A 51,938-nucleotide genomic window follows, 5' to 3' on the forward strand; every position below is an offset into this window, starting at 1 on the left:
AACCTACCTTCAAAACAACACATTTTATTTTATTTTTAAAGATTTTATTTATTTGTCAGAGAGAGAGAAGGAGAGAAAGCACGAGCAGGGGGAGTGGCAGGCAGAGGGAGAAGCAGGCTTCCTGCTGAGCAAGGAACCCGATGTGGGACTCAATCCCAGGACCCTGAGATCATGACATGAGCTGAAGGCAGATGCTTAACCAACTGAGCCACCCAGGCGTCCCAAAAACAACACATTTTAATTTAGGAGCCTTAATAAAACATATATGAATGTGTCTAACTTGAATAGGATTTTATATTATGGCCTCTGATGTTGGAAGCAGCTGAAGTTCTGATGGTAATTCAACTAAAAAAGGAAAAAGTAGACATCCGTCTCAGGATTACTAGGCTAGGAATAGGGATTTAGTACAATTTTACTAATACCAGGGAAATTAGATTCCTAGCTCCTTATCCTTGTTCAGTTCTAGGATTTGGAGGATGCTTACATGGAAAAAATAAACAACTTTAGAAAGAAAAGACAGATGCTGACATTTGAGGGTCCCCACCAAAAAGCCAGCTGGCCACCAATCTCCTTACAGTGGAGAATGCCAATCAGTAAGCCCTGCCCATGTATACAAGTCTTCCAGACAGGTGTTCAGTGCTTCACTTTTAAATAAAGACAGCTAAAGATCACCAGAAATTGGGCACCTGGGTGGCTCAGTCGGTTAAGTGTCTTCCTTCGGCTCAGGTCATGATCCCAGGGTCATGGGATCAAGCCCCACATCGGGCTCCCTGCTCAGTGGGAACCTTGCTTCTCCCTCTGCCCCTCCCCCTGCTCATGCTTTCTCTCTCAAATAAATAAAATCTTTAAAAAGAAAATCACCAGAAATTGAGGGTAATTGTGAAAGATCTAAACAAAAAGCAATTCTCAAGAATCCAACAAACTTCTAAGAACTGTAATATCCTCAGATATAAGAAGATACTCTAAGAAATTAGAACAGGATACTAATAAAATGTTAGAAGAAATTAAAATATGAATACATTCAGTGAGAATATTAAAAGACAAGGAAATGTTCTAGAACAGAAATCCAAAATGGAGGGGGAGGGGCGCCTGGGTGGCTCAGTCGGTTAAATGTCTGCCTTCGGCTCAGGTCATGATCACAGGGTCCTGGGATCGAGCCCCGCATCGGGCTCCCTGCTCAGCGGGAAGCCTGCTTTTCTCTCCCACTCCCCCTGCTTGCTCGCTCGCTCGCTCTCAATTAAATAAATAAAATCTTAAAAAAAAAAAAAGATTTATTTATTTTAGAGATCAAGAGTGAATGAATGAGGGGAGGGGCAGAGGGAGAGAGAATCCACAAGCAGACTCTCCACTGAGCATGGACCCTGATGTGGGGCTCCATCTCAGACCCTGAGATCATGACCTGAGCAGAAACCAGGAGTCGCCTGCTCAACTGACTGAGCCACTCAGGTGTCCCTAGTCTTCATTCATGAAATGGTTTTGTCATTTTCTGTTTGCTAAGTTATTACCAATTTCTGTTTCACTTCAGGGACAGATCTTCCCTGAGTTCTTGTTTTTTTGTTTTTTTTTAAATTTTAATTCCAGTAGAGTTAGTATACAGTGTTGTATTAGTTCTAGGTGTACAATATAGTGATTCCACAGTTCTATGCATTATTAAGTGCTGATCAAGATAAGTTACTCTTAATCCCCATCACCTGTTTCACCCATCAACCCACCCACCTCCCCTCTGGCAACCATCAGTTTGTTCTCTGTAGTTAAGAGTTTTTTTGGTTTGTCTCTTTATTTCTTCATTTGTTTTGTTTCTTAAATTCCACATATAAGTGAAATCACATATAAGTCAAAATCATTTGTCTCTGACTTATACCCCAGATTATATTATACCCCAGATCCATCCATGTTTTTGCAAGTGGCAATATTTTATTCTTTTTCATGGCTGAGTAATATTCAGTGTGTGTGTGTGTGTGTGTGTGTGTGTGTGTGTGTAAACCCCACATCTTTATCCATTCATCTATTAATGGGCACTTGGGCTGCTGCCGCTATTTGGCTATTGCAGTTAATGTTGCAATAAACCTAGGAGGGCATATATATATATTTGGGAAAATATTTAGTAGTGGGATTACTGGATCATACGGTAATTCTATTTTTAATTTTTTGAGGAACCTCCATACTGTTTTCCACAGTGGCTGCACCAGTTTGCATTCCCACCAGCAGCGCATGAGGATTCCTTTTTCTCCGCCTTCTCACCAACCCTTGTTTCCTGTGTTTTTATTTTTGCCATCCTGAGAGGTGTGAGGAATTCTTGTATTTCTTAGCTGCATTTGCTTCATTAGGTTGGTTTGATTCACATTAGAATGTTGGTGTATTATCTGCAGCTGCGTTGTGGGAACATTTTTCTTGTGTGTTTTCTCCAGGGAAACTCTAGGTAAGTTTTGCTATTTCATATTTTTAGAGTATCTACACAGGTGTTGTGTTAATTCCTTTCTATTTATTTGTATTTGAAACCGTTAGGAGAATGAAGGAGAGGAACCCCATCCAGTTTTCTTACCTCCCTCCTCTGGCTACAATGAATTATCTCTCTTGGGATGTGACTTTTTTAAAAGATTTTATTTATTTGAGAGAGAGAGAACAGGGAATAGGACTGGTGCGAACAGCAAAGGAAGAGAGAGAAGCAGGCTTCCCGCTGAGCAGGGAGCCTGACATGGGGCTCGATCCCAGAACCCCAGGATCATGACCTGAGCTGAAGGCAGACGCTTAACCGACTGAGCCACCCAGGCGCCCCAGGATGTGACCTTGCTCAGAAGTTCTGTGTGGGCTCTCATCTCCCTGGGTTCCTTCATCTGCTACATTAAGAGACCTAATTCCTGCCTTTCAAGGAGATCCCCTAACTTGCTTTCTGAAAGACCTCTGGAATCCCAGGCACTTCACACCTCTTTCTTCCTTCCCTACCACTCCCAGCACTCACTTGTTCAGTCCTCACAGCAGGCTCCACGCAGAGTGTGGCTCTTCTCAGAATGAATATTAGCAGAGTGGGATCTGCCACCACCAGCCCACTCATCCCATTCTTCCCACAGTACACTCTGTTGGCCTCCCATCCAGTACCACTCAATGTGGAATTTGTAAGTTTTCTCTGCCTCCTTAGTGTCACCTAAGATAGTGTTTGTGGGGTCAGTGGTCATATGTTTTCCTTGTTGCGCTCTATGGTTTCTAGGAGTGAAAAGATCCAGAACCAGGCTGCTAACATGTTTCTACAGAATCAGAACCCCAAAAGAATCTTTTAAACAAGTAAATCCAGGGGCGCCTCGGTGGCTCAGTCATTAAACGTCTGCCTTCGGTTCAGGTCATGATCCCACGGTCCTGGCATCAAGCCCCGCATCGGGCTCCCTGCTCCGCAGGAAGCCTGCTTCTCCCTCTCCCACTCCCCCTGCTTGTGTTCCCTCTCTCGCTGTGTCTCTCTGTCAAATAAATAAATAAAATCTTTAAAAAACAAAAAAAGTAAATCCAATTGTGACCCACACACACCCTGTCGCTTGAAAGTCTGCTTCAAATTGCATTTAAGATGTAATCTAAAATCTTTAGTAAGGGGGGTGCCTGGCTGGCTCAGTGAATAGAACATGAGACTCTTGATCTTGGGGTTGAGTTCAAGCCCATGTTGGGTATGGAGATTACTTAAAAATAAAATCTTTAAAAATAAATAATATGGTCTGCAATGCCTTCTGTGCAATTTGAACTTTCCAACTTCATAGCAAACCATTCTCCACTCTCCCATAAGCCTTTCTGCTCCACATTCATCTTTAAGTTTCTTTTTATTTTTTTATATTTTATTTATTTATTTGACAGCACAAGCAGGGGGAACAGAAGGCAGAGGCAGAGGGAGAAGCAGACTCCCTGCTGAGCAGGGAGTCTGCTTCTCCCTCTCCCACTCCCCCTACTTGTGTTCCCTCTCTCGCTGTCGCTCTCTCTGTCAAATAAATAAATAAAATCTTTAAAAAAAAAAATCTTGTGTTCTTCACTAAACCAAAGCTGGCAGCCGTTTTCTTCAATACGGTGTATGTCCAGTACCTGCTAAATAATAGGTCCTTAATACATGTTTGTTAAATTTAATCAATTAAGCTTTTATCTTGTACAATCTGATTTTGACCAAATGGCTTTTCTACCATGTGCTGATGGTACTATCAACTAGAGTACTAGGTGTGAGGTGATAAGAGCTAAAACTAAAAAACCAACTCAGGGCTAATTCTTTATGCCATGTCAAGTAATCTGAACTTTTTTTATCCTAAAGGTCCAAAGGATCCATTGATCTAGTTTGTGTTTAGTCAAGATATCTCCCAGGCTCCTGGCTTGAAAAAGCAGATGGATGGTGGGGCTAGTTACTGGGGTGGAAAAAGGCAAAGGTGCAGTTTGTGAGGGCAAGTAAAGCTAGAAGCTAGTTAGAGGACAGGAAAGGAGAGCTAATGAGATCCAGCCTTCAACATGCAGCTTGGACATGTGTGACAATCAGAAATAACCAGTAGGTAATGATACGGAATTTAGAAGGGAGATTCAGGCTGAATATTAGAGATGGGAGTCATCTGCATTTAGGTGATAGTTCGAAATCCATGGAATGGAAATCACCCAGAGAAATGCTAAAGTGAGAAAACTCTTCGGTCCATCATGTTTAAGGGGGCAGAGGCAGAGAAGCTTGCAAAGGAGATTGAGAAAGAGCTGCTTGATGGGTGGGAGAAATATAGGGGGGTCCTTGATGTTGCAGAAATCAAGGTGGAAAAACTTCAAGGAAATAGTAATAGTCAAGTGTGTCAAATACTGCAGGAAGGAAAAATACAAGTGTGAAAAAAAAAAACTCCACTGGGTTTAGCAATAAGGAAGTACCTTTAAAATGAGCATTTTCAGTGAGGTAGTGGGTGCAGAATGTGGACTGCAGTGGGTTAAGGAGTCGGAGGTGAGAACAGTTTAGTTAGTGCAGATTGGCTTCCTGTTCATTTGGCTATAGAGAGAAGGAAGGAGAGAAAGAGGAGATGGGTTTAAGAAAGCAATATACATCAATACAATAAATTACAAAATTAAATGAATATTGAATGAATAAATACAATTACAAAATTAATGACCACAAAAACAACCCCACCATTCAACCATCTGGAAGTATAGAACAAAAAACATTCACGTCCTTTTTATATAAAAAGTTGGAACTATCATTAAAGAATGTGTTTTTGTGAGGGTGTATACTGTTTCTCTAAGATACACAGAAATTGAAGGTTGGGGGACGCCTGGGTGGCTCAGTCGGTTAAGCGTCTGCCTTCATGATCCCAGAGACCTAGAATCAAGTCCTGCATTGGGCTCCTTGCTCAGCGGGGAGCCTGCTTCTCCCTCTGCCTGCCCCTCCCCCCTGCTTGTGCTCTCTCTCTCTCTCTCTGACAAATAAATAAATAAAACCTTAAAAAAAATTGAAGGATGGGTTAAAGAAACATGAATTGTAAAAATTGTATTATGTTAAGTTGCCCTCCTAAAAGACTGTACCGTTTTACACTCTAAACAATGATGTCAGAAAGTACTTATTTACCCCCACCTTTACCAACTGCTGATTGTTAAGCTTTTTTTTTTTTAAAGATTTTATTTATTCGAGACACAGAGATACAGAGAGAGCACACATGTAGGGGGAGAGGCAGAGGGAGAGGGAGAAGCAGGCTTCCCACAGAGAAGGGAGCCCGACATGGGGCTCGATCCCAGGACCCTGGGATCATGACCTGAGCCGAAGGCAGACGCTTAACGACTGAGCCATCCAGGAGCCCCTGCTGATCGTTGAGCTTTTATTTTTGCAACAACCTGATGCATGTAAAATGATCTCTTTAATTGTATTACACCAGTCCAAGTTAATCAGTTTTTCCATGATAATTGGATATTTGTATTTCTTTTCTGTGACATAATTGTTCATATTCTCTTGATTAGATTTTTATTTTTATTTATTTTTTAAATATTTATTTATTTGACAGAGAGAGACACAGCGAGAGAGGGAATACAAGCAGGGGGAGTGGGAGAGGGAGAAGCAGGCTTCCCGCCGAGCAGGGAGCCTGATGCGGGGCTCTATCCCAAGACTCTGGGATCATGACCTGAGCGGAAGGCAGACGCTTGACGACTGAGCCACCCAGGAATCCTGTATGTAGTTTGGATACTCACAAATCCTTTCTGGAAGAGTGTATCCCGTACCCAGGCCCCTCAGGATTAACTCAGATTAAAATCATCAATTAGGGGGTGCCTGGGTGGCTCAGATGGTTAAGCGTCTGCCTTCAGCTCAGGTCATGATCCCAGGTCCTAGGATCAAGTCCCACATCAGGCTCCCTGCTCAGTGCAGAGCCTGCTTCTCCCTCTCCCTCTCCCTCTGCCATTTCCTCTGCTTGTGCTCTCTGGCTCTATCTCTCTGTCAAATGAATAAATAAAATCTTAAAAAAAAAAAACAACTAGGGCGCCTGGGTGGCTCAGTCGTTGAGCGTCTGCCTTCGGCTCAGGTCATGATCCCAGGGTCCTGGGATCGAGTCCCACATCGGGCTCCCTCCTCGGGCGGAAGCCTGCTTCTCCCTCTCCCACTCCCGCTGCTTGTGTTCCTACTCTCGCTATCTCTGTCTCTGTCAAATAAATAAATAAAATCTTAAAAAAAAACAAAAACTTTTCTTTAAAAACAATAAACAAATTAAAATAATCAGGAGCTCACGATCAAAAACTATCAAACATATGAAGAAACAAGACCCAGGAGGGATTCAACAGAAACAAAGAACAGCAGAATTTGACCTCCAAGGACTTTAGCCATTATAGTAATCATATATTGAATATGTAATAACTATATTTCATATGTCTTTAAAAATAAAGGCTGCAGTAAAAATATGAGCAAGGAAGAAGTAACAAATGATTAGCAGAATTTTAAAAGAAACTGATAAACCCTCTAGAAATTAAAAATACAATAGCTAAAATTAAAAATTCAGTGGACTGACTAACCCAGTTTAGACAGAGATGAAGAAATCTGTACATTGGAACAGTACAGAGGCAAAGGAATAGAATATAGGGAAAGAGCATGGAAAATAAAATGAGAAATCTAAAATACATTTTCAAAAAAGATTTTAAGTAATCTCTACACGCAACATGGGGCTCGAACGCACAACCCCAATATCAAGAGTCCCATGCTCTACTGATTAAGCCAGCCAGACGCCCCTAAAATACATTTAAACTGGAGTTCCACAAAATAAAACAATTTGGGATAGACAATATTTGAAGAGATAATGACTGAATTTTCCAGAATTGTAGAAAGCTAGGAATTCTCAGATCCAAGAATCACAATAAATCCTAAGAGGGATAAATAAAATGAAGTCCATACTGACATACATAGTCAAGTTGCAGATTGTCAACTGCAGATCTTAAACAATCAGATCTTAAAGCAGCAGAGGGGGAAAAAAAGTCACTATTATTTTCACATCCTGCTTTGCCACAAGTTGGAACTTTTACAATATCACTTCTCTAATGTTTTCCTTTCCTTGTATAATAATTGTACTATTACAGTATATCTTGATGCCATGGAGGATCACTGTGAATGAATAGCTTGACTCAGGCATCACAACAAAAATCTACCTCAAGGCTGAAAAAATGATGTTCAGAGAACAGGGAAAGAAGGGCTACTGTGTCATGTGAGAGTATTGTACAATTCTGAGAATTCTGTTTATGAGAAGAAGGCTGAGAAAGGACTTCTATGATGGCATTGCTTCTTCAAAGCCCCTTCTTTGAAGGAGGAATAGAAGAACCCTGTGTGTTTGGCTTGGAAGGAAATCCCCTCTTCTAGAATGGGGCTCTTTGATAGCTTCTTTCCTGACTGGAACATATAACGTGTCTAAACAGAAAACCCACAAATCTCTTAGGACACATTTGGGCAAATCCAGTGAAAAAAATTTAAACACTCTCTCTAAAACAGGGTTTAGGAGTGCGGACACTACTGACTCCATCTTTGTCCCGTTCCCCCCCACACACCCCCACACCCCCCACCCCTGCCTTATCCATGTCCCTGCGATGATCTCCCCTGGGGCTACATGTTCCAGGTCCCCTAGATGTTAATGTATGCCATGACCAGAATGTGGTGAAGCTTGCTCTTGCCTTCTCTAAATTTGTTTAGGTAATTCCTAGAGATAACAATCCCCCCCCTCCCACCTTCCCGATGCACAGAGGGCGCCTGAGGTCTGTTAAATGTTAGCTATCAATTAAATGTATGCAGACCTTTGACCTCACTACAGTGCCCTCCTGAGCATCCCTTCGTTCTATAAAATCTGTAGACTAAGGTCTGGATTTTGCAGAGAATAGCTGCACAGCTGCCTGGATCATCACCCTCTGAACACTTTCTGTCAGTAAGTTAATAAAATTCTATAAACTGTAGGGAGGTTGACTGCTTAATTTTTTGGCCTCAGAGTGCCTTCTCAATTTGGAGGATACTTTATAGTCCCTCCTCCCCACTTTCTAACACAGGGCCTCTCAATTTTGGCACTATTGACATTTTGGGTCAGATAATTCTTTGTTGAGAGGACTGTCCTGTGTATTGCAGGATCTTTTTTCCCTTTTTTTTTTTTTTTTTAAGATTTTATTTATTTATTCATGAGAGACACAGAGAGAGACAGAGGGAGAGGGAGAAGCAGGCTCCCTGCGGAGCAGGGAGCCCGATGCGGGACTCGATCCCAGGACCCTGGGATCATGACCTGAGCCGAAGGCAGACGCTTAACCGACTGAGCCACCCAGGCGTCCCTTTTCCTTTCTTTTTAAAAAAGATTTTAAGTAATCTCTACACCCAACCTGGGGCTCCAAACGACAACCCCTGAGGTCAAGAGTCGCAGGCTCTAGTGACTGAGTCAGTGCCCCTTAGGATCTTTAATAACATCCATGGCATCTATTCAGCGCTCCTGTTGAAGAACAACTTCTTTAGAGAATCATTTGGCACCAATACAATCATAAACACAACCAGGCATTGAAATCGTACAGTATTACTAGGTTTTCCTCCAGATGACCCAGGATATACTGAGCATCATTTTAAAAACTTATAATCGAAATGGAAACACAAAATTGAAAGAATTTTGTGGAGAAGTGTGCCCTTTTACCCCCCCCCCCCCAGTTTGAGAAACAATATAGCAAACCAGAGTCCCGGAAAGGACCATTTTTCTTATTAATAGATGATAAGATTAATGTTTTTAGGCAACCTGCCCACAGTGTCACCCCTAGTAAGTAACAGAATCAAGGCCAAAGCCGCAGGAAATCTCATTCCAGAATTTTCCAACAGACAAGGGCCTCATCCTTAACACATTGAACTCAGAAGTTACCTTCAACCATGAACAAAGAGTACTGAGATTTATTGTTTGATTCAAGGACCAGAACTAAAACACAGGAAGCCGATTTCAGTTCATTATAAAGGTAAACGTTCAAGTAGTATGTCAGAATGTAGTTAAGGTAGAAAAAGATAACGATATAAACACACAAGTTTTACAAACAGCGAATACTTTGGTGGACAAGACTTCCCTTGACAAAACGCTAAATCACAGTCAACATCTGCTAATAATGCAGATAATTTATGACAATTTTTGCTTCGATAACCAATGAATTCTATGCAGAAACAGTGCTCTCTCGGGTCTGAAACAGTCATGATCAGCTCTAGAACCCTATCGGTGCCTTCTGTCCCAGCACGGTCGTCCAGAAGCACTCTGGCCCCACCGAAGAAGCTGCGCATTACAGCCGCCGGGTTAGCGCAGACTCCACCCCGGCATTCCGCCGCAATTCTTAGCCGCCTACAGGAGGAAACTACAACTCCCATCAGACAAGGTGAGCCGAGTGGGCGGGTATTCGCCGCGCGTGGGCGGCCCTGACCAATAACGACAGTCGTTACAGCGAACAGTTTGGCCGCGTTTGTAAAAGGCCGCGGCAGGCGAAGAGAGAGGAGGTGAGGGCGGTCATCAGCTTGGGGCCCTGGGGCCGCGGTGAGGGGAGGGCGCGCAGAGCAGGCAAGGGGACCGTGTTGACAGAAGGCGGGGACAGCAGTGCGACGAGGGCGTAGAGCCGGGAATCCCGGCGGAGAGCGTGGCCAAGGAGCAGGGTCCTGGCCAGGTGATGCTTCTGCTTGGGCCTACTTAGAACCGGAAGTGAGCCGTAGCGCGGGGAGGATGCCGGGAAGCAGGTCCCAGAACGGTGCTTCTGGGGGCGGGCCGGGTCCCGGAAGCCAGGCGGGAGGTGCGCATCCTGCAGGCGGGGTTCCCAAACACGCGTCCGCAAGGCCGGGGCGGCCTTTCTCCGCTATTCCGAGACGGCGCAGGGCTAATGAAAACCTAGGAATCGGGAGGCCTGGCTTCTAGGCATCTCCCTTCCTTTTACTTGTTGTTTGACAAGGAATCCTGTAGGTTACAAACTTATGTTAGATTATCTGTTGCTGGCTCTGAGACATTCATCAAATCATTACTCTCTTTGAGCCAATTTTTTCAACTCTAAAATGGTAAATAGTACCCACTTTACTGGATTATGGTGAGCAATACCGGAGTAAATGCATGGGAAGGGCTTCTACTCAGTAAAAGGTAGCAGGGTTTATGTTTTATTCATGATAATCATTCGTTCTCTTCAGTTACCGTTGCTTCACAAGCATTAAACAGCATCCACCAAACTGTACAGCTCTACAGCTGAACAGTACCTTGATTAAAACGCACCACTTCCAGGGAGCATTCCTGGGTTGGCTCTTCCAGTATCAGTCCCTTTACACCATCTTGCTGAGGAGGCAGTTTTGTAAACTTGTTTAGAAGAGACCTTTTTTTAGGCAGGATTCAAATACAGGTTCTTTTCTTACCCTTTTTTTTTTAAGTTGAAGTAAAATTGACGTGTAACATACTAGTTTCAGGTGTACCACCTAATTCGATATTTGTATACACTGTGACATCATGGCCACAATAAGTCGTTACCAGTCACCATACAAAGTTACAAAAAAAATTTTTTTTTCCTTGTGATGAGAACTTTTAGGATTTATTCTCTTGGCAGCTTTCAAATATGCAATATGATATTATCTACTATAGTCATCTTGCAGTACATTACATTCCCATGACTTATTTTATATCTGGAAGTTTGTACCTTCTGACTCCCTTCACCCATTTCTCCTACCCTGCTATACCCCCTCCCCTCTGGCAGCCACCGATCTGTTTTCTGTATGTATGAGTTTTGTTTTGTTTCGTTTTTTAGATTCCACATACAAGTGAAATCATACGGTATTTGTCTTTCTCTGTCTTTCTTTGTCTTATTTCACTTAGCATAATACCTTTGAGGTCCATCCACATTGTTGCAAATGGCAAGATTTCCTTCTCTTTTATGTCTGAGTAGTATTCCATGGTGTATTCCAGTATAGTATTCCATTTTATAGGCGCACATACAAACCAAATGTTTATCCATTCATCCATCTTAGGTTGTTTCCATATCTTGTCTATTGTAAATAATACTGCAGTGAATACAGGAGTGCATATATCTTTTCAAATTAGTGTTTTCATTTTCTTTGACAAATACAGGTTCTTTACAGGTTGTGTTACTTGTTTGCATATGCTTGCAATATAGAATCTATAATAAGTGATATGAGTCCATGTTTAAAATTCAGGTAGTATAAAACAGTGATATGGGGTGCCTGGGTGGCTCAGATGGTTAAGCGTCTGCCTTCAGCTCAGGTCATGATCCCAGGGTCCTGGGATCGAGTCCCGCATCGGGCTCCCTGCTCAGCGGGGAGCTGCTTCTCCCTCTGCCTCTCTCTCTCTGTCTCTTATGAATAAATAAATAAAATCTTAAAAAAAAAACAAAACAGTGATATGTAAGCCTCCCTCCTACTATTTCCCAAGTCCTAAGTCACTTCTGAGACCATAGACATGTGTGTGTGTATATCCCTTTTTTCTTTTTTTTTCTTTTTTATTTATTTGAGACAGAGAGAACGAGAGAGAGAGAGCACATGAGAGGGGGGAGGGTCAGAGGGAGAAGCAGGTTCCTTGCTGAGCAGGGAGCCCGATGCGGGACTCGATCCAGGAACTCCAGGATCATGACCTGAGCCGAAGGCAGTTGCTTAACCAACTGAGCCACCCAGGCGCCCTCTTTTTTCTTTTTTAAACCAAGAGTATCCTACATGAAGTGCCTTTTTTCATCCCACGGTATATCTTAATATGTCTTCCTTATCAGTACATATAGATCTATCTGATTCTTTTTAATGGCTTTACAGTAGCATATTGAATGCCTGCACCATAATTTTTTTCGTCAGCTCTTAGACTGTTTCCATTCTTTGCAGTTCTGGACAACTTTGCATGGGGTACCCTTGTACATACTTTGTGTACATGTGACAGGAGAACTCATGAAGTCTTAGAAGTAGAATTGCTAAGTTAAAGTATATGTTGTACATTTATTTTATTTACATCCTTTAAAGAGGATGTTGCAGTTTACATCCCCACCAACCATGTGCAGTGACTGTTTCTCCACATCTTAACACAATGATAACGTTTATCTTTTATGTCATTTTGCCAAAGTATTATCTTGTTTTAATTTGCTTCTTGTTTATTGTAAGATAGAATTTTGGATGTTTAAAATCATTTTTGTTTTTTATTTTTCACAAGCTGTCTTTTCATGCTCTTTGCTCATTTTTCTAGTGGGTTTGTTTCTTTTTCTTATTGATTTGTAAAAAAACTCCTATTTTAGAAAATTAGCTCTTTAGCATTTGCATTCCAAATATTTTCCCTCTATTTTTAATGATACCTTTTTTTAATTTTATTTTTTATTTATTTTTATTTTATTTTATTTTTTTTTTTTAAAGATTTTATTTATTTATTTGACAGAGAGAATGAGATAGAGCATGAGAGGGGGGAGGGTCAGAGGGAGAAGCAGACTCCCTGCCGAGCAGGGAGCCGGATGCGGGACTCCAGGATCATGACCTCAGCCGAAGGCAGTCGCCAAACCAACTGAGCCACCCAGGCGCCCTTTAATTTTATTTTTTAAAGTAATCTCTATGCCCAGTGTGGGGCTCAAACTCACAACCCCAATATCAAAAGTCACAAGCTCCACCAACTGCACCAGCCAGGCACCCCTTTTAATGACCGCTTTATTAGGATCGCCTGGGTGGCCCAGTCAGTTGTGTCCAACTCCTGGTTTCGGCTCAGGTCATGATCTCTGAGTTGTGGGGTGGGGCCCAGTGTTGGGTTCCGCACTCAGCATGGAGTCTGCTTGTCCCCTCCCTCCCCTCTGCCCCTCCCCTCTCTCTCAAAAATAAATACATAAATACATAAATAAATAAATCTTTTTAAAAAAGCTTTATTGAAATATGATTCACATAACATAAAATTCACTCCTTTAAAGTGTTGTGATTCAGTGATTTTTTTATATATTCACAGAGTTTTGCAGCCTTTCTTCACTCCAAAAAGAAACCTCATACTCACCAGCAGGCACTCTTGTTTCCTCTTTTTCCCTCTGCTCTTGGCAACCACCAATCTACTTTCTGTCTCTATGCATTTGCCTATTCTTCATATTTCCTTTAAATGGAATCATACAGTGTGTAGCTTTTTTGTGTCTGGCTTTTTTCACTTAGCATAATACTTCAAGGTTCATATAGCATGTATCAGAATTTCATTCCCTTTTAGGGCCAAATTATATTCCATTGTGTGGGTATATCACATTTTGTTTATTCATTCATCAGTTGATGGACATTTGGATTGATTCCACTTTCTAGCTATTATGAATACTACTACTATGAACATATATGTACAAATTTTTGTATGTTTTCAGTTGTCTTGGGTATATATTCTCTTGTGAGCCATATGGTAACTCAGTTTAACATTTTGAGGAACCATCAACCATCAGTTTTCCGAAGTGGCTCTGCCATTTTACAGTACCATCAATAATGTATGAGTGTTCTAGTTTTTCAATATCCATGACAACACTCGTTATTTTTTGCCTTTTTTAGTCATCATAGTGGCTGTGAAATGGCATCACACTGTGGTTTTGATTTATAATTTACATGATGTTGAACATTTTTTCATATGTTTATTGGCTGTTTATTTTCTTTGGAGAAATATCCATTCAAATCCTTTGTCCATTTTTAAATTGGGTTATGTCTCTTTGTTTTTTAAAAGATTTTATTTATTTATTTATTAGAGGGAGAGCGCACACACAAGCAGGGGGAGGGGCAGAGGGAGAGGGAGAAGCAGGCTCCCTGCTGAGCAGGGAGCCCAACACGGCTCGATCCCAGGACCCTGGGACCATGACCTGAGCCAAAGGCAGACGCTTAACGACTGAGCCACCCAGGTGCCCCTCCGTCTTAATTTTAAAATGGGTGACATATTTGAGTAGTATTTTCCTAAGGAGACAGATATGTCTAAATAAGCATGTAGTATGTTGCTGAACATCATTATTCAATAGAGAAATGCAAGTTAAAAGCACAATGAGGTACCTACCACTTTACACCTACTCTAATCCAATGGCTATAATAAAGAAGACAGTAACACATGTTGGCCAGGAAGTAGAGAAACAGGAACCCTCCTACATTGCTGGTATGAATATAAAAACATTTTAGAGAACAGTTTGGTGGTTTCTTAAAAAGTTAAACCGTATGACCCTGCAATTCCACTTTTAGGTACATAGATACCTCAGAGAAATGAAGAGAAATGCATGTTAATGTTCTCAGCAGCATGTTCATAATAGCCGAAAATTGGAAACAGAACAGTTATCTGCTGGTGAATGGATAAACAAAATGATATATCCATTGGATGGAATGCTTTTCAGCAATTTAGACAATGAAATACTGATACAGGTTACAATGTGGTTGAACCTAGAAAACAGCATGTTGTGTGAAAGAAGCAAACATAAAATACCATATATTATATGATTCCATCTATATGAAATGTCCAGAAAAGTTAAATCTGTAGAGACAAGAAAACAGGTTAGTGATTGCCTGGGGATGGGAATGGTAATTGACTGTGAACGGCCAGAGGGATCTTTTTAGTGTGATAGACATGTTCTCAAAATGGATTATAGTGGCAGATACCTAACTCTACAAATGTAATGACTATCATTGAATCATATACATAAAATGGGTGAATTTTATGGTCTGTAAAATATACCTCAATAAAGAGGTTTCTTTTTTTGTTCTTAAGATTTTATTTATTTATTTGAGAGAGACAGTACAACCGGGGGTAGGAGTGGGGCGGGGGGAGGGAGAAGCAGGCTCCCCGCTGAGCAGGGAGCCCGATGTGGGGCTCTATCCCTGGACCCTGGGATCATGACCTGAGCCGAAGGCAGATGCTCAACGACTGAGCCACCCAGGCACCCCTCTGTGACCAAGTTTAACTTCTGAGCTTCAGGTTGTTTTTCAATTGCAAAAAAGAAAAAAAAAAAAATATATATATATATGTATATGAAATACATATATATGGAAGAGCTTAACAAGAATTAATTTTAAAAATTCATTGATGATCACTTAACATATCATTAAAGTAGAAAAAAACAACTTTGCTCATTAAGGGAGGAACTGGTTTGCCAATTATCATGGTGAAACCTTAAGGTGCTCTATATAGTTTTAGCATCATCATAGGAATTCCACTTTTTCCTCTTATTTTTTCTTTTACTTTTTTGATTATTCTCTGTAGAGGGCAATTTGTTAGTATCTTTCAAAATTACAAATGTACATTTCTTTTAAAAACTTTTAATTTGGGGATAATTTTATTTATTTTTTAGGATTTTTTTTTTATTTATTATTTTATTTTATTTTTTTTATTCATTCGAGACACAGAGATACAGAGAGAGAGTGCATGAGCAGGGGGAGGAGCAGGGGGAGAAGCAGACTCCCCGCCGAGCAGGGAGCCCGACGCAGGCGATCCTAGGACCCTGGGATCATGACCTGAGCCGAAGGCAGACGCTTAACGCCTGAGCCACCCAGGCGCCCCAAGAATAAACTTTTTTTTTTTAAGATTTTATTTATTTATTTATTTGAGAGAGAGAATGAGACAGAGAGAGAGAACATGAGAGGGGGGAGGGTCAGAGGGAGAAGCAGACTCCCTGCTGAGCAGGGAGCCCGATGCGGGACTCGATCCTGGGACTCCAGGATCATGACCTGAGCCGAAGGCAGTCGCTTAACCGACTGAGCCACCCAGGCGCCCAAACTTTCTTAATTATTTAATTAATTATTTTTTAAAAGATTTTATTTATTTATTTGACAGAGAGAGAGACCGCGAGAGAGGGAACACAAGCAGGGGGAGTGGGAAAGAGAGAAACAGGCTTCCCGACGAGCAGGGAGCCCGATGCGGGACTCGATCCCGGGACTCCAGGATCATGACCTGAGCCGAAGGCAGTCGCTTAACCAACTGAGCCACCCAGACACCCCAAGAATAAACTTTTTTTAAAGATTTTATTTTTAATGAGGTTCCTGGGTGGCTCAGTCAGTTAAGTGTCTGACTCTTGATTTTGGCTCAGGTCATGATCCTAGGGTCATGAGACAGAGCCCAGCATCAGGCTCCTGCTCAGCAGGGAGTCTGCTTGAGATTCTCTCCCTCTGTCCCTCCCCTCCACTTGTGCATGTACGTGCACTCTCTCTAAAATAAATAAATAAATCTTAAACATATTTTATTTTAATTTTTTAAAAAGATTTTATTTATTTCTTTGACAGAGACACAGCGAGAGAGGGAACACAAGCAGGGGGAGTGGGAGAGGGAGAAGCAGGCTTCCCGCTGAGCAGGGAGCCCGATGCGGGGCTTGATCCCAGGACCCTGGAACCATGACCTGAGCCGAAGGCCGACGCTTAACGACTGAGCTACCCAGGGGCCCCCCCAAATATTTTATTTTTAAGCAATCTCTACACCTGATGTGGGGCTCAAACTCACAACCCCAAGATCAAGAGTCACATGCTCTACTGACTGAGCCAGTCAGGCGCCCCAAGAATAAACTTTTTATTTTAGAATAATTTCACATTTTCAGAAAAGTTGCAAAGATAGAATACAGAGGGGGCTCCTGGGTGGCTCAGTTGGTTAAGCATCAGGAACCCTCCTACACTGCTGGTATGAATATAAAAACGTTTTGGAAAACAGTTTGGTGATTTCCTGCTCCGTGGAAAGCCTGCTTCTCCCTCTTCCACTCCCCCTGCTTGTGTTCCCTCTCTCGCTGTGTCTCTCTGTCAAATAAATAAAATCTTTAAAAAAAAAAAAAAAACCTTGGTCACAGAGGTAATTGGTGGTAAAAGGCAAACTAAATCTTTCATCTTTTGACTTGGAAAAACCTTCTCTTCTAAGACTCCTGTGTGGCTGAACGAAAATACCTACTAAAGAAGTTTATTGACCTGGAAAGGAAATGCTGTGTGAACAGGCTACTGTCTCTAGATCAGGGGATTTTAATGGGTAATTTAGCCCCCCTGAGAGGACATCCAGCAATATCTGGCGACATTTTTATTTTTTTAACCACTTGGGGAGGAAGAGTTGACTACTACTGGCATCTAGTGGGTAGAGACCAGGGATGCTACCAAACATTCACAGTGTGTAGGACAGTTCCCCACAACAAAGAATTATCCAGCCCTAAATCTTAGTAGTGCCAAGATGAAAAAATCCTGCAATAGATCATATTTCACAAAGCATTATTCACTTAGTGGATACTCAACAAATATTACAGTTGGGAGATTAATTCATAGCACCAGTGAAAAGGTGAGCAGTCTTAGACTTTCTTATTTGTACTGTACAATTTGTTGATTAACAAATAGACTATATGGGGCACCTGGGTGGTTCAGTCAGTTAAGTGTCTGCCTTCAGCTCAGGTCATGGTCCCAGGGTCCTGGGATCAAGCCCCGCATCGGGCTCCCTGCTCCGTGGGAAGCCTGCTTCTGCCTCTCCTACTCCCCCTGCTCGTGTTTCCTCTCTGGCTGTGTCTCTCTCTGTCAAATCAATAAATAAAATCTTAAAAAAAAAAATAGACTATAGAACATGTGGAGGGAAAATTTTTTTTTTTTTTAAGATTTTATTTATTTATTTGACAGAGACACAGCGAGAGAAGGAACACAAGCAGGGGGAGTGGGAGAGGGAGAAGCAGGCTTCCCATGGAGCAAGGAGCCGATGCGGGGCTCGATCCCGGGACCTTGGGATCATGACCTGAGCCGAAGGCAGATGCTTAATGACTGAGCCACCCAGGCACCCCGAGGAGGGAAAATATTTTATCAAGATCATCCTTTGGGGTCAAGGGGCAAGAGCAATACTAATAGCCTATTTCAATATCACAAGCAGATTATCTTAAAAAATATATTGAACTTTGGGGTGCCTGGCTGGCTCAGTCTGTAGAGCATGTGACTCTTGATCTTGGGGTTGTGAGTTTGAACCCCATGTTGGGCGTAGAGATTACTTAAAAATAAAAATATAAAATCTTAAAAAAAGAAGTTGACTTTAGTTAATAATATGAGTGCTGAATTGATGCCTGTAAATGACTTTGAAATGTTAGGGATGCCTGGGTGGCTCAGTCAGTTAAGCGTCTGCCTTCGTTCAGGTATGATCTCAGCGTCCTGGGATTGAGCCCGAAGTCAGGCTCCCTGCTCAGCGGGGAGTCTGCTTCTCCCTCTGCCCTACTCGTGCTCTCTCTATCTCTCTCAAATAATTAAAATCCTTAAAAAAATTACTTTGAAATGCAATAAGATATAAGAGGGATTGATAGATGGAGAAAAGGATAAATAAATACGTAATGAAGCAAATATAGTAAAATGTTAATTGTAGAATCTAGTGGGTGGGCATGTGGAAGTTTGCTGTATAATTCTGTTTTTTTATATGTTTGAAACTTCTTTTTTTTTTTTTAAGATTTTGTTTATTCATTTGAGAAAGAGAGAGCGCCCATGAGCAGGGGGGAGAGGCAGAGGGAGAAGCAGACTCCCCACTGAGCAGGGAGCCCAATGAGGGACTCCATACCAGGACCCCAGAGATCATGACCTGCGCCGAATGCAGACACTTAACCATCTGAGCCACCCAGGCGGCCTATGTCTGAAAATTTTCATAATACTGGAGGGGAAATCAAAAGCAGAGATTCACACTCTTCTTGTATTTATTTATTTATTTATTTATTTATTTATTTATTTATTTGACAGAGAGAGACAGCGAGAGAGGGAACACAAGCAGGGGGAGTGGGAGAGGGAGAAGCAGGCTTCCCGCGGAGCGGGGAGCCCCACGTGGGGCTCGATCCCAGGACCCTGGGATCATGACCTGAGCCGAAGGCAGACGTTTAACGACTGAGCCACCCAGGCGCCCCAAGATTCACACTCTTCTTAGCAGACACTGGAAACCACATCGCTGATTTTGCTGGGTGACCTCAGGCAAGTTACTTTTTGTGTGTGTGTCAATTGTTTTTAAAGATTTATTTATTTATTTTAGAGAGAGGGAGCGTGAGCAGGGGAGGGGCAGATGGAGACGGGGAGAGAGAATCTCAAGCAGCCTCCCGGCTGAGCACGGAGCTTGACTTGGGGGTTGATCTCAGACCCTGAGATCATGACCTGAGCTGAAATCAAGAGTCAGAAGCTTAACCAACTGAGCCACCCAGGCACCCCTCAAAATTTTTTTTAGCATTTTATTGGTTTTTGGGGGTTTTTTCGTTTTTTTAGAGTATTCTTTATGCCCAGTGTGGGGCTTACACTCAGGATCCCTAGATCAAGAGTCACATGCTCTACTGACTGAGCCAGCCAGGCGCCCCAGGTTACTTAACTTTTTAATTTTCATGTGAAGCATGGTGGTTGTTTGGCTCAAATGAGATACTAGTATTGTGAGGTTCAAATGAAATAATGTGAAAGCACTTGGAAAAGCATAAAGCACTCTAAAATATAACGCATTATTATTGGGAAGGATGAGTATTTGGCCAATTATATGTCATGGCTCTGGGTGTTCTTGACAACTACCGATGTAATGACATTAGCACTGTTCTACCTGCTTTAAGTCGGAAGTACGAAACAGCCATTTCCATAACAATTGCTGTCAAATATTTTTCAAATAACCTACAGAAGACTTGGATTCGTATTCTAAGAGGAGAGAATCATACTATTTTTATGACCTTAATATTTTTTGTTGTCTTACTTACAGATTGCCAGGATCTCCACTTAGGGCACTGGGAATCTTCTTCTACTCTGGAACACTGGGCAGGAGCTTTGCCATTGGCTGGCCAAGAAGGAGGAGGCAGAATGTCTGCATTGTTACACCGTAGAGTTCAAACTTCAAAAGATTTTGGATTAAACAGTATCATTTACTCTGCAAATGATTATGTCTTTGCCTGTCCTCTATGATCATCACAAATGAAACACCTTTCAGGTCTTACGAATTCAGGTTACACTTTTTTCCAGACGCTCTGGCAGCTGATTCAGGTAGGATTGTGCCAGGTTTTGTGGGGAATGGTGGAAAGGAAAGAATTCATCTTTCCTGTTCTCCAGTTCTTGTTCAAATTAAACATCTGTGCATGTAAAAATTAGGTTAACTAATCTAGGTTGTTGTATAAAACCGTTTTGAGCCTAGAGAAATGCTTTAATTATTATATTAGGATTTTAAAAATATATGATATGAAAGGCAAGGGTTCCTTCACTTTTGTTTGATGGCTTAAGTGAATGTTCTGTTTGAGCGTACAATTTGAAAATGGTAGCTAACCTCTTTACATTTTACTTTCTGTACTAAATATCATAAATGATTTTAACTTTGTATGTGTGTGTATGAATGTATATTCATGCTGATGGGCTTATTGCTTTTTCTAGGGCCTTTGAAAAATGGAACCCAACTCTCTGAGGACTAAAGTCCCAGCTTTCTTGTCTGATTTGGGGAAGGCCACATTGAGGGGAATCAGAAAGTGTCCCCGATGCGGCACATACAATGGAACCCGGGGACTGAGCTGCAAGAACAAGACATGTGGAACCATATTCCGCTACGGGGCACGGAAGCAGCCCAGTGTTGAAGCTGTCAAAATCATCACAGGCTCTGATCTGCAGGTTTACTCAGTGCGGCAAAGAGACCGGGGCCCCGATCACCGATGCTTTGTGGAGCTAGGCGTGTCAGAGACGACAATCCAGACGGTGGACGGGACAATCATCACTCAGCTGAGCTCCGGACGGTGTCATGTCCCCTCATGCCTGAAAGCTGCCACCCAGGGCGTAGTGGAAAATCAGTGCCAGCACATCAAGCTGGCGGTGAACTGCCAGGCAGAAGCCACCCCTCTGACTCTGAAAAGCTCGGTCCTGAATGCAATGCAGGCCTCCCCAGAAACCAAGCAAACCATCTGGCAACTGGCCACGGAACCCACAGGTCCCCTCGTACAGAGGATTACTAAAAACATCCTGGTGGTGAAATGCAAGGCGAGCCAGAAGCACAGTTTGGGGTATTTGCATACATCCTTTGTGCAGAAAATCAGTGCCAAAAGCTTGCCCGAGCGCCGGTTCTTCTGCTCCTGCCAGGCTCTGAAATCTCACAAGTCGAACGCCTCCAAGGATGAGGTGGCCCAGAGATGTATTCATTTCTTTGCTTGCATCTGTGCCTTTGCCAGTGATGAGACATTGGCCCAGGAATTCTCAGACTTCCTAAATTTTGATTCCAGCGGTAGGTGGTGTGTTGACACAGTTACTCTGTTTTTCTAAAATGGCAATGAAAGAGTTCCACTGATGGCATTTGGAGATTGTCCTAGCAACCTTCAGAAGCAGTTGCTAGATAATTCAAATGAAAAGCATTCCTTCTTTTAATCCCAGTCAGCACACTTGCATAAAGGTTGGTTGGTTGATTAGTTGGTTGGTTGGTTGAAATTAATGATCAAGAGACTTGGGCATTTTTACTGAGACAATGAATCTAGCAAAAGTTAGCTTAGCTTTGCTTTGCCTTCTTTTTAAACTTTTTCACAGATACCCTATGTTAAAAAAAACAAAGAATAAACAACAACAACAAAAAACCCTTTTATTTTGGGTTGCTTGCTTGTTTCTTATCTTTGAAGATGAGGAAAACTAGTACCTGCTCAAAATATCTTAAAAGATTTATAGCAAGTCTTTTGTTGTGGTTTTTAACAGTTTTATCTTGTAGATGCTTTTTATTTTCATTTCTTAATGATCTTTAGTTGGCAGTAGCTCCCAACTTTTTAGTTTTATTTCTCTGTAAAGTCTTTTATCATGTTAATGATCCATGAATAAAAACCTATGTCTTGGGGAGTTCTTTAAAGGAAATTATTTTAAAGCGGGCAATCACTCCATAATTTAGTTTTTACCAATTAATTTTTCTCTAGGCAGGGACCCATATTTACTCTTGGATGGTATTAATAATTAAGAAATCTGTTGTATTTTAGGTCTTAAAGAGGTTATTGTGCCCCAGTTAGGTTGCCATTCAGAATCAACAGTAACAGCTTGTGAGTCTACTGCCTCTAAGCCAAAGAAGAGGAAGAAGGAGGAAGTACCTGGTGAGAAACTGTTTGGGTTGTTTGTTCAGTGGTGTTGTCTTTAGAGATTGTTTTACTCTATTTTATGTGTTTCACTGAATCTTAGCAAATACAGAAATAGTGTTTGTTATGTTTTTTAACTTTTTAAAAAAAGTTTTATCGTCCACTGATGATTCTTTGTCAAGTGGAACTAAGAGTTGGTTCTTTTGGCCAAGTATAAGATCTAACCAGACTCTACTTTTATTATTGTATCTGTTGTTTAGCCCTTAAACATTTGGACTAGTCTTACACCTTAATCTGCCTTAGGACAGTGTAATGAAGTTTTCGTCCATAGAGTGTTTTTAGAAATTTGTGATAACGGTTAATTATATTTTCCAAACTAATTTAAGAGTGTAGTTTCTGGGGCGCCTAGGTGGCTCAGTCATTAGCCGTCTGCCTTCGGCTCGGGTCATGATCCCACGGTCCTGGGATCCAGCCCCATGTTGGGCTCCCTGCTCGGCGGGAAGCCTGCTTCTTCCTCTCCCACTCCCCCTGCTTGTGCTCCGTCTCTCGCTGTGTCTCTCTCTGTCAAATAAATAAATAAAATCTTAAAGAAAAAAAAAAAGAGTGTAGTTTCTTAGCTTCATTTTCAATAGGTGGCACCATATGTATATTTTTTCTTTTTGAATGTAAATGTACCAGTGTCAGTTAAGTAGTCAAATAAATCAATATGAAAACACTGTTCTAGTAAATAAGTATTAAAAGACCTAGACTCTAAACAAAAGAAAAATATTCTAGTCCACACATGTGGGTAGAAACATTTTTGTGGGTAGAGTATTTTTAGAGGTGGGTCAGATGGTCATATGAGCACAGGAGTTTGGGTGCTGGGATGTTGGAGAAAGATGGAGAAACAAAGTGACATGGGTATTTCTGGGTTTTTTTTGAGAGAGAGAGCACATGAGAGGGGGGAGGGTCAGAGGGAGAAGCAGACTCCCTGCTGAGCAGGGAGCCTGACGCGGGACTCGATCCTGGGACTCCAGGATCATGACCTGAGCGGAAGGCAGTCGCTTAACCAACTGAGCCACCCAGGCACCCGGTATTTCTGTTTTTAAGAAGTAATTCTGCAGCAATATAGAGCAGAGATTGTCATTAAATGTTTACTTATTAGTCTTTCCCAAGAAAACCTGAAATTCAAAAAGAAAGTTCTTTTTTTTTTTTTAAGATTTTATTTATTTATTTGAGAGAGGGAGAGGGAGCGAGCACGAGCAGATGGGAGGGGCAGAGGGAGAGGGAGAAGCAGACTCTCCACTGAGCAGGGAGCCCGACATTGGGCTCGATCCCAGGACCCTGGAATCATGACCTGAGCTGAAGGCAGACGCTCAACCAACTGAGCCACCCAGGCACCCCCAAAAAGAAAGTTCTTATCCTTTGACTCAGTAGACCTGATTCTAAATAATTGTTTTTTTTAAAGAGTTATTTATTTTATTTTATTATTATTATTTTTAAAGATTTCATTTATTTACTTGAGAGAGAGAGCACAGAGGGAGAAGGAGAAGCAGACCCCCGCTGAGCAGGGAGTCTGACGCGGGGCTCGATCCCAGGACCCTGGGATCATGACCTGAGCCGAAGGCGGACACTCAACCAACTGAGCCACCCAGGCACCCCAGTTTATTTATTTGAGAGAGAGAGAGAGAGTGTGTGTGTGCATGTGTGTGAATAGGGGGATTATAAATAATCTTTTATAAGAAAATAGTCCTTGATACAGGAAAAACATTTTGTCCACAGATACTCATTTTACAGATATTTATAATGTTGAAAAATTAGAAACAAGTAAGAGACAACCACTAGGAATAGTTAAATAAGCCATGATAAAGCTACTTGATAGAATATCAGGCAGCCATTAAAAATTATTATAAAGAATTATAAAAATTAGTATAAAGAATTATTATAGGGGTGCCTGGGTAGCTCAGTCAGTTGAGTGTCTAGCTCTTGGTTTTGGCTTAGGTGGTGATCCCAGGGTCCTGGGATTGAGCCCTGTGTCAGGCTTCGTGCTCAGTGTAGAGTCTGCTGGAGATTCTCTCTCCCTCCATCCCTACCCCTACCCGTGCACACACACATACGCACTCTCTCTAAAATAAATAAATCTTTTTTTTTAAAAAAGAATTATTGGGGCACCTGGGTGGCTCAGTTGTTGGGCATCTGCCTTTGGCTCAGGTCATGATCCCAGGATCCTGGGATTGAGCCCCGCATCGGGCTCCCTGCTCAGCGGGAAGCCTGCTTCTCCCTCTCCCACTCCCCCTGCTTGTGTTCCCTCTCTTGCTGCCTCTCTCTCTGTCAAATAAATAAATAAATAAAATCTAAAAAAGAATTATAAAGAAATGTTTAGATAACTCAGGTAAAAAACAATGCTCAGTTAAATTTGAGTTTCATACAGACAAATAATTTTAGTATAAATATGTCCCATGCAATATTTGGAACATACTTATATTAAAAATAAAACTATTTATTTGAAATTCAGAATTTTTTTTGCTAAATTTGGCAATCCTGGTACAATCACAGTTACTTAAAATTACAAAATAAGTAAAATCAACTATTTACACACACACACACACACACACACAAGACAATAGTTCATCAGAAAATTGATAGTGATTTTCTGAGAGGTGGGAGCAGTGGGCAAATTTTTTTTTCTTTTCACTTCTAGGTCCTCCACCTACACCCCGATTTCCTGTAAAGAGCATATGAAACTTAAAATGTTATGTATAAAGTCTAATGCTAATTCCTTCTAGAAACTGAAGCTAACTTAGAAATTAAAAAAGATTTTTTATATTTTAGACTCTTCAGAAATTAATATTGAGGGCGCCTGGGTGGCTCAGTTGGTTAAGCGACTGCCTTCGGCTCAGGTCATGATCCCGGAGTCCCTGGATCGAGTCCCGCATCGGGCTCCCTGCTCGGCAGGGAGTCTGCTTCTCCCTCTGACCCTCCCCCCTCTCATGTGCTCTCTCTCTCATTCTCTCTCTCTCAAATAAATAAATAAAAAATCTTTAAAAAAAAAAAAAAAAAGAAATTAATATTGAATCAATTTCTCTTCTGCAGACATGTTATTAAACACTGTAATGGTTTGTGGTTTAGGTGCACAGACGAACAGTTCACTACTGTCTCAGGATGCAGTGAGCAGTCATCTAAGGAAAGGTGGCCTGAAAAAACCTGTGGTTGCTTCTTCATTAAAAAGGCAGGGTAAGTTTCCCTTCCCCAGGGTAGGCTAAAGAGGTGGAAATCATCCTAAAGAAGCCCAAAGCTATATAATGGAAAGAAATGTTGCATGTTATCCCCCAGAGAGTGCTAAGATAAACAGGAGCAGGCACTGAGGCTGAGGTCTGTTCTGTTCCACTGGCTTCCAATCCTACTCAAAACTGAATCGTGTCTTTTAAATAACAAATGCAGCAGAAGTTACTTCGTGTCTTAGCAGCACATGTTCTGTAGGATATTTTCCTTTTGTTGCTTATTACCCACATGCAGTTGGTATGGAGCCTCAAAGTTGAAGAAGAAACATATTTTACAATTGTGCAGTGATAAATATTTGTTGAGAAAGACAAATATAATCTGTTCTCCAAAGTTATAAATTTGGGGGTGCTGGCTGGCTCAGTCAGTAGAGCATGCGACTCTTGATTTCAGGGTCATGAGTTCGAGCCCCACGTTGGGCGTAGAGGTTACTTTTAAAAATGATAAATAAAAGTCAATGTGTGTTAAAAAAAATTAAGTTTGAAAACATGTAAAAGCAGTAGCATGGGTATCATTCTGAAGTTAGGAGACAAAATGACTTAATTTGAACATAACTTACATATTTACCTTTCTAGTCAGAATAATTAAATTTATACATTTGGGGATCAACATTTTCTTAACTCTCATATATTATGGCTGGGTGATTAAAAACCAGACATCATTCCTGCTCTCATACTCTGGTTTTGAAGACAAGACCAGTACATAAATAGCAAATAATACAAGACCAAATTATAATTAACCAATTAAGAACTTACACATTCCAGGAATAAATGTTCCTGGAACATTTAGGTTCCAGAAGGTCAGGGACTGTGATCAAAAATATCAGGTAGGGGTTAAGTGGCTACCTTCAGCTCGGGTCATGATCGTAGGGTCCTAAGATAGAGCCCCAGTTGGGCTCCCTGCTCAGCGGGGAGTCTGCTTCTCCCTCTCCTCACCACTTGTGCTCTCTCTCACTATCTCTGTCATTATTTCTGTCTCTCTCTCAAATAAATAAATAAAATCTTATATATATATGTATATATATATATATATGACTTGAACTTAAAAAAATATATCAGGTAGAAGATTTTTTTTTAAGATTTTATTTATTCACTTAAGAGAGAGGGAGAGAGCATGAGCAGGAGGAGGGGCAGAGGGAGAGGGACAAACAGACTCCCCGCTGAGTGGGGAGCCCAATGCAGGGCTCCATCCCAGGACCGTGAGACCATGACCTGAGCTGAAGCAAGATGCTTAACCAACTGAGCCACCCAGGCACCCCAGTTAGAAGATTTTTAACATCACTTCCTTTGGTGCAAAGAAAAACTAAAATAGAATAAAGTAGCTTTTTACCCAAATTATCACTATATACATTTACCTAATGAGAATTTAGTTTCAAATGAATAGTAGCTACGGCATCATTATCTCCTGATTTATAGATCTCTAAAGCAGCCATTATACAAGGCTATTCTCCAATCTGCAGCTGACTTTTTTTCCAGAGATTTTATTTTGCTTTTCAAAGATTTTATTTATTTATTTTTAAGATTTATTTATTTATGAGAGAGAAAGAGAGCAGGGAGGAGGGGGAGAAGGAGAGAGAGTCTCAAGCAGACTCCACACTGAGTGCAGAGCCCGAGGTGGGGCTTGATCTCATGACCCTGAGATCAGGACCTGAGCCAAAACCAAGAGCCAAAACTGACCACGCCACGCAGGCGCCCCTCAAAGATTTTATTTTTTTTTATTTTATTTTTTTAAAGATTTTATTTATTTTTTAGAGAGCGAGCGAGAGAGAAACAGCATGAGAGGGGAGAGGGTCAGAGGGAGAAGCAGGCTCCCCGCTCAGCGGGGAGCCCGATGTGGGACTCGATCCCAGGACTCTAGGATCATGACCTGAGCTGAAGGCAGACACTTAACCATCTGAGCCACCCAGGCGCCCTCAAAGATTTTATTTTTATTTTTATTTTTTTTAAAGATTTTATTTATTTATTTGACAGAGAGAGAGATAGCGAGAGCAGGAACACAAGCAGGGCGAGTGGGAGAGGGCGAAGCAGGCTTCCCGCAGAGCAGGGAGCCCGATGCGGGGCTCGATGCCAGGACCCTGGGATCATGACCTGAGCCGAAGGCAGATGCTTAACGACTGAGCCACCCAGGCGGCCCCAAAGATTTTATTTTTAAGTAATCTCTATACCCAACATGGGGCTTGAATTCACAACCTGAGATCAAGAGTTACATGCTCTACCAACTGAGTCAGCCAGACACCGCTTCAATTTGCAGTTTAATGTTGATGAAAGACTGCAGACTTACTATGGTTAATAATCTTAAACCCATGAGTATCTCCACAGCTTTTCACTTTGGGTGAAGGATTCTTAAAACAAAACAAAACAAAAACATAGAATCTTCCATTTCACTTAATGTATCTAAATTTCTTTGAATTTCAACTTATTGCCCTTTTCTGTATAAAATTCTCAGCTTTTTCAATCTTCAGCTAACTGTTGTTTCTGTAAAAAAAGATAAAAGTTACTGAAAAGTTTTTTGTTTGTTTTTCCTAGCCTCCGGTCAGCTGTTGGATGAGGCACAAGTGACCTTATCCTTCCAAGACTGGCTGGCCAGCGTCACAGAACGCATCCATCAAACCATGCACTATCAGTTTGATGGTAAGTATTGGTCACCTGACTTGGCTATTGCTGAAAGGAGGAGAAATTAAAGTAACTGTGTTGTAGTTCTTTTTTTTTTTTTTTTAAGATTTTATTTATTTATTTGACAGGGACAGAGATAGCGAGAGCAGGAACACAAGCAGGGGCAGTGGGAGAGGGAGAAGCAGGCTTCCCGCAGAGCAGGGAGCCTGATGCGGGGCTTGATGCCAGGACCCTGGGATCATGACCTGAGCCGAAGGCAGACGCTTAACGACTGAGCCAGCCAGGCGCCCAAGAAAGAGAGAATCTTAAGCAGACACCGCACTGTGCATGGAGCCCGACAGAGGGCTCGATCTCAGGTCCCTGAGATCATGACCTGAGCCCAAATCACGAGTCGGGAGGCTCAACTGAGCCACCCAGACGCCCCTAAGAGTCACTCTTAAGTTATATCCAGGCAGGTAGTGGTTCTGGATGTTTCCCCTCTGTTGGGGCTAGCCTGTTGGGCAGTTTTTTGTTTTTTAAAGATTTATCCATTTATTGTAGAGAGGGGTTTGCCGAGGGGCAGAGGGAAAGAGAATCCCAACCAGATGTCCTGCTGAGTGTGGAGCCCAATGTGGGGCTCAATCCCATGACCCCAAGATCATGACCTGAGCCAAAACCAAGAGCCAGACACCCAACTGACTGAGCACCCAGGCACCCTGATTTTATTTTATTTTTTAAGTAAGCTCTACACCCAGTGTGGAACTTGAACTCATGACCCTGAGATCAGGAGTTGCATGCTCTACCCATGGAGCCAGTCAGACGCCGCCCCCCGCTTGGACAATTTTTAAGGAAAAAGTCTGAACTCTTCTGACCCCTCCCCTGAACACTCTTTCTGCTGACTTTTTGCTGACCCTTGTGTCTTGCAAGTTTCTTTAAGAGGTTTGTTAAGTATTTTCAAACATTGGGCGCCTGGGTGGCTCAGCTGGTTAAGTGACTGCCTTCGGCTCAGGTCATGATCCTGGAGTCCCGGTATCGAGTCCCGCGTCGGGCTCTCTGCTCGGCAGGGAGTCTGCTTCTCCCTCTGACCCTCCCCCTCTCATGCTCTCTCTCTCTCTCTCTCTCTCTCATTCTCTCTCTCAAATAAATAAAATCTTTAAAAAAAAAAGTATTTTCAAACATTTTGCCTGCTTTGAGATCATATTCAGAGAGAAAGGCCAATGCTTATTGGATAAACAGTGTCCTGACTTTGGGGTCTGCAGTGCTCATGGCCCAGACCATCTGAGTGGGAGCTTGCAGTTAACTTTGCTTGGACATGAATGCACATAGCAAATGCCTGGGGACAGTGAGCAGGACTGAATCAAGTTTACCTTCTCAACTCAGCCTCATTGTTCTCATTTCATTTCATATACTCTTTAAAGGGAAAGGTCTGGGCTGCAGTGGTGTTTACAAAACGGGATTTAAAATTTTATCTCTGGTGGATGACAAGGGCCTGCTGTATTTGTTACAATTATGAGGGATCAAGAGTAGGGCTGGTGACAGTGCTTGACTCATAAAGGTCAATCAAAGCCTTTTGCTTCTGTATAAAGCAGCCTCCGTGGCAGTTTTAGTTATTATTGCCACCCAGTTCCATTTCTTGCACTTCTCCCTACGTGTCAGAAAGCCCACTGAGTTTCTCTAAATGAGTTTCTTCTTATTTGCTGTAGGCAAACCAGAGCCACTGGTGTTCCACATTCCTCAGTCCTTTTTCGATGCCCTGCAACAAAGAATATCTATAGGAAGTGCAAAGAAACGGCTTCCCAACTCCACAACAGGTATGGGATTTTTTTCCTCGGGAATAGCAGTAGATGTCTTGACCTTAAAGAATTATGTTTAGAAAAACCATGTGGAATTTTCAGGATTAGGACTTTGAGTCACATGGCTCAGAGCATGAAGCCTTAGCCAGTCAGCTCTTGGAATAATGATCACCCTCCTCAAAGGCCCCATACTTATTCCAGTAAGAGGTAATGGAAAGATTCAGAAAGCACAAACCTGGTAAAAGAACAATGAAGTGCAATAAGGGTGCCCACCAAGAAGTTTGATAATTTTTTAAAATTTATTTTATTTTTTAAAAAAGATTTTATTGATTTATTTGAGAGAGACAGAGCATGAGCATGATATTGAGCTGGGAGGAGGGGCAGAGGGGGAGGAAGAAGCAGGTTCTCCGCAGAGCAGGGAGCCCAACTTGGGGCTTGATCCCAGGACCCTGCGATCATGACCTGAGCCGAAGACAGATGCTTAACTGACTGAGCCACCCAGGCATCCTGAAGTTTGATATTTTTAGATATGAACCCATTTCAACAAAAGCATTGCAGGCTCTAATCATTATTTGGGCTGGCTTCTTGTAGGCATATTATAGTATGTATCAAAAACAAAAACTTGTGGTGCCTAGGTGGCTCAGTCGTTAGGCATCTGCCTTCGGCTCGGGTCATGGTCCCAGGGTCATGGGATTGAGCCCCATATCAGGCTCCCTGTTTCGGAGGAAGCCTGCTTCTCCCTCTCCCACTCCCCCTGCTTGTGTTCCCTCTTTCGCTGTGTATCTGTCAAATAAATAAATAAAATCTTAAAAAAAAAAAACAAAAACACTTGTTGGGGTGTCTGGGTGGCTCAGTCGGTTAAGCGTCTGCCTTCGCTCAGGTCATGATCCCAGGGTCCTGGGATCAATCCCCACATCAGGCTCCCTGCTCAGCAGGGAGCTTGCTTCTCCCTCTACTTCTGCCTGCTGCTCTGCCTACTTGTGATCCCTCTCTCTGTCAAATAAATAAATAAAATCTTTAAAAAAAAAAACAAAACTTGTTTTTCACAACTCCCAATTTTTGATGAAGGAAGATTTTATTTTTAGAGTAATTCTTAGGCTTGGAACCCTTATATTTACATTATTGTGGTGCATATTTCTTGGTTTTCCATTACATTTTCTACTAGAAATGTCAAGGTACTTATTAGGTAGTGTAAGGAAATAAGAGGGAGAAAAAGAGGAAGAAAGGATGGCTCAGTGGCAAATAGCCCAAGAGTAACTATAGCTGGAAATCAATGCTATTTCTTTAGTTAGTAGTTATTTGATGATATGATAGGGACTGTTTGAGGTTTAATTCTATCTTTGAATAGTCCAAGCTGTGAATCACTGTTTAGGGCCATAAAAATTTTGTCTTCGGGGCGCCTGGGTGGCTCAGTCGTTAAGCATCTGCCTTCGGCTCAGGTCATGATCCCAGGGTCCTGGGATCGAGCCCCCGCATCGGGCTCCCTGCTCAGCGGGAAGCCTGCTTCTCCCTCTGTCCCTGCTTGTGCTCTCCCTCTCTCGCTGTATCTATCTCTGTCAAATAAATAAATAAAACCTTTAAAAAAAAATTTTTTTTTTGTTTTCACAGCTTATCTATCTGAGGCAGCATTGATTCTTTCTTTCACGTTAAACTTTAGGCCTCCTAATACATTAATTTTAACCCATCCCTTCGCTATTTTTTCAGGCCCTTTGGTGAAACCCTTTATAACCCTGCAGGCAAGGCAATAGATTGGCAACCACGTTAACTGGCTTAAACTCCATATAATCCTTTTAAGAACTGTAATTTGACCTCTGATATATCTAAAGTTGTAAGAGATTGTAAGAGGCTATCTTATAATGGAGCCCAGTGTGTGTAGCTGTATCAAAGAAATAAGTTTTTTTGTTTGTTTAAGAAATAAGTTTCTAAGGTAGCAAAAATAAATAGTATCTCAAAGAAGCATCAGAGACTTTATTTGGCAGAAATCCATATCATTTATCACATTTTGCCAAAGCCATTATAGATTTGCCTCTAGAATTTCTTTTTCAAAGTGCTGAGATTCTATAAGGAGAGGATAGTACTGCACTGAACTTTCTAGAAACTGGATAACATATACAATGAAAGAGAATGTTATTTTTTGGTAGTCTAATCATGTTCCCTTTTTACATTGAAGCTTTTGTTCGGAAAGATGCCTTGCCACTGGGAACCTTTTCCAAGTATACCTGGCATATCACTAATATCCTGCAAGTTAAACAAATCTTAGATACCCCAGAGGTAAGAGGGTATTTCTACAATAGTAGGAGGGCAAAGAGGGGAAGAGAGAGAAACAAGTGCAAGAAGTATGTTTGCACCAGTTCTTTGAGTTATAGACACCAAAGAGAATTGCTTTTTCTCATACTAAGAGATTATTCAGAAATATTCATAGCTGTCTGGTGCTATGATTTTAATGGTTATTTCTTATGGCTTGAAAAAGTATCTTAAGTTAGAGTATTCCTTTTCTCTGCCTTTGGGATCAGAAAACAGAGATCATTTTTCTTGTAAATTAAATAACGAACCCCTACTAGCTATGGTGAGCCCTAGATTAACTGGCAGGGAGCTAGAAAGTATATAAATAATTTGAGATGATACACTATTTGTAAAGTCAGTGAACCCAGCACAATCGAATGCTTCTCCACAAACTGCAATTTAGTCCTCATTAGAGAAATGACCCTTAATTAGTTTGCATTCTTTTTGCAAGGGAAATATTAGACATTTTTAAACATTTTCTTTTTCAAGCAGATCCTGAAAATTTGAGGGTTAATGTAGAAAATTCAGCATAGTATGATTGGATACATTAAGATTAGCTTAATTGCAAAGTGTTGTTACATTCAGGAAAAAAAATAAGTTGTTGGGAAGCTATAGAACTTAATTGTGAGCCCTAGAAAAGGCCTGTGTTAGCACTAAAGACATTTGAGAAACTCTTTAAATGTTGGTGTCACAGAGACAGTTTCTGGCCCAGAGCAGGTTCAGGGAGGCACCGTGAGGCGAGGGAAGAGAGCTAAGAATCATGGCGTGTCGGTCTGCTGGCCATTACTTACCTGCATCTCCTCATTCAGACTCACAGCCATGCTTTGGTATTAACTGTATTTTGCAGATGAGAAACAGGCCATGAGAAGCTCACCGTGCTGTTTAGTGGCAAAGACCAGTTCAAGTTCTGTCTGGCTCAGTCCCAAGGATGGTGTGAAGCATGCAAGGTGTGAGGTCCGCTACAGGCAGTATCAGTGGGGCTTCCAGGAGGAGAATGATGCTGGCAGAGCGGCAGGGGGAGGAATAAAACGGACTGGAGAGCAAGTCCATGCCAGTGGCCGTTGAATAGCTGTGAAGATGTTAGGGGTTCTGTTCATATATACTTTGGCTGGTGTTCAACTTAAAGTTACAGAAGAAAAAGGAAAGCCGTGAATGATGTAAAGGAGAAAAGGAAGATCAGTTGACAGTGTTTACTTGAAAATACAAGAGGAAGTTTTAATTAATTGGAGTGTACTTAACAAAAAAGAATAAGTAAAAGATCTGTCGTCATCCAAATGTTTGTCTACTTTGAGTTTTTCCTTTCTTACCTTTTCTTGGTATTGTCTCTGTGTCCAGATGCCCTTGGAAATCACTCGGAGTTTTATCCAGAACCGGGATGGGACTTATGAGCTGTTTAAATGCCCTAAAGTGGAAGTAGAGAGCATAGCAGAAACCTATGGTCGTATAGAAAAGCAACCTGTGTTGCGACCCTTGGAACTAAAAACCTTTCTCAAAGTTGGTAAGTGAAATTGTGTTTTCAATAGCGCAGCTTCCTTAGAGGGTCAGCTGTGTGCATTGCACTGTCCTAGACTTTGGATCTTGACCTTAAACAAATATTCATTCATCTTGTAAAGACCATCGTGGAAAAAAGTGTTTTGTGTCTTTTGAAACAATGTTTTTTTTTTTTTTTTAAAGATTTTATTTACTTATTTGACAGATAGAGACACAGCGAGAGAGGGAACACAAGCAGGGGGAGTGGGAGAGGGAGAAGCAGGTTTCCCGCCGAGCAGGGAGCCCGATGCGGGGCTTGATCCCAGGTCCCTGGGATCACGACCTGAGCCGAAGGCAGACGCCCAACGACTGAGCCACCCAGGCGCCCCTGAAACAATGCTTTTAAAATAAAATTACAGGGGCGCCTGGGTGGCTCAGTCAGTTAAGCGTCTGACTCTTGATTTCAGCTCAGGTCATGATCTCAGGGTCATGAGATGAAGCCCGGCGTCAAGCTCTGGCTAGGCGTGGAACCTGCTTGGGGTTCTCTTTCTCTCTCTCCCTCTGCCCCTCCTCAACCCCTGCTTGTGCACAGGCTCGCTCTCTTTTTCTCCAAAAAGTAATTAATTTAACTGATTTAAATGACAGGGGGTATCTAGCTGGTTCAGTCAGTGGAGCACATGACTTGATCTTGGAGTTGTAAGTTCAAGTCCCATGTGGGTGTAGAGATTATGTAAAAATAAAGTCTTTAAAAATAAATAGAATAGAATAGAATAAAAGTGGGATGCTTGGGTGGCTCAGTCATTAAGCGTCTGCCTTCGGCTCAGGTCATGATCCCAGGATCCTGGGATCGAGCCCCGCGTCGGGCTACCTGCTCTGCGGGAAGCCTGCTTCTCCCTCTCCCACTCCCCCTGCTTGTGCTCTCTCTCTCTCTGACAAATAAATAAAACCTTAAAAAAAAAAAAGAATAGAATAAAAGTAACACATGTTCATTACAGAGAAGTCATAGATTTCATTATAAAGCATCAAAGAGAAAAATAAACCACCTATAATCCCATGCATCATGGACATCACCATTAGATTTTGGTATCTATCCTTTCAGACTCTCTTCTGTGCATGAAAAGAATTTATAAAGCATGGGATCATGCCCCAGCTGCTTTTTTAACATAAAAATACATCATGAACTGCTTTCCATGTCTATTTTCAACATTATTTTTTAACTTTTTTTGTTATAAAACATACATAATATAAATTTTTTTAAGTGTATGTATGGTTCTTAGGCATTAAGTACATTTATATTGTGCAACCAGCACCATCATCCATCTCCAGAACTTTGCCTTCCTCCACTGAAACTGTACCCATTAAAGAGTAACTCCCCACTCTCACCTCTCCCCTGGTCCCTGGCAACCACCATTCTACTTTGTGTTTATTAATTTGACTACTTTAGGTACCTCATCTAAATAGAATCATACAGTATTTGTCTTTTCTCTGACTGGCTTTTTTCACTCAGCATAATGTCCTTAAGGTTCATCCATGTTGGAACATGTGTCAAAATTTCTTTCCTTTTTTTTTTTTTTTTTTAAAGTGAGCCCTGTGCCCAACATGGGGCTTGAACTCACGACCCCAAGATCAAGATTTGCACACTGCTGACAGAGCAGCCAGATGCCTAAACTGTATTTGAAAGCTATACTGTATTATTTTTAATTCTGCTAGTGTTTTATATTTTTTCAAAAGCATTTTTTAACCAGAGTTTTCCTTTTTTTCTTTTTTAAAGATTTTATTTATGTATTTATTTATTCATTTATTTATTTGAGAGAGAGAGAGAGAGCAGAAAAGTAGGCAGAGGGAGAAGCAGACTCCCCACTGAGCAGAGAGCTCAACATGGGTTCGATCCCAGGACCCTGGGATCATGACCTGAGCCGAAGGCAGACGCTTAACTGACTGAGCCACCCAGGCGCCCTGCCTGAAATTTTCTTTTGGATAGGTATACCAGTAATCACTTTTCCTTTCCCTTGATTCTTCTTGTTTTTCTCCTTGTTTTTCTCTTAGTTTGTTGTGGTTGTTTTTTTTTTTTCATTTTTTTTCTTCTTTTTCATTCCTGAACAGAGTAACATCTGTCCATCCTCAAATTTTGGAATGGTACTGGGTGCCTGGGTGGCTTAGTTGGTTAAGCGACTGCCTGCGGCTCAGGTCATGATCCTGGAGTCCCGGGATCGAGTCCCGCATCGGGCTCCCTGCTCAGTGGGGAGTCTGCTTCTCCCTCTGACCCTCCTCCCTCTCGTGCTCTCTCTCATTCTCTCTCTCGCAAAAAAAAAAAAATTTGGAATGGTACTAATCAGTATTTTTTTCCTTCCTTCCTTCCTTCCTCCCTCTCTCCTTCCCTCCCTCCCCTCCCCCTGCTTGCTTGTTTTCCCTTTCTTCCTTCCCTTCCTCCCTCCCTCCCTCCCTCCCTTCCTCTATCTCTCTCTTTCTTTCATTTCTTTCTTTGTCTTCAGGCAACACTTCCCCAGATCAAAAGGAGCCAACACCTTTCATCATTGAGTGGATCCCAGATATCCTTCCCCAATCCAAGATTGGCGAGCTGCGGATCAAGTTTGAGTATGGTCACCACCGAAATGGGCATGTTGCAGAGTACCAAGACCAGCGGCCGCCACTGGACCAGCCCTTGGAACTGGCCCCTCTGACCACCATCACTTTCCCTTGAGGCAAAATGAAACAGTCTTTTGCTGCTAAATTTGCACATCCCCACCCCTTGACAATTTTAAATACCTAGTTAGGCATTTAGATGGCCCTGTTCCTTAGTGAACTGCTCTTAGTTAAGATACAAGTTCTCAGTACATTCGAGTGGATTCTTTTGAAGAAAAACTCTTCTTGTAAATGGCCTTTTTGGTGCTGCTGTGTATAGTCTTCATTATAAATTAGGTGATATTTCTAGCTAGAATTTTTAAAGAACAAAAAGGAAACCAGCTCACTTTCCTTCTTCAAGGACTCCCATTTAGAGTTTGTTTCAACCTTTTTCTAATTCTCTAAGAAGTAAGCAGCACTCCGCCTTACACCAACAGTGTTGGAAAGTTACTGATACCCTGGTTAGGGCAGAATGTTAAGGACCATCCTGACAGAGTTCCAGTCATGCCCTTTTATCCTGTTCTCAAATAAAGCACAGTGTCACTAGTTTTTCCAAAGTATATATCATATTGGCCTGATGATAAAATTATAAACCTTTGGGGAGATTTAAGTAATAGTGAAATAGGAAAAAGAGGTCCATGTGTCAAGGGAATATTGACATTTCAAACTAATGCTTCTAGTTGCTTATTTCATTGATACTTATTTCCTTCTCTAGTCTCAAAAAAGTTTAACAGTAAGATTCAATTCCTATTGCTGAGTTCATTGATCACAGAATGGAGATACTGAAAGACACAGAACTGGAAGCCTGTGTTCAGGGAGAAAAGAAGGGAATGATGCCTTACTATGTCCCAGGCACTCTCATATACGTTCCCAATCATTTTTCTCATTTAGTCCTCATTATTCTTTGAATTTAGGCATTACCCCTTTTTTTAAGTTAAAGAGACAGCCTCTCTGAGGTTATCTTGCTGGAAACAGCATTAAAAATAATGTTTCATTTTACTGCAAAGGACATGTTCTTTCTACTTTATCATGTTGCTTTGATATAAATTCCTTGTAATTCATTATCCTTGGGAACACAAGAAAAATCCATATAAAGGAGGCTCTTGGTTTTCTTTTGACGGCAAGTAACAAAACCCCAACTCTAACCAGCTCAGGCAAAAATGGCAATGAATGACTGGTTCGTGGACTCTAAAATAGGGCTGGACAGCTGTCGTGTGGTGGCACTGGGATGTGACTAGGCCTCAGGAACCCTGGAGCCCTTGCCCACGTGACCCATCACTGTCTCTCCTGGGGTTTCACTCACTCTCAGCACCGAGCAGCTCCCTCTGGCCAGAATTCTGACTCCTCTGAGGTGCCTGAAAGTGTGACTTCTCCTTCCACACTAGAGCAGGGCTGACTGCTCTGCTCTGTCTCTCATCCAAAGGGCAAAGACCCAGAGGAAAGACTCTAATAGGCATTTTTGGTAAAACGGGGAGCTGGGCCCCTAAGGGGGGGGCGGGTAGGCAAATTAAGTGTCTATCCTGTGTGATTGAGGGGCTAGTGTGTGTGGAGCACTCACAATGCTGTAGGCAGTGGTGGAATTCCTTGAAGAGACTCCAGAGAGGTCCACAGAGAACTTAGAACTTGCACTGGGCTTTAAAGGAGAAAGGGTTTGCATAGATAGAAGAGAAATTAAAATTAGGTGAAGCAGAGCCTGCCTGAAAAGGAAGAACCCCTAAGGAAACATAGTGGTTGGCCCATTCAAGAAACCCTTCAACCTGAGTGCTTTGAGGACGGTAGTCACAGCTTTTGGACCAAGACAGATCTGTGAGTGACAAGCAATGCCTGGGTCTAGCAGTACTTGACTACAGCCACAGGGACGAGAAGCACAATCGAGGCCATAGAACACATGGCTGGGACAAATGATCCACCCAAAGAGGTGCACACTCAAGTGCTAAGGTCTTCACCCAGGACCACCCCAGCCCACCATCACAGCCCATCAAAATCTGGAATAGGGTTCAGAGTTACGGTGACTCTGTTTTACAACTTGACATCCTCTCTAACAGGTCAAGCATGGGCCTAGGAGTACCAACCAATGGGACTGCTGCACCCACTCTCAACATCCAGACACCTCTGGGACACCACCAGTATTGACCTCATTTCAGACTTACCCCACACTACCACTACGGAGTGATCCTAGATACTTCCACCAGGAAAGGGCTCTTCAAACCCCGCACCCACCTGCCTCCCTACCCATCCACACTTGCACCTGCTATCCATTGTACACCTCCATTAGTCATAGGAATCTCCCATCCCTGGGAGATGGCTGTTCAGCTGCTGCCTTTCAACACTGCAGCCACCATTTGTATTCTGGAGTGAACAGCTCAAAATCCTCCATGTTCACATAGCCACCTGTTTACTGCACCGACTGATCATCCTTAGACTGAGTAAATTAAAAGGTCTAAGAGGGATGCTGCCTTAACTTCTCCAGACAACGTGGCTGCACCCCTAATGTGGGCACCATGAGAACAACTTGCTACTCATCCGCCTGGAACACTTTGGTTCTAACCTGTCTTGTCCCTGCTTCTACTAGAACTGCTGTCATCTTAGCAGCTTGCTAGCTTAGAGGAGTAGTAATAGGCCACTCAGAGACCTGAAAATCTGACTCCAAGAACCACCCACCTGAGCGAAAGTCTGTAGGCCTGCCACCTGGCTCTCTCAAGGTACCAGATGTCATCAGCCCTATGGCCTTCTCGGCCCAGCAATTTCCAGTCACAGAAGTCCATCCTGTCTTTCACGGATTCCTGTTATGTCCGGTCTGCCAATAACCTGTGCTTCCCTCCAGCCCACGTGTGCACACACATGCACACACACCACACACACTCCAGCCCCCTGCATGAGTAGGTGGCCCCTAGCTCTGGCCACTTACAGAATGCAACCTGTGTATGTCAAATAAGAGGCACTGTTCTGTCAGAGTCTGGTTCCCCCCTGTCAGGGCCCAGAACTTGCCCTCTGCTAGAATAACCCAAGGAAATCCCACTGTATCTGCTGAAGGTGAGAGAATGGGCAGGGATTGCTCTCCTCCAGCACTTTGAATGACCTGGACCCTCTCAAGTATGTGTCACATATAACACAGAAAAGCCAACCACAGAGAAAAACCTTACCCATTAACCTATTTCTCTTTTTTTATCTCCCAGATTCTGATTTCCTAGTTTTCTTCCTTTGCATTTTGTGATATTTTCTGATACTCCTTATTGGATGCTTTTTTTTTAAGGTTTTTTTTTTTTTTTTTTAAGATTTTATTTATCTGAGACAGAGAGAGCATGAGAGGGGGGAGAGTCAGAGGGAGAAGCAGACTCCCCTTTGAGCGGGGAGCCCAATGTGGGACTCCATCCCAGGACTCCAGAATCACGACCTGAGCCGAAGGCAGTTGCTTAACCAACTGAGCCACCCAGGCACCCAAGGTTTTATTTTTTTTTTTTAAGTAATCTCTACACTCCACTTGGGGCTCCAACTTACAACCCCAAGATCAAGAGTTGCATGCTCTACCAGCTGAGCCAACCAGGCACCCCTTGGATGCTTTTTTTTAACCCTTCTTCCAGACCTTCTTCCTCCCTGTCTGCCTGCCCTCCCACCATCCAGCTCTGCAAGTTCATGTCTTTCTACCATCCCACCTGCCTCACCAAGGGAGCAGGATGCCTCCTTTGACAATAGTGCTTTAACATGCATAGGCATCACCCAGGGATCTAGTTAGAATACGTATTCCCATTCAGAAGTTCTAGGGTGGGATCCAAGATTCTGCATTTGTGTCACCAAGCTGGATGCAGAAAGTACAGGACTGCAGAGATGCAGCTGGACTCCAGACTGCACTTTGAGCAGCAAGACCTAATGCCTGACTTGGTACTGGACTCCCACTGCTCACTGCCACTAATGGGAGAGGGCAGTGCTGGAGGTCGGTGACACCTAGCAATCAGTGGTGGCTGCTAGAGCACCAGCTAACATGCACCTAAGTGCTTCAAGGCAGTGTGTTAGTGTGAGCTGCTTTATGGCACGCTCCCACGAAGTTGCTCCAACGCATGGAGCCACTAGCCTGACTCCTCCGAACTGGTTCCAACTCGACAGTTACAGAAGTATAAAGTCTGTAACCACACACATTCCCTGCGCGGTTTTTCTCCATTCTCCCCAGCACCACTTTTTCATTGTTCTCTCCACACCATCTGGTTCAGAATTTAAGCCCTGGGTTCAAACCCGGACTCTGCCACCCACTATTAACTGTGCGACCTTGGGCAGGTTATTCAGCCCCATGGTCCGGTGTCCTCATCTGGATGATGTGCATACTAAATAAGATACTGTGTGTGGAAATCCTCATTAAATACTAGCTATTACCCTTTCGCCTATTGTTTGCACTTCTCTTCCTCTTCTACCATTTTTTTCTAACAGCCTTGAGGCTCGTATGGTGCTTTTCTGTTTAATGTAACAGAAAGGCTGGAAGTAAATATGAAGGGGGAGGGTGTGGTGCTAGTATTCATATTGTACGTATCTTTCCCCCTTTTTTTTTTCAAATTTTCTATGACGAACAATGTAACCTTGATAAGTTCGAAAACGGCAAGGTTATACCCTTAAAAGAACGGGCATAAAGACGACTCCACACTCCACAAAAAGGTGGAAGAGAAAGAGAAAGACGCCCCAGCGCCGCGGGCAGGGGCTAGTCACGCGGTGACTACCCCCTGCCCCCTCCACCGCGAGATGACGTCAGTCACGTTCTCCTCCCGCCCGCGCCTCCGCTTCCGGCCGGTTTGGCAGCTCGCTCTTCCACCAGGCGGCGCCGCAGCACGCTCTGTTGCCGACGCCTCTGCGCAGCCTCGCTGGCGCCCGGGACACGTCACCACCTTCGCGTCTTTTCTGGACAGCGCGGGAAGGCGAGTGTGCAGGAGGGTGGTGACGACACTGGGGTTCCCCGCGTGGCTCGCGGGGGCGGGGCCGGGGTCGGGGACGTGGCGCGCGCGGGGAGGGAGAGGGGAGGAGGTGGCGCCGCGCGCCGGCTGACTGGGCCACGCCCGCCTCGTGACCCACTGTGAGGCCGAGCTGCTGCAAACGTGCTGACGAGGCGGGCTGGGCTGGGCTGGGCTAGGAGCGGTGCCGGGCCCAGCGCGGGGCCCTTCCGCTGTCGTTCTTCGGCCCGGGCCCCTCTAGACCCGCCTTTGGGCTGGGCACCGACTTTCTGGCAACTCGGGGCAGCGGAGTGGACACGGGCACGTGGGTCCGGGCCGCACCCGAGCTGCAGGCCGCGCGGCTCTCTAGGGAAGGTGGAGTCGCGCCCTCCCTGCCACGGCTCAGGCTGTCCTCCTCCCCCGCCTCCTAATTCTGGCCAGCCCTCACTCCTGCTGGTCCTGCCAGCGGGGGAGAGAGGAAGAACGTGGGCTCGGCAAGGAGGCGTGGGTTTGAATCCCGGCCCGCCTCTTACTCCGCCTTGAGGGAGTCCTACGGTTCCCTCCGAATGTCGGTTTTGTGCTTTGTAAAATACCGAGCGTACCGTCCACTTAACATATATTCGTCTGCCCCTAGCAAGGGTAGATGATGATCAGTCAAAATATAAAAATTAATTTCCACTTTTTGCCACCCAGGCATTAATCCCTGGGTGCCCTTAAAAGACTTTGTGTAGTTCCGTGTACCGGTTTTTAAGAGACAGAGCTTCCCTTTTCTTAGTATGAGCTCGACAGTCTGCCCAGTGGCTTTGGAAGGCAAGGGGCAAAGGGCTCATCCATGACCTAATGAGTTGAACCTGGGGCCTAATCAGAATTTAAGGAGGGGTGAGTTAACTGGAATTTTCCCTGGGCCCTAGCCCCTGTGAAACTACTTAATGAGGAACCACAGGATTTCCTGCTGGAAGCCGTCTGTTGCGCACACTGCCTTGGGGCACCCTTCAGTTGTCTTTCTCCTATTGCTGTGCCTTCTCAGAATCTTTCATCTCATATTACGTTGCTGTGGCCAAGTCATTTTTTCCTGGGATGGCCTGATCCCTGGGGACATGCAAGCCTCCAGTAGCTTATAGGAGGCTGGTCTGAGTAAACAGAATGCAACACTATCTCCTGGAAGGAGGAACACTTACGTATCCCGAAGTGCTTATTTAGCATGTGTCACAGATTGTATTAGGTTTTTCACACAAGTTACCCTATCATTCGACTTCCACAACCTGTCCTGTGAGCTAGGTGGAATTATCATCCCTTTACATAGAAGAGGAAACTATGGTTCAGCAGGTTAAATAACATGCCTCATGTCTTACAGCAAGGATATGGTAGAGCCAGTGTGTTTGGAGACCATACTAAGGTTTGGCTGCATGGCTCTGGCAAGAAAGAGACAGTGCCTGGTCAGCCTTTCTCTAGGGTATGTGATGCTCAGGCCCATCCTAGAGGGCATGACTGAAGACATATTACACTGTGGGCTTCACCTCCATATCCCCACTCTCTGGCCACCCCTGCCATTTGTATGAAAACAAAACCAGGTTAAGTTACAGATAAAGGGCAGCATTTGTGGCTCCAAAAGACAGAGAAGGGGCAGCTTCCCCCTACTTTGCCTTAGTCATGGATGTGTTAATGGAAGGACTCCTGTATATCAGACTTGGGCCTTTTTTTAGCACTGCCTGGCAGGAGCCACTTCTCCTTGCACCTGCTGCTTCTACAAACCATTACTCATTTGCCAGTCAGCAATGCAAAAGGCAGAAATGTGGTGCCTGTGTAATTTGGATCCTGTGTACCTCAGGGAGGATGGCTGTGTTCTCTGTATTATATCGTGAGAATGGCAGCCCGTACCCACTGCTGAGGCTGTATGTGGAACTGCAAGAGACAAGAGAAAGGCAACAAAGGCAGAAGTCCTCTCTTCATTTTCATTTTTTTTAATCTTGAACTTGGCTAGTGCAAAAGATAGAGAAATTCCCAGGATAAGGCAAGCTAATATGGACTCTGGTATTTTGGAGTAGGTCCTTAAAACCCAGGGCTTTGTAAGGAAATACTCCTTGATTTTGAGCAATGCAGGTAGTTTCTGCTCAAGAGAGCAGATGAGCCTATTTGACCCAGGGCCACTTTGAATAGGCAGGTTTTTTTTTTTTTCTTCCTGTTTGCTGCAAAGCAGTCCTTTATGTCCTGACTCATAGACATAGTTCTTGAAACTTACAAGACAGGTGCTTATAGTCTAATTGGAGAAATTTCTTCTGTTTTGCCTAATAAAGCCTGCACACCTAAGTGACAGGAAATAAGTTTGCCTTCAGCCCAGTAAAAATCACATGTAATGGATGATTAGCTAACCTGTAACGTAAACCTTGAGGTTGTAAATTTATTGCCTGAAAGTTTGAGGACACCCCAAATGCTGATTAGATGACTCAGAGCAATCTCAGGAAGGAAGGGCTGGAAAGTGGTTGTAATTTAGGTTAAGTCTAATCAATTGTGTTATAAAGCATTTTGGAGACCTGAACACAAGGGGTTTGGCCATCCTTGGAAGCATAGAAGTAAGCCCCAGCACTGGAAGGGCAGGGCAGGTCTTGCCTAAGGGGAATTGAGCTCCATGATTTCCTTAGTCAGACTGCTCTTGTAGCAGGGAAGAGAGGCCTTGCCCTAAAGGAGAGATGTAACTTCAGGTTAGTTACTTTTGTTCTAAATTCCACATCTTTTTTAAAGATTTTATTTATTTGAGAAAGAGAGCACAAGCTGGGGAAGGGGCAGAGGGAGGGAGAAGGAGAAGCAGATTGCCTGCTGAGCAGGGAGTCTGATGGCGGGGCTCGATCTCAGGACCCTGGGATCATGATCTGAGTTGAAGGCAGACGCTTAACTGACTGAGCCACCCAGGTGTCCCCTAAGTTCCATATTTACCAAGCAATCTTAAGACCATGAGGAAAAGATCAGCCAGTCAGGTCAATTAAAGCATTCCAGTCACTTAGAATGTCTGCTATTCTTTGTGTGAATCTGTATGTTGATTGGCATTTGGTTTATATGTCCCTTGGCTTCTGTGTGAGCTTAGTTTATAGTGTTTGAGAGATGGGTCCCCTTGCAGTGGGCCAGCCTGAAAGTGTAAGGCCCAGATCTGGGTTCTTGTTTTAATTCAGCAAGGTAAATACTGCCTCATGAGGACCTGTGGGAAAAGGGTAGGAGGTGGGGGAGCAAGGGCAGGAAGCCAGCTTTGCCAAGGAAATACTACCTTGTCTTAATTGTTGACCTTCCTGTTGCAGTCACATCCAGGAAAATTATCAGCACAAGGCAGAAAGTGCTAAATTGTAGTTGAGTGATACAAGCATTGAGTGCTGTGGATTTGGAGGAAGGTGAGATTACTGTGGGAGGTTAAAGGATGGTGCCCCAAGAAGGTCGGTAAGACTTGCCAAGTGGATGTGATTTCAGCAGCTGGAGATATCAGAGGTGGAGAAGTACCCACTCCCACTTTAGTGAAGTTACCCTCCAGGGCTGATGTAAAATATGCGGTCACCTGATCCCTTAGCTGTTAAGCCAAAGGAAAAACATTGTGGCAGGAGAGGGAGTGGTAGGCCCCAGAGAAAACGAAGGAAAAATCAGCTGTTCATTCAACAATTTGTTTATTCAACATTTATTGAGTACCATGTGCCAGGCACTGAGCTGGGTTCTGTGGATACAGAAATGAACAAAAACAGAAGCACTACCTTCAAAAAGTTAATAGTCCAGTGAGGAAAGAGAGAGAGAAAGACTATGAAAGGAGGGAAGGAAAGGAGAGGGAAGGAGGGAGGGAGGAAGGGTGGTATAGTATGTCAGATGTGCTATGGAGAAAATTAAAACAAGGGGTGGGGAGGTAGGATATGCTGAGGTGTTTTCCTCCCAATTTAAGAGAATTATTTGCAAGTTAATATAGAGGTACAAGGACACACAGTCTTTGATCATTTTTTATGAGTTGGTAGGTGACGAGGTTGTGACCCAGGGCATAGAGTTTGTCTGTGAATATGACTCACTGCCTGGGAAGAAATAAGTCAAGATCTCTGAGTGGAGCATTTTCTTCTGAAAGCCAGAAAAGCCAGGTGTGATGACAGAGGAAAATGGAATTGTACCCTAGACCTCTAAATATAAACACTATGGTTCTAAGAAGCACCTTCTCTGTTACTTTTCCTGGCCAGGGGGTAGGGACTGGGGAGTGGGGAGGAGAGGAAGTCAGGCCTTGAGATGGGTGGCCACATGGCCGTGGACTATGCTGAGACTCCATGTGTTTCCTTAGGAGGGTCCCCGTTCACGGGTGCAGGCATGGGTGAGAGTGAAACCTGCCCACCTGGTGCTCCACGGCACTATTTTTCTGAACCAAGAATTTCGGAACTGTAAAGTTCATCGTACTGCTTGGTACCAGAGATGAAATTGGAACACAAAAAATTGGCATTCTGAAGACAGAATAGTAGAAGGTAGTATAAGTTTGTGGTTGAGGAAGGAAAGATCAAATGTGGGGCAGTATGAGTACTAGTGTTAACAGGTAGTACCCACCAGAACAAGGCAGAGAGATGTACAGCAGGCCCTCAAAAGTTTGCGCCAACCTGCAACACTTCAGAGTCTGTGGTCACCTACATTCTCTTTGAAGCTGGGGAAATGGGGGTGGAGGCGAGGCTGGTAGCTGAACTTGGCTCAGTAATTTACATTCCTGGTTTCACCTACCACTTTATGTGGTAAGGCTCGTACCCCACGTTTGTAAAATCGTATAAATTTGGTCCAAGGCTGTTTAAGACAGGGTCCTGTCTGCTCAGAATCTGTGCATGAGGCTTTCCCCAGGCCAGATCCCTTGAATCAGTTCATGTCCCCATATTCCCATGCTCTTCCTCCCTGGAAAACAAAAACAAAAACAAAAAAAAAAACCTACCTCTCAGTAATTGGAATGGGTGATTTTTCATACCTGCTTTTGAATTCTCCTTGCAAGCTGACAGATCTCTGGGAGCCTCAAGGACACAATCTGGCAGTTTCGCATCTGTCGGTTATCTTATATTTTTCAGTCGCAAAACTGTGTTTCAAGCCAGGATGTCCTGACAGGAAACCTGAGAGTAATAAAATGCTCCTTCTTCCTGCTGATGTGTTGTGTGGATATGTAGAAGCCACAATGGTGCAGTAGCTTCTTGCTGCTTTTTATATTCTGTGGTGCACATTATCCTCAACCTGGTTGGGATTTTCCTCTGAGAATAAACTAATGCAGAATGAATCTCATGGTATCACTCCTGGTGATACTGTTCATGTGTAATAAGGAGTGGGCATGCAGTCCATGGGCCCTTTGGCTTGGCGTTCCTAGCAAATTTAAAAATGCTCGATGGCAGTGTTTTGGCCCAGCACCCTCCAGAGGTATGTGGTATGGTTCTAGACACCTGAATCCTTGCCAAGCTCGGCGTCGCTGAAAATGACTTGCTTTTAGACTCCCATTTGATTTAAGCAGAACCTTTCATTGGACACATCTGGCATGCATACATCTCAAATTTCCTGCACATTAGCGAAAGAATTCTAGCTAATGAAAGCTATGACATTGTTATGACTAAATTAACACCCTGAAAGGTTAATGAATCTTACGTGGATTACATTACCTAGAGTTTGACCTCTGGCTGTGATCTTTGCAATATAAAAAGCTATTTCCCAAAACTTAAAAAAAGGGAGAGGCAGGAGAAAGCCATTCCTATAAATCTTATTTCTGACACGCACAGCTAACAAACGAAAACGTCCACAACTCAGTGATATAATTGATACCTTGCAAATGGATTTAAAGAACAAAACTAATGAGTCCAGACACATTTATGAATTGACGGTGTCCTAACAGGATTATTAGAGATGACCAGGAGCTGGGTCTCCTGTTTGTTTCTGTCCCCAGCACAGGGCCTCAGATAGCCATGGATACATATTAGGTGTCGATTAACAGTCATGGAATTACTAACTAGGGAAATTTACTGGGGCTCTCTGCACTGTTAGACTCCACACACAAATAGACCTGCCCTGTGGGATCCTTAGCAAGAGCAGATATTTTATGAGAGCTGTCACTCGAGTTGATTGGCTAGACAAAGTGAAACCAAGGGATTGTGTTTTTAAACCAAATATATTTACTCGGCTAAATTTTACAACTGGAATGTTCTCCTTTGGGTGGGGAGTTGTACAAAATGACCTCTAATTTGAGGTTTGTAGATTTAGGAAAATACAGATTTTTTTAAGGCACTGAGATGAACCCAGCAGGGTGAGCTGGCAGGAAGTCAGACTGCGGTCCTTGCCTATGAAGATGACACAGGCCAAGGGAGAGAAGGAAAACAAGGCCGCCAGAACTAGTAAAGCATTTTGCAAAGTTTTGCAGAGCTTTCCAGGTTTTTCTGGAAAAAGGAAGAAAAGAGAGTAAAGGGCAGTGAGGATTGGTTAACAGCTGGCTTCAGAAATGCTGACAAGTCGATTTGCCTACTGGTTTTATTTTTCTAAGTTAGGGATAAGGAAAGAGAGTGTGGTTGGCCTGGCGCTGCTTGCTGGCAAGGCAGTCTCCCCTGGGCTGTGTGCTGATGCTGTTGTTAGAGCCACTGGAGGAGGAAGGAGACGCAGCCTGCCCTCCAAGGATGTCTAAGGGGTGTGGGAGAGTAGAAAAGACAGGAGCTTTGTTTTATTTTATTTTGCCTTTAAAATGTTTATATGTGTTTACTTTCTGAATAGGTAATTCATCTACGTGCTTCAAAACTAAAAAAATATAAAAAGGCATAGAATGAAAAGTCTCTGGCCTGTTCCTAGGCCCCATCTGCCCATTTCCCCCACTTCAAATAGATAACCCTGTATTTAGGTTTTTGCTTATCCCTCTAATGTTGTTTTTATGTATATACAAGCTGGAATAAAGATATACTCCTCTTTATTCCATTTTAACTTCGATGGTACCATGTTATACACATCTTCTGCACCTTGTTAGGTTTTCCCCCACACCACTTAACACTGTATTTTTGAAACATTTCCTTATCAGTGATAGAGCATTGTCATTTTTATTTTTATGGCTATAGAGTTTTACAGTATACGGTTATGCTATAATTTTACTGGTTCCCACTGAGGGATATTTAGGTTATTTCAAATTACAAATTAGGGCATGGACTTTAAAGACACATGTGCTTTTGGGGTGCCTGGGTGGCTCAGTTGGTTAAGCGACTGCCTTCGGCTCAGGTCATGATCCTGGAGTCCCAGGATCCAGTCCCGCAGCGGGCTCCCTGCCCAGCGGGGAGTCTGCTTCTCCCTCTGACCGTCTCCCCTCTCATGTGCTTTCTCTCTTTCTCTCTCTCTCTCAAATAAATAAAATCTTAAAAAAAAAAAAAAAAAAGACAGATGTGCTTTCAAATCCCAGTCCTGATGTTAACTAGGTGATTGACTTTGGGCCTCATTGCCTCATCTGTAAAATGGGAATTATTTTATATTTTTATTACCTGTCCCATACATTGCTGTGAAAGATTAAGTAATATAATATACGGTGAACTTGAGAGATAGTAGGTAGGTGCTCAGTAAAAACAATATACCTTGCAACTGGGCATACTAGAACATATTCTTGAAAAAGAACATATTTTGATTGCTCCTACTGAAATAGAGCAATCATATACATTTAAATACATTTTTTTCAGAATCAGTGCATGTTTGTTGTTTTAAAAAGTCCAGATAAGTAAAAAGAAAAATATAAATTGCTTATAATCTTATCACTCAAAAAAAATTACTGCTAACTTTTGATCTCTGTCTTTCTAGTTATTTCTCTAACCAAAGGTGCATATAACAAATTCTCAATGGAATGGTACTGTATGTGCTATTTTGTAACCTGTCTTCTTAGTTAACAGTGCATTGCAATCCTATTTCCATGTCATAAAATATTTTTCTCATTGTTTTAAATGATTGTATAGCATTTTATCTTATGGATATACAGTAATTTATTAACAGTTCTCTCTGGGTAGGGGTGCTTGAGTGGCTCAGTCAGTTACCATCTGCCCCAGCTCAGGTTGTGAGCCCCACACTGGGCTCTCCGCTCAGCAGCGACTCTGATTCTCTCTCTCCCTCTGTGATCTCTCTCTTTCACTCTCTCTCAAATAAATAAATCTTTAAAAAAAAAATTCTCTGGGGGAGCCTGGGTGGCTCAGTTGGTTAAGCGACTGCCTTCGGCTCAGGTCATGATCCTGGAGTCCCGGGATCAAGTCCCGCATCGGGCTCCCTGCTCAGCAGGGAGTCTGCTTCTCCCTCTGACCCTCTTCCCTACTCATGCTCTCTATCATTCTCTCTCTCTCAATAAATAAATAAAAATCTTTAAAAAAAAAATTCTCTCTGGGTAGACATTTTTATTCATAAATATTTAATCTTTCTGGAATTAATTTTGATACCAACTTTTTTTAAGATTTTATTTATTTGACAGAGAGAGACACAGCGAGAGAGGGAACACAAGCAGGGGGAGTGGGAGACGGAGAAGCAGGCTTCCTGCCTAGCAGGGAGCCCGATGTGGGGCTCGATCCCAGGACCCTGGGATCATGACCTGAGCCGAAGGCAGACGCTTAACGACTGAGACACCCAGGCACCCCAGCCCAAACTTCTTTATTGAATAAGCATCTTTACCCTAGCCATTCAAATTACCATTTTATTTTTATTTATTTATTTTTAAAGGTTTTATTTATTTGAGAGAGGAGGAGGAGGGGCAGAGGGAGAGGGAGAAGCCGACTCCCCACTGAGCAGGGAACCCCCCCAACTCCCAATGTGGGGCTTGATCCTAGGACTCTGGGATCATGACCCGAGCCAAAGGCGGACGCTCAACTGACTGAGCCACCCAGGTGTCCCTTGAATTACTGTTTTAATCATATTCTAAATCTTTATAAGTGTATAGGTAGATTTGATTTTAGACTTTGTGAACTGGCTTCTTTATGCTTAAATAGTAATCACAATTTCATTAAAATACATTTAAATATCTAGTGGTACAAGTCCTTTCCATTACAATTCTGTTTTTCAAGAATGCTTTGGCCAGGGGCGCCTGGCTGGCTCAGTTGTTAAGCATCTGCCTTCAGCTCAGGTCATGATCCCAGGGTGCTGGATCCAGCCCTGCATCGGGCTCCCTGCTAGGCAGGAAGCCTGCTTCTCCCTCTCCCACTCCCCTGCCTGTGTTCTCTCTCTCTCTGTGTGTCTCTCTGTGTCAAATAAATAAATAAAATCTTAAAAAAAAAAAAAAAAATGTTTTGGCCATTTTTTTTTCGTTTTACAGACTCCACCCTCTCCTGTCTTGGCCATTCTTATGTTCTTTTTTTTTTCATTATTTTAGAATAACTTTGTCAAATTCCTTTCTTTTTTTTTTTTAAAGATTTTATTTATTTGAGAGGGAGAGAGAGAGAGCACAGTCGGGGAGGAGAGGGAGAAACAGACTTCCCACTGAGCAGGGAGCCTGATGCGGGGCTAGATCCCAGGACCCTGGGATCATGACCTGACCCAAAGGCAGACGCTTAACCGAGCCAAAAAAAGAGGTTTTTCTATCAATTGCTTTTGATTCTACATTTGAAATTAGATCTGTGCTTAAAAAAAGCAATTAATCCATTCTTTCCTGCGTTATTTTGCCCTGTCTACTGCCCTGATACTTTTAGGGCTTAGACCCAAGCAAGAGAGGTCCCTACTCTGGAATCTATACAGGGCTCCACATGTCACAAACACATAAAATAATAATACTCAGCAGATGTCAATTATTTTCTATTGCTGCTATAACCATAAATTTAGTGGCTTAAAAGAACACCAATGTATTATCTTACAGTTTTGGAGATCAGAAGTCCTAAAATCAAGGTGTCAGCAGGTCTGTATTCCTCCTGGAAGCTCTAGAGGAGAGTCTGCTTCCTTGCCTTTTCTAGCTTCTAGAGGCCACTTGTATTCCTTAGCTTGTGGCCCCATCCTCCATCTTCAAAGCCAGTGATGTAGCATCTTCCAATCACTTTTCCTCTCTCCAACCTTCTTGCCTTCCTCTTAGGACCCTTGTGATTACTTTGGGCCCACACAGATATTCTCCCCACTTAAAGATCCTTAATCCCACCTGCAAGGTCACTTTTGCCGTAAAAGGTAACATATTCATGGGTCCTGGGGATTAGTATATGGCCATGGGGGGGGGGGGCTATTTTCAGCATACAATAGCAGAGATATAACAAATTCTTGCAAAATAAAGTATGGCTTCCCAGTAGTATAGAATATCAACTTTCTTTGTGTTTTACTTTGTGGTTTCAGAGGTACTCATGAATTAGCAAATATTCACAGCATTGCACATAACAGCTGAGGAAATGACCTTTTTCAATCTTAAAAGACTCATATTCTTAAATTTATATATCTACAACATGCATGATTTTTTGTAAATTAGATATATATTGAGTCCTAGAATTATAAATTATTCTGGTTTTATAGAAATAGTCATTATGTTTCTTTTTTTTTTTTTTTTTTTTTAAAGATTTTATTTATTTATTTGAGACAGAGAGCATGAGAGACAGAGAGCATGAGAGGGAGGAGGGTCAGAGGGAGAAGCAGGCTCCCTGCCGAGCAGGGAGCTCGATGCGGGACTCGATCCCGGGACTCCAGGA

General features: G+C 42.8%; 1 protein-coding gene across 1 annotated transcript; it reads left to right on the top strand.

The window, feature by feature from the left end:
- The first annotated feature begins 20,101 nt into the window (after positions 1-20,101).
- Positions 20,102-37,052, top strand: C10H2orf42 (chromosome 10 C2orf42 homolog). The gene is made up of 9 exons (XM_021699084.1): positions 20,102-20,359; positions 20,741-21,575; positions 22,306-22,416; positions 25,507-25,611; positions 28,182-28,286; positions 29,951-30,058; positions 32,211-32,311; positions 33,659-33,821; positions 36,286-37,052. Exons 2-9 carry the CDS (start codon positions 20,753-20,755, stop codon positions 36,492-36,494), a joined length of 1,725 nt encoding a protein of 574 aa, XP_021554759.1. The 5' UTR covers positions 20,102-20,359; positions 20,741-20,752; the 3' UTR covers positions 36,495-37,052.
- Positions 37,053-51,938: the final 14,886 nt, after the last annotated feature.

This window comes from Neomonachus schauinslandi, chromosome 10, assembly GCF_002201575.2.
Source record: "Neomonachus schauinslandi chromosome 10, ASM220157v2, whole genome shotgun sequence".
Taxonomy (NCBI): Eukaryota; Metazoa; Chordata; class Mammalia; order Carnivora; family Phocidae; genus Neomonachus; species Neomonachus schauinslandi.

What these genes read in the sequence shown, in the direction of transcription:
- C10H2orf42 (XM_021699084.1), top strand. Translation starts at nt 20,753, where the DNA reads ATGGAACCCAACTCTCTGAGGACTAAAGTCCCAGCTTTCTTGTCTGAT. An exon ending in TTCTTCATTAAAAAGGCAGG is followed by an intron (nt 25,612 to 28,181) that starts GTAAGTTTCCCT and finishes TGTTTTTCCTAG; the next exon opens with CCTCCGGTCAGCTGTTGGAT. An exon ending in AAAAACCTTTCTCAAAGTTG is followed by an intron (nt 33,822 to 36,285) that starts GTAAGTGAAATT and finishes CTTTGTCTTCAG; the next exon opens with GCAACACTTCCCCAGATCAA.